This window comes from Paramisgurnus dabryanus, chromosome 20, assembly GCF_030506205.2.
Source record: "Paramisgurnus dabryanus chromosome 20, PD_genome_1.1, whole genome shotgun sequence".
NCBI classification, from domain to species: Eukaryota; Metazoa; Chordata; class Actinopteri; order Cypriniformes; family Cobitidae; genus Paramisgurnus; species Paramisgurnus dabryanus.
In genome coordinates, this window is record NC_133356.1 from 11,429,343 (window position 1) to 11,501,431 (window position 72,089).

The following is a 72,089-nucleotide window of genomic DNA, read 5'->3' on the forward strand; positions in this document are numbered from 1 at the left end:
TTGCAGGTGATTTTTTTCACAGCCCTAGTATTGACAAATATAATGCGTCTACAAATAATTGCACAAACATATTCTAATCTTTCATGTCTTTATTGAGAACAACCAAAAACCCTCAAAGTGCTTGTGGAAAAGGTATGTGAACCCTTCAGTTAATGACCTCAAAAAAGCTCATTGGAGTCAGATTTTAGCACACCTGGAGTCTCGTTAAGATAATATGTTTGGAGGTCCCTGCTGAAAAAAACAGCATCAAACCAGCATGGACCAGCATGAGAATTATGCTGGTCTATGCTGGTTTAGTTGGTGGTTACCAAGCATACCAGCACCAAAACACAACATATGCTGGTATTGCTGGGATGACCAGCATGGGATGCTGGTGCTAATGCTGGTTTAGCTGGTGCTAATGCTGGTTGTGGTTTGGGGCTGGTTTAGCTGGTGTTCACTAGCAAACCAGCACCAAAACACAACATATGCTGGTCTTGCTGGTATGCTGTTTTTTTCAGCAGGGGTGTGGACTACAACTACTTTGACTGATAAAAACCCCTCAAACATTTGGAGTTTGCGCACACTTATAAGCCATGCCATGATAAAGAATTGTTGCTTTACATAAAGCTGGAAAGGGTTAAAAGGTTATTTCAAAGACTTATATAGACGGTTTCATTGGACGCACATGCATTGTCGCGGTTGCGCGTCTGAGCGGAACTTAACTTTCGGTCTCTGTTTGTTTAATGGTCTGACTAGTTGCTAAAATGAACTCTGGAACAAATACTCATCAAAAAAAAAAAAAAATTTGGTTGCCTAAAGACGAGGGGAGACGCGATCATGTATTACCGCTATGAAGGAAGGTTTGGCAGCTGATATGTAGTTAAAGGAACAGTATGTAAGACATTTATATCAATTAATCAAAAAATGGCCCTGATATGTCACTAGACATTAAGAAATCATGTTCATTTCAAATAGTTATATCACTGACAACAGTGGTCCGGCCAGGATATTGTCATTTAAAAATGGAGTTGCAGCCCTCAACTGATGTTTGTGTTGTCATTTTGTGTATTGGCCACCAGTTGTGTGATTGCAGTACCAGTTTTAGCCACAAGTTTTGTGATTGCAGTACCAGTTTTGGCCACAATCCTACATACTGTTTCTTTAAGATTGTATTAATTATATAATACACATTTTACACAGTAACGTTAGCTCAGTGTATTGTTTGATACTCTTTAGCTATGAGAGACTTGAACTAAGGCAATCTCCTTGTTATTTATTTAGCTTGTAATCAGAAATAAACTACTCTAAAAGGACTTTGATTCTTTGCAGAGTTTACCGGAAGTTATGTTTGTTCCACGAAAGCCGTTGGTATTTATGTTGTTACTGCTGAAACCGTCTATAAATCTGTTCAATTTTAGGCTCAACATTTTTAGGAAATTATGTTCCTGTTTGCAACTTGAATGCATTCATTAAAAATCATTTGTTTGTGCTGCTGTTTCGAAAACATTGCCTGAAACTCACTGTTTTATGGTACCTCACATGCATTTAGATTTACTTATTTAATTGGTCGGATTGGAGAAAAAGTCATGCCAAGTTCTCTTCTGCAAAGCTTTAAGTTAGAAGGGCTATTTCTGGCAGAGAATGTCCTTGTGCGACATGAGCAGGGTCGTACGTGACTGTCACGCGGTTCAGATACAGAGGTTTTACCTGCGTGTGAGCTGGTGTGCATGGAGAGACCACACGGCAGTGATTCATCCTGACAGGAGAGCTCTACATGTGCGGACAGAAGGCCGAACGGGGGCACGGCCGCAGTCTTTGATCTCCGCTCGTATTGACGTCTGTTTTTCGTTTAAGGTCCTGCTGAGCGAGGGGCATTGGATACACCTTGAATGTCGAGGGGACCCCTGTGCCCTGCCACCTTTTAAAACCCAGTATCTCTTTTCAAAGCCTTTTAAAACCTCACAAATAGCATTAAAGTGTGCGCAGCATGACAGTGCCACCAAAATGAAGAATTGAAATTGAAAAAAAAGATTGCGTCTGGTGCTTGTCTTCAATGCGAGTCGTATCGTTTTGCGAGATTGCTTTTTGCGCGCGTGCTGTGCCGAGGAACAGGTGGACTTCCCATCTACTAAAGAGTGAAACAGATCTGCTACAATTCCAGCTCCTGAGTGACATTACATACCATTTCTGTTTCCAATATAAATGAAAGGCATTTTGACAGTTTAACAAGCTCTTTGATTTAATCTGGGTTATAAACAAAATGTCTTAAAATGCCCCCATGAGAAAAAGTATACTTGAAGATATAGCTACAGTATGTAAACTTAAAAAGGTTAAACATATTAGGGTGGTTTCCTGGAAAGAGTTTAGATTATCTAGGACTAGGCCTTAAGTTACATTAGGACATTTAAGTAAGAAAACCTTACAAAAAACATTACCAGTGTGTTTCTTAAGACAAAGCAACAGCACTGATATGTGTCAAGATGTGTTTTAATCTGGAAAAAGATAGACCGTGTCCTTGAATCTGCCACATAGTGTTCAAGCAGACCATGTTTGTCTATTTTTAACACTTCAGAACATAATAACATTTTATAACTAATTTATACTAAGCTACTAACCAGGAACACCAGAAAAGAATCAGCCAACAGTCTTTGTGTTTTGTTCGTTAGCAGTGCAAATGTTGTGGGTTTAATTCCCAGTGAGCACACATGAATATGTATAACCTTGAATACAAACAAGAAATCAAGAAAAATGACTAAAATGGTTGAACTTAAAGAAAAAGTAACATTTTTATAGGCTGTAAAAGAAACCAAACAGCTATGTGGCATTGACCGCAAACACAATGGGCAAACTATAAATCCACGGACACCCTGTATAGGACAGATTTCGGCACAACATATAGAAGAACAGCCACAAGACTGGATGTTTTCAAAGGCAAGGCATTGCTCAACTAGCTGACCACATGTATTTACATATGCATTTTGAACGCTTTTATACAAAAGTGACTTAAAAAGTGCATTCAAGGTCCTAGTCATTTGATCAGTATATGTATTCCTTGGGAACTCAACCCACAATCTAGAGGTGGCCAAACTATGACCAAAGTTGGCCCGCAATGACCTTTAATTTGGCCCGTCATGCCACGTGAGATAAGGAAAAAGGTTAACTGTCATTGACGCAGATTTTCATATTTCTAATTAAGCATTTTCTAAAATGTAACATTTTAAAATTAAATGCGAGGAATTAAAGTGAAAAAAAGAAAATTAATTAAAAAATGATTTATTTTTTTACAACAGTTAACTTTAAAAATAAAACTGCATTAGTTATGAATAAACATTAGTAATGTTTGCTTATTTATTTTTTAAATATTAGAAAATGATAAATTAAGAGAATCAGGGCAACACAACAAATTTTACTTTCGGCCGACGGCCCTTGGTAGGAAAAAGTTTGGGCACCCCTGATCCAGACATTGCTATTGACATACAGAAACAATCTAACATGCATAATGCATGTGTTTCTACGGAGTGAATTGAAAATGACACTTTTACAGTTTGTGTGTAGGAACACAACAGACGTGCTATAAGACAGCCATCTATCTGCGATTTGACATTTGTGATCTCTGCCTTTTCTCTTGCTTCTCTGGATAGCTTCTATTTTCACCCATGTGTTATTGTCCAGTGTGTAATTTATTTCTAGACTATAAATCTTTGGCAGCCCACAGTTAAGATTATAAGATATGTGGGGAGTGGAACGAGCAGGAGTAAGACAGGGATAGAACTTGTGCTGTCTGTTAGAGCCTCAAAAACAAATGTGATGCTACAAATAGAGCAGCGTTTTTGGCTGGAGCACTCACGGGGTGTGTAGATGAAATAAAAGAGAACGGTACAGTATCAGTACAGATATACAGTAAACAACAGACTGTGGGCAAGAGATTTCAACATGACCAAAAATAAACAATACACAAAATATTTAAGTGTTAACACGATCCAAACAACAACACAATGAATGGAAAGTGGAGCAGAATAAGATTTAATTTCAAAATAAATGTGAACGCAAAAAACTTCTTAAAGAGGTCCAAGTTATGTGAACCTAAACAGTAGATACAAGTGCATCAGAACGATTTTAATATTTAAGTAAATGCCTTAAGTTCAGTGCTTATTTATTCTTAAATGTGCCATAGAAAGTAAATCTGTATAGGCATGGATGAATAATAAGAGTTCTGTGCATGGTAATGACAAATTGTGAGATTTGTGAGCCTCAAACACTCTTGTTTCCTCCTTCTTATGTAAACCTCGTGCATGCAAAAGACCGCTGATAAACGGGCCAATCTCAACATAACACCAACTGTGAGGTAACAGTAAAACATGTACGCCCCAACATTAAATTACACATTAATTACAATGTTGTTACAAAATAAAGTTTTGACTGTTGAGTTAGCGCTAGGCTAGTTAATGCTATATGTTAACGTTTAGGCTGAAATTCTACTATTGTCTTTACAGTTACGTTTTGGAGGTCCATACTGAAAAAAACACAAATAAATGTCCCACTCCAAAACTTTCGAACAATTGGTTGTACTTAAAATCTGTCTCTTCGTCTGATACATGCTCAAACATAAAAGGTCTGTTTACTAATGTGAGCTCCTGTACTAATATGTGCCTTACTGTGTAACAGCCAATCAGAGCAAAACTTAACATTATCATTCATGACCCTTCCAAATAAGGTTATAATGGACCATTTCGTTCTAAGGATAAATCCTATTGAAAATGAACATGTAAACATCTCTGGAAGGTTAATAAAGTTGCAAAGCTTCTATGTAAAAAAAAAAGAAAACGATTTAGCATACTGTATCAATTCATTCATTGGGACTTTTAAAAGGGTTATATAATGTGATTTCATGTTTTCCTGACTTTGGTTTTTGCAGATTAAATTTTCAAACCCAAAGAGATATACAGTACTTTCTGAAAGTGTCCTCAAACACGTCCCCACATATCTATGTCACTGTGTGGGAAGATTGGCCAAATGTATATGGGTCAGTGACAAAAACTGTTGTTGTCAGTTTGGTAAAATAAGAAATTCAAAAATCTTAAAAAACTTGTTTTAAAAGCATGCATCAGGTTTATTTCAATGCACATACTGTATTTATGTTAATTATATGAAATAAAAAATTATAAGACTGAATGGACCTGAAAATGTCAAATGGTGTTACCGCCAATTGCACCAAAGAATGAGAAATATTAAATATTTTATCCACCTTAATGGCATGTAAGCGTAATCATAAAAAATAATTTTAAAATATAATTTTATTACTTTTTTCTAAATGTACATTTTAATGTATTTTTGTAATATTTGACCTTATATATGATGAAAACAGCTCTGTTTTCTAAATAATCTTTGACAAATGATCATTAAATCATATTAAACTAAACTAGATGATAATATTTTATTCCACATTTTTTATGAATAAATGTATATTTCAATTTAAAAAATACTAGTTACACCAATTGACACAGACAGGTTACACCACATTGACATTTTTGCAATGATCCCCCAAATATCCTATTAAAATGAAAAAAACCCAGACATTTTAGACTTGATCCTTAAAAAAAAAAAGATAATGTATACAAGTAATCTGCAAATTTATTTTAAAACGTTAACCCTTTTACATGTAATTGAACCATATGGACACAAAAAAATTAACGTCACGTCATTGACCCATATGCAAAGAAAGGCAGCATAACACCTATTTTCACTGTAGTATTGTTGCCACCCCCTTCATGTTGTGAAGACGCTTTGCTTTGGTAGCTGATATTCCAAATATGGTAAGGGGTGTAACATTTCTGTCAAATGCTTGAGGTATACGGTCAATCACAACGCACTGGATACTAGTTAGCTAATTAGAGCACAACACGCTTTTAAAAATGGCAAGCTTTGTAAAAATTGACGTTTCATAAAGGCCCTGAATAGAAAAACAACAATAATGTAAGGTATGTGGAAAATATGTTTTTTGAACCTTAAACATTGCATTAACCAAATACACAAATTAATGCTTTTTGGCAGTGCCAAATGACCCTTTTAACACCATTACAGCATCTATGGCTATATTCAACTGTTTTATCTATATACAAGTAAAAATATACACAAGTTGACCTAAACCAAATTTGGCATCTCCAGTTCATCTAGTACTCCGAGTAAACCCAACATGCACACTCCAACCCAGCTGAGACTCGAACCGGGGACCTTCTTGCTGTGGGGCAACAGTGCCATCCACTGAGTCACTGTACCACCACACCAGTTCAGTGTTTTAAGGAAACAGGCAATTAATTAATCCATAAAGAAACAGATTTTATTGAACATTATAATAGCAAGAGATGATTACAATCTGCTGTTGCAAACGTTTACAGACTTTCATAATAAATGCAAGGTCAAGTAAAACTAAAATAAGATTAAAGGGATTACATATATATAAAGATATAACTAAAAAACAAAGATCTAAACTGAAGAATCGTTCTAAACATTATCTTAATAAACATTACCCATGCCAAAAATACCCTCATCATTGTAATAACCTTTAACATATTTGATTAAATTATAGATACATTTTAGAGATCCTCTCCTGTTTATGCCTCTAAAAAATACAGATCTATTTATCTGCTTACAAATATATTTCAAAGATGGACCAACAGTCTTTTTAGCTTTTTGGGGGTCTCCTTGTAACTCCTGAGCACTACACATGGCATTAGAAAACACAAAGCTGTTCACCTATTAATACAGCTGAGCTCAACCACAGAAGTGCACTATGTAGCTTTCAAACTGAAGGTACGCAAAAGAAATGCATACTTGGATTGCTCACCATGCGCAATTCAACGAACTGGGCATGTAGTTTGTTTAGTACACTTACGAGCAGTGCGGTTAGTAAAAGTAGTGCACTTCAGTAAGACGCTAGGCGAAAGTGCAAGTGCATCTATTCTCAGATTATCATACGGCGATCTTACTGCATTCAACCTTGTGGCATAAACCATGAATCAGTTCATATTCAACATAGTGCATATAGTAAGATTTAATCGTAGTCCAACTCTTAACTCAAACCGTTATATATATAAATCAACTATTTGCAAAAGGACTTAATGCGTACATACTTGCGACTCATCCGGACTATTTTTTCAAGCACACGGCGTAAAATCTCTGAAAAACCTAAACCATTCAGAACTTTTTTTTTCGAGTAACTTAACTCACCTTTTCACAAAACAAACATCATCTTAGCTATATATAAAAAAGTAATAGTAAAAGTAATATTAAACGTCAAGTTTAGAAGCAAAAAAAACAAGCCGTTATTGTAAAGACACCCTGTTTTAACATCCCATAGCTTATATACAAAGGTAAGGACGGTGCATATTGTTCCAAAGAAAGGAATAGAAATGAAGTATCAAGTCTTGTCCAGCGCATACTAGAAGCTGAAAGGTTTCTTGGAAGCCCGAGCAGGGCACTGTAGTCCTGAAGTGCACTTGGCAGAAATGACACTGCCGACCCTCGATCAAATGACAGTACGACAGGTGACACCGTTATGAATGGGATAAAATGAATAAATAATTGAATATAGAAAAGAAAATTTTTGTTTGTGTGTGCAAAAGCGAAGAAAATGACAAAAATGGAACATATTGCAACAAACTTCTCCATTTATAAATGTGCCCTACAATGCCAAACACTCACTATTAAAATCCTCTTGCTGGCATATTGCTGCAGAAATAGAAGATGATTTCATGGCTTCAGTCACTTGCCGTCCCAAGTCGACAAACTCCACCTTCGATTGCCAGTGACTGTCCTGCCACCGCTCCAGGAGGAAGTCTGGATATACGAGTCTGGCAAACAGAAAGAGAGATTGTGCTTAGAGTAAATACAAGTGTGAAGAAAAGGCACATAGCTGCTGCATGCCAGGAGCGAGGCATCTCCGCTGGAATCAAAGGCAGCTGCCACACGCACAGACGCTCTTTCTGACAGGTTACGATAAGCGGCCCTTGGGGAGCAGAAAGATTCAGACAGCTCCCGGTCGGAGTGCCTAGATAGAGAGTGACAGTGGAAGTGTTATCCTGGAGCACCCCGCACCACCTGTCACCAACATTGGTCTGTGGCAGGACGACACGCACATAATGGCGACAGTAAGTGGAAAACGGTGACCTCCTTTTGGCACGTCACAGTATCAACTGATCCTCAACTCATACCTAGACTTCGCATGACCATCTAGCATAAGCTTATACAGGTTATTGATTTTACTGAGTGAGGTACTGTCCGTACACCAAATTATATTACTGTGGGCTAAACATCCATTTATCTACACCATGGGTCACCAAACTAAGGCCCGCGGGCCAACTCAGGCCCCCCAGCCCCCATTGACCGGCCCCCCAGCCCCTCTGCCCCCACTGCTTGAACCGGCCCTATGAGGCAATTTTATTTTTGTAATTGTTTTTTGGAAAGTAATAAAATAAAAAGATAATGTGGCCCCCAGAGAAAAGTTTGGTGACCCCTGATCTACACAAAGAACAGCTCAGAAGTATGGCTCAAACTTTCCCTAATGCCTCAACACAAAGGATTATGGGTAGAACACTGGGGGAATCCTATCACGATCACATTGTAAATTCACCACAACTACACATTTCTTCTCGACTCCCTGTGGAACTTTGTCCTATACATAGATAAAAGCCTGTCATTATACATGCCCATGTACTTCAAAAACACAAGCGTCTTTGTGACTAAATCCCCTAAGTATTCAAGACTGACGTGGAGTTTGGGAAATTGAGATGTTTCTGTCTTGTGTGACAGATTTATTGGTTGACTTCCCGAAAGCTCAAAACATGTTTTCCTCTCAAGAATGCATGTAGATTTTTTGAAGAAAATTTGAGTGCTGCTTGGCTATGCCAAACTCACCGCAACCCGAGGGTGTTGTGAAGTGGCCCACCCAAGCAACACCCGGATGCTGAGTTCTGAGCAATTTCTATGTGGTTACTAGGGTGTTTATGGTGGTTGCTAAGGGCATATACCATATAGTGGGCATATGGTGCATAGATATGTATAATAAAGGCTAGATGTCTTACGGTGGAGTCTCTAATGTCATCACCGGCGGCCATCTTGTCTCAGTCAGCTTGCTCATTCGTCCGAAACCGCATACTGTACAGTAGGTAATGAATAAGATGAATCCTGGTAGTATGAATGAGATTCGGACGTACTACATACGCCATGTTGCTACATCACGTGACATACGTCGTCATCACGTCATGTCATGTCATTCCAGCACGAAAATAGCCGCATGCCTCTTCTTCTTCGTTGGATAACTCCTCTCCTGGGGAGGTCATCCGGGTACTTTTCGTATGCTGTTTTTCGAATACTATGTATTCAGACTACTACTCGCCTCATCTACTGCTTTTCGCGTACTATATAGTATGAAGTAGGCGGTTTCGGACGCAGCAACTGTGTTTTAATGGAGTCTCTATTATTTTAGTTCTAGATTAGAGGTATTCACGGGTCTACTTAGATCCGATAACCCAAGGTCCGACCCGAGAACCGAACGGGTTCTGATCAAAAAGGTTCACGTGTGCCTCGGACATGGGTCGGGTATAATATTAGCGGCATTGGGCCTCGGGTAATTTAAAATGAATGGGTTTTTGCCGAACGGACCCGAAAAGCCAAACTCTCTCGCATGTGTACGTCAAATTGGTTGCGAGACCAGCTGGGTTTCTTTTTATCTGACTGCTGCGTGCAGGGCTGCAGTCGGTGCCGTTTACATTCGGGTCCAGTCAGGTTATAAAAATGCCACTGGTTCGGATCGGACTCTGGCCTAATTTTCTCGTGTTTGTCTTGGGTCGGGTCTTTCTTTAAAAAAAAATTTATTTATGCAAGCCGAGTTCGGGTATAAAGTGATTCGGGTCAGTTTGGGTCAGGTACATTTCTTTGGACCCGAGAAGACCTCTATTCTAGATATATTTCTTATAATAAAGGTTTAATAACTTGAATAAGTTGAATTCATCATCAACTGTTATACTTGACTGATTCTTAAGCTAAATAACAACAAGCAGTGTTTTGAAACTGAACACAGTTTTAAGTCTACTTGGATGGGTTTTTATCCAAGATGGTTCACATGTGGTTGGAATTACCACTGCTGGAAATAATTACGAACGCAACCTGAATGCAGATAAGACTCAAATCACTGTGGTGAACCAGAGATTCATTCTAGGCAAAATGGACATCAACACATCAGTCACTCAAGCGTTTAAGCAGTTGGATATAATCAGAAAACTGTTTTGTTTGAGGGACATTCCCAAAAATATGCCATTAAAATTCCTTCCTAACTGCCTTGTCAAAAACTCTCAATTGTACGATGTGTTAAAGAGCTGAACACCAGGTTGTTGGTGTAAAAACTGAGCTTTTGCTGTGGGTCTCGCATTCTATTTTGCTTCACTAAACAGAAAAAGCGACCAGTGACATCCATTAGTACCCAACCACAGGAACGGGAATCAGTCGACAGAGAAGAGAGTTGTTTTCCAATAGCAATTATGCATGTGGATTTGGGAATTAAGCTGGAAGGTTTGAAATCTTGCCATCTAATTTCTCTCTGGCTTCAGAAAATAATTCACATTCCAGGCTACTCTATTGGTGAGGTTTTCGACCCTGCTGCTGGAGACCCACTGTCCTGCGGAGTTTAGGTCCAATTTTAATCAAACACATGTGAACCAGCGAATCAAGGATTGGATGAGTCGTCCGATCAGGGTTGGAGCGGTTCTTCGCAGACCAGTGGGTCTCCAGAAGCAGGACTCAAAACCCAGCTCTATTAAACTGTCAGAAGTCTTTTGGATTGTGGCAGGTTAGCACAAAAACAAGCCAAGAGGATTTGATCGCATACACGCTAGACGGGAAACTACCACTGTGAATTTAGTCTCTTTTCAAAAACATTACCTTAAGTGTCGACATGCAATGCTTTATGTGAGTTTAATATCTTAGTGCCTTTGTCCGTGCCAAAGAAAGCATTTGTCATAACTTTAAAAGACTATCGTTAGTCAAATTTCTTTGCCAGTTCTAACATATACTACTCTTGAAGGACCCTGGCTCCCTACACTGTAGATGCCCTTACTGCAACAATTGCCCTCGAATAGCAATTGTGTAAACATACACACACGCAGAACAGGAAGGCTACAAGATGTATCTAAATATTGCAAATATGCACATATAACAACAGTTTACTTTGCAATAACAGAATAATTTAGATACCTCAAAAAGTTATGTATGGTCAAAATTCTAGGTAGATGCAGATAGATTGGCAAGAGAAAGAGACTGATGCTAGCATTATTTCCAGGAAGAATGTGAAACATGTATGTTTGTTATGTAATATCAGTTTTTAAATAAAGTTTTTTTTTGATTTTAAGATTTTTCAAACTTAAAGAGATACTCCAGCCAAAAAAATGCCGAAATTATCTCATGATTTACTCACCCTCAGGCAATCAGAGATACATATGCCCACCATCTTTCAGACACATTAAACACATTTAGAGTTATTTTAGTAATGTCCTTGCTCTACCAAGCTTTTAACGGTAGAAAGCATGGATAGGAAACAACTTCTGACTTTGAAGCCCAAAAAAGTGCATCCATCCTTTACACAAGTAATCCATACGGCTGTAAGGGGTTAATAAAGGTCTTTTGTAAAAAAAAAATCAAAATTTTAAACTTTATAAACTTAAATAATATAAACTTAAGTAATATATAGCTTCCGGTAACGATGCCACATTGGACTTACATGATTCATGAGTGACGTTAACAAATGTCAACAAAAGCTCACTACAATAAAACTATCTTGTGAATCCTGTGAGTCCAACCCGGCATTGTTACCGGAAGCTAGTTATTACAGTTTATAAAGTCCGAAATTCTCCTTGATCCTTGTTTTCTACTATTATAAAGCTTGGAAGATCAAGGAGATCTACTAAAATATCTCCTAATGTGCTTGTCTGAAGACAGGGTTCCCACACCTTAGTTAACTTAAATTCAAGGACCTTTCAGGGACTTTCCAGGTCCAATACCCTCAAATTCAAGGACTAAATGTGGGGGTACATTTCAAGAGCTAGGTTACATCATGTTAGCTTTTAAGATACATTGTTACAGTTCCCTTTCGAGGGAACTCGCGCTGCATCACTGCAGTGACACTTTGGGGACGCTTCTAGGGGTAAGTGCGTCTGAATGTGTATATCAAATTCAACCAATGGTGAGGCTTAACGACAAAGACAGGGTGACGTGGGAGCCAGAAAGTATATCGCTATCTGAAATATTGCCAAAGACGGCGTTACTGGGACGCAGGAAGTATGGCAAGGGAGACGCAGTGTCTCGTTCCCTTTCTCAGGGAACAACAGTTACATACGTAACCAGAGACGTTTTCATGTGTCAAACACAACTATGGTAAAAAGCATTTTGTTATGAATCAACATTCACATACAGAAGATATAAGCATTTAAAGCGAACAGTTTAGCACGTGTGCTTAAAAAGTCTAGAATTTGTATGATATTATCCTACACTACACAGGGAATAGATTTTTTTCCAGAAAACTTCTTGCATAAAATAGATCCAAGCACTTTTATTGACCTGTATCTATGTATGTATATTTTCAAAAACCTTCCAGGGCCTTGAATCCCCCCAGATTCACAAACTTTCACGGATTTAAAGGACCCGTGGGAACCCTGGAAAGAAGATGGACATATGTATCTCAGATGGCTTAAGGAGTAAATCATGGGGAAATTTTGATAATTGCCTGGAGTTACCCTTTAAAGCATGTTTGTATGGCATACAGTATTAATTAGCAATTGATCACATATAGCATTTTGCTAAAGAATAGTTTATAGGAAAGTCAGGGGACAATATTCATCAATGCCAGGCATAAGTAGCCTGGTAGAACCATCCTCTGCTATTTTGCTTCGCTTCATAGACAGAGTCTGGCTGGGCATAATTGACAATCGTTTTCCTTCTCATGGGAGGGGCTTGTCTGAAGTTTAAAATCATTGGTCTAAACGTAAGCCAATCACATAACGTTTGGATATGATGTGCGTTATGCGCCAGCTCAGCCGCATCAAATTTCTGCTGTAAAACACACGCATGATGTGAAAACAAACCCATCGAGCGAAATACCGAAGTTAACATGGCTATGAACGACTTCTGCAGATTATGTAAAGTAAATCGGGCCAGAGCTAGTTGAACACTATCCTTACGGTGTCTTTCCACTCACGTCTAATGCTGCGTTCCAGGCAACCTGTAACCCGTAACTCACGACTTCAAAACCACGACTCACAACTCTGAACTGGGAGTACATCGATCTAGTACGAGTTCACGGGTGGGAAGTCACGGGTTTGACTGCCGTTCCAGTGCACTTTCACCGGTAGAAGGTTGTAAAAACACGAGTTACAGGCTGCCTGGAACGCATAGGGTCGTGAGTCGTGGTTTTGAAGTCGTAACTCACGGGTTTAAAAACCTGCCTGGAACGCGCCATAAGTACGCCCCTCTCTCCTCTCAAACTCTTCCACCAGACGGCCATAACCATATGTAAATTAAATCTTCCTACCTTTTTTTCTGGTTAATCAGGAACGTCACCAAAGAATGTTTGCCCACGCGTCCTCCACCATTAACTGTGAACAATGAAATTTCCTTCCATGATATCTCGATTGTTGTGCACATGAAGCTGTGCTGCACACAGTTTCTCGCTGACGATCGATAATAGTTGATAAATTAAACTTTTCCCAAAACCTGTCGGGAGTAGGGCAACAACATAATCTCCATTCAAAATGTTTAACAAACACTTTTCTTGTTCGGGATTAAGTTGGCAAGTGCCGGTTCTCCACAACAGAGCAAATAGCTTTCTGTGCCTCCATGTCCACTACAAACTACAACCGTACATTCGGCGCTTAGCGTCTACGTCACGGCTCTCAGCCCGCCCTCTGTTCATTGATTCGCCGGTTGTTTTGAGACCTGAGGAAAACGGTTTGAATGGGAGGTATCTCAGACTGAGTACAGAAGCGTAATGAAATTTAGCGGAAGTACAAAGTCTGACGTAGTCAGGCTAAGGCATAAGAGCTTGAAGCAACAGAAAGCTCCAACTGCCAGCCAACCCAAACCTACATTAACAATAGACTGGACAAAAATTACACTGGCGCCTACAAGAACTGACTAGAGCCCCTGTTTAGATCACAAGTCCAACAAAGGACTATTCTAAACCAGGTCAATGCAGACGCGCTCGGAGCTACAAGCGTAAATGGAAACGGCAAAACGGCACACACTCCAAAATTTCTGGACTGTGTTCTCTATCTCTTTGAGCTGCCAATCAACTGCCGGCTTTCATCTTATCAAACACACACATACTGCAGTACAATACACAGAGGAATGGAAGGAATGTTTCTGGAATGATACAGGAATGAGTTTGTGTCACGTTCCTCAGAGTGGTTTGAAGACACAGAGAGGCCGGTCGCGATTCATCAGCACTGTACATTTCATACAACTTCAAATAACAAAAAAAAACATATACTGTGCATTCAAAAACTCTACAAATGACAATAAATATCAGATTTCAGGACCAGAATGTATAAAAAATGTAAAACCTGAAGCAAAAACAGGTTGTTTTCACACTTTTTTTACCTTTTTGGATTGAACAACACAATGTATTATCATCAAGTGCAAGGTATCATTTTTTTTTTCAAAAAGTTTTGGTAAAACTTTACAATAAGATTGTATTAGTTAACATTAGTAAATGCATGAACAAACAATAAACAATACACTGCAAAAAATTACTTTCTTTGTATTTTTGTCAAAATTACATAATAAAATAAGTCTAGTCTTAAGACAAAAAAATTCAAATTTAAGTGAATTTGTGGATTAAACAAGCAAAAAAAATAAGCTGCCAATGGGGAAAGCAAAAAATCGTGAACTTTTTTCTTAAACACTTAATTCAAGAAAAATTTTAGCAGATTTTTTGCTTGTTTAATCCACAAAGCCACTTAAATTTTATATTTTTTGTCTAAAAACTAAACTTATTTTCTCAGGTCATTTTGCTCATCAAGAAAAAAAAACATCTTGATTTAAGAATTTTTAGATTGTTTTCTGAAAACAAGACAAAAATACTAATAAAATGTTTTCTTGAAAAAATTTTTTGCAGTGTATTCACTATGACTTTCTTAGTATTTTTGTCTTGTTTTCTGTAAAAAAATTTTAATTCTTAAATCAAGATGTATTTTCTTTATGAGCAAAATGACCTAAGAAAATAAGTCTAGTTTTTAGAAAAAAATTTACAATTTAAGTGAAATTAAACAAGCAAAAATATCCAACAGGGTGAGAAAATCTTTCTTAAATTAAGTGTTTAAGACAAGTTGTAAGATTTTTTTTTACCCCATTGGCAGATATTTTTGCTTTTTTAAACCACAATTTCACTTAAATTTATATTTTTTTAGGTCATTTTGCTCATCAAGAAACATCATCTTGATTTAAGAATTTTTAGATATTTGTACTGAAAACAAGACAAAAATACTAAGATTTTTTTTTGAAAATCTTTTTTTGCAATGTACAATGCTTAATTTTATGAATGTATTAGAAACGCCAAAATTAACATAAACTAAGTTTAATAAATGCTATAGAAGTTTTGTTCATTGTTAGTTCACGTTAGCTAATACATTAACTAATTGTTAACAAATACAACCTCATTTAAAAGTGTTACCTAGCTTTCACTTTAATCTCTCGAACACACTCCATATTTTAGTGTTCAAATCGTCCCATCCATTCTTCACAAAAACATGAGCATTTGGCTGATGGAAAGCAAAAAATTACTGTAATAAACCATATACTGTCATATATTTCAGAAGCTATTACATTTTTTGATAGCGCAAATTAGTGCTGCACAATTAATCGCATCGCAATCGCGATGTCAGCCTGTGCAATTATATGACAGCAAAATGTTGCAATTATATTAAATAAATAAATGTGTGGACTTGTTAACACAAACCTTTTGATAACAGTTTGATGATTTTTCTTGCTGTTTAAAAAAAGAAAGAAAAACGAACAAAAAAGGCAATGCACGTGTGGCATGAACGTGTGTGGCGTGCGTTGTCACTTGTGTGTGCGCAGCGCAGAAATACCAAAGCGAAGATGGATGCAGAGGAGATTGACAGTGATCTGGTAGCTGAAAAAAAAACCTATGTCTGTTGTATGGCGGTATTTTGGATTTAGGATTACTGACACTGAGCAGTTGCTACATCACGTGGCAATACAAAAACATTTCTAGTTTTACAAATACACATTTTAGCATTATCCCTAAACTGTGTGTGGATTTTCCTTAAAACCCATCAAGTTGACTCATGATACCATTTATTATAATCGCAATCGCACATCGCAATGTTAGCATCAATAACCGCAATGGGAAAAATTACCCAAATCGTGCAGCCCTAGCGCAAATGGTTGAAGAGTTACAGTAAAATGAATTAAGCTTGGTAAAATACGGTTGTGGCTAGAAGCGATACAGCTATGGCCAAAATCAGGCCGGAAGAGCGATGTTTTCATCTTATTCCTATCCCCAAACCTAACCCTAAACCTAACATTTCATGGGATTTAGGCCGTAGCTGCGTTCTATCAAGCCAGAACCGCTGTTTTTCAGCCTAATCCTAGCCCAAAACCTAACCCTAATTCCCAACATTTGCCAGATTTGGCCGTAGCTGTATCCCCTGTAGCCAAAACCATAGAATGTGTCAGCGATGTCACATCTGGTTTCATAGGGGAAAGACTGTTTGACTTCACACAATCAGTTTAAGTACTAGATAAAATGGCCACAAGCATCTCGGTGAAGACAGCTTGATGAAGGAGAATCACTATATGAACTTCCTACCCTGGCTTTGCTGTCCTGGGCGGACATGTATCCCACGCACATGCTCTCTGTAGTGTGGCTCCACAGAAACTCCACTGCATTCAAAGAAAGAGAAAGGAGATTATGAGATTCAACTAGTAAAGAAACACAAATAAGTTTTGAAAGATTGCACCACAACAACATGGCATGCTAACAAACCCAATCAGCCCTAAGGATCAACATAACAGTCGAAGCCTTTACTGTCTCATGGCTACATGTAAGAAAGGACTTTACTCTTAATGAAAAAGAGTGCTGTGGTCATCTAATTTTTTGTTGATAGACTTGAGATGAACCATAAACCTCAGAGCACCATTACTTCACATTTCACCAGGATGCACTCTCTCCTATTGGACATTGTTGAGTCGAAAATTGATGTTGGAAAGGTGCTTTATCAAAACCATCAGCTTCAATTGTGAAATAACTGCTCATTGATCGTGGGCCCAGCTGAGTCATCGTAACAACGCTTGTACTCCGGGGCCAGAGCAGACTCATTTCTCCTGCTGTTTGTCAAAGCAACGGGCTGCCATGTTTATCCCTGAATGTTTACATGAAGATGCCTGAAAAAATAGTCAGCATCTATAGACAAGAATGTGAGGGAGGTGTCGGGAAGTGTGAACAAAACATGGAACAGGCAACCGTATGAATGCAACGCCAATGTTTCTGGAAAATCCTTTCTAATAGTTGATCATGAGCTGATGTTTTTTCTTAATTTGTTACTGTAATGCAGAGACAAACACCTTATAAACATTTACAGAGGTTTATGCAAATTGTAGCTATTACTACAAATGAAGAGTTTGGATCCAAAAAGCAAAATAAATGCCAATTTTTATTAGTTACCACCAAAATCAGCATTGTATTTGGTCATTATTAAAAAGTTAATTCTTAATTTTGCGCAAAATTCGATATCCGGCGTCATTTTTCTAACTTTTTTCGAAACCGCAACAAACGGCACTCTTCATTCTCTGCAAAAGGTAATAAATCCGCTTATCCAATCACAGCGCACCATTCCACGCATTGTAAACAATAAGGGTGGCGCTTTAAATACACATGGAATCCTAGTTTTTCCTTATCTACTTTGTACTTTGTGATCAACAAACAGAAACAAAATAATACTCATGATAGCATTGATAAACCTGTGGTGGTTTTCTGTGGTGGGGAAAAAAACGTAGGCCATCAAAATCGAATAATTTACGCGAAGGAAAAATGCCGGCTGTTGCTTGTTCTCACAGGACAGCATCAAGCTTCTGTCATGCTAACACAATGACCCCAGGGCGTCTTATTAAAAACTTTCCATTATTTTACTCGAAGTAACAAAAATCGAGCAGAACCAAAACATTTTACAGCTGATCGCTGTCAAAAAAGTTCAGCGACGACGTCCCAAGGATGACAGCAGCAATGACAGTGTTCTTAATATGACAAAGTAAGTGTTTTGATTCATGTTTAATCAGTGTATACCACTAGTCAACTAAATGAATATAACATGGCAAAGATGAATGCACATTTATATTTTGATTAAACTTATATAAACTAAATTCAATTAAATTATTTATATAATTTTGAAAAAAAAAACTTTATTGTATTTATTGCATTTTGCGGAAAAAAATCTGTTTTTATAATACATTTTTAAAAATCAAATTATGGATTTTTTTGTTATTACAAATGTTAAACATTTTATTATAACCTAAATATGCTATGTGAAAGTTTGTAACAGAAAGTGGTTTTCATCTTGTCACTTTCTTGGTATAGAAAACACGTTTTGAAACCATAATCTTCAAATATTACTATTATGTAGCCCAACATATAATCTCTTTTAAACAGTTTAAGAAGAATTCCCCCTTTTTCTAATTTTTTTTTTAAATATACATTTAAGAATCTGAGAGGAGGCAAAATGTTTAAACTAGCATAGGCTGAAACTGGACCAAGTCAATCTGGCAACCTCACTCCAACAGATTTTGTACATTATTGTGATTTACAAGGTTCCCACACTTTTAACCAATGAAATTCCAATACTTTTTCAGTCATTTATGAGGCCTGGAAATCACAAATAACATCTGGAATTTTTTCTGATACAAGTAATTTATGTTTCAGCTTCAGCAATACGTTTTGGCTTGACGACTTTATTCTAGTACGCATTGATGTTTTATACCGTAGTGTTGTTTTGCACAGAGGTAAGACAGAAGATTACATACCCAAGAGAGCTTTGATGTCTTTAGTATTCTGGGTTTCTTCACATGTGCAGCACCTCAGAACGATCACCCCACCCAGAACACAGTCCTCGCCAGCCAGAAACGGTGAGCCTTTAACATAGAAACACAAACAAGCCAAATGCATTTCAACCGTGACTTTGTTCCCTCTACAACCAGATTCACTTTCCACTATAACCAGTCCATTTAAATCTGAAGTAAACATGAATGTGCATTAAGAAATTCTGTGATTGATTTGTGCTCTTTCATGGAAGTTAATGAAATGAGGCTATACATTTCCGTACTTTTCCTGCCAACCTAAACGACTGTAAACAATTATTCTTTCCAAAGCTTTTGTTTTATTAACCGACTGAGGAAAAATTGGGAGCAAATCCACTTTTCGTTCTTTATTAGGTTAATAGTGGAAGATGTTATTTCTGTAACCCCACATGGAGCCCAGATAAAGTGAGTAGGCAGATGGGAAAAAGCAAATACTCAGTTTTCCACATAAGGTTTTGTACAGCATTAAAGTTTTTTTAAATGATTATCGGAAAGCCAACGTTGAGCTTAAACCACACAAGCTTAAGGTCAATCGAAGGGGTTTTAACTCTTTCCCCTCCAGCGTTTTTTTTTTTGCCAGCCAATGTAAGCATTTTTCATGATTTTCACAAAAGTTTTATGCCTTCCAGAAAATGTTCTTCTTAAAATATATAAACATACAATATATGAAATGAAAGAAGAGACCGCTGCTTTCAAACAAAAAAAGTTTCATCCTACCTTCATTAGTTCTTTTTTAATCACCTCTCAAATATGGGTAGGTTTCTTCAAAAACATCAAATTTTGAGCAAAAGGGTGAGATTATTATATTTTTGTGAAGGACTTTTGATAGAGATCAGATTTAGAGCGATCATCAAAACCTGCACGGACATACAGTTTGCCCTAGGGTAATTTTTCCGGGTTTTATAAGTTGCGGAAGAGCACCACCTGGTGGATAAAAGCGGTATTGTGGAAAGCCGGAAATTCTCGTCATTGGCTGGGAAGAGTTTTCTGTTAATTGAAATGTTAACTTGCCAATGGCGGGGAAAGAGTTCAAATAACCTCAAAAAAGTGCTCTGCTTCAATAAAATAAATGATATACTAAAAGTGACATTTTGTAGTTTTTCAACCTTTATAATATATTTTCAAGACCCTTGTGATGGTACATCGACTTAAAATAGGTTGAATGGCATAGCCCGACAGGGGGATGTATCGCTTTTACTCTTACTTTTAAACTTGGGGTTTCGGGTAGTAACCCGAGCACAAAAAAAACTACAAAATTCAACTGCTTTTCGGCATACATCACTTCCTGTAATTCGGACGTGAGAGTGCAACTATTTATTTTCCTGATGTTTTTGTCATGGCTAAAGCAGCAACTAAGAAAAAGAAACCCAAGGTTCCCTTTCAGTCGGTCACTACGACGTCACGTCGTGACCGACGAATTGGGAACCGCTCCGCGGGTGACCTATCTACTTCGAGAAACTATAAAAACGCCAATGAACTTGGCATGCAGGTATTTGCATAATGCCGGCGCCGCCCCGCCAGGTGCGTATATAAGCCGCAGGTGCACAATACCAAATTAGCTTTTATTGCTTCGAAGCCGGCAGACATCTGCTCTCGAGAAGCTTTCTATCTGATCTTCGTAGATCCTGTTCTGGAAGGGAAGAAAATAAGATCTCAGCTTGCTGAAGTTGGTTGGGCAAAGACACCTCAGCGGAGGCTCGCAGTGTTTTTTCTCCACCCTTTCTCTCTCTCTCTCTGTCTCTTTAATTTAGGACTTGAGTTCGAGTGAGTGCGTTGCCTCTCCCTGTGTGTTTCACCAGCTCGCACAAAAGAGTGATTTCCCTAAAAGAGCAGCACGTTTGAGCTTTGTGTCTTTTTAAAGACAGCCACTCATTCGTGTCACGGTCGGGGTCGTCTTTTTAAAGATGGATTTCCGTCCGTGTTCGGTTTCTGGATACGGTGTGTTCATCGCCCCCCGGGATGGCCACCAGCGTTGTCTTTCGTGTTTGGGGCTCCAGCACGCAGAGGCAGCGTTGCGTGATAGTTCATGCTCCATCTGTGAGGGCATGACTATGGCGGATTTGCGGAGACGGGTGTCGTTTCTCCGGGAACGGCGCCCGCCTTCCAAGTCTGGTGCTGCTAAGAGCGCAGCTACCAGACTTGCGAAGGATGATCTCCGTATAACGGTGCTGGGTCGGTCTGCTGGTTCGTCCAGCAGCTCCCAGCGCCCTGATCCGTTGCCAGCGGAGGTCCCGATGGAGACGAGCGGCCCGTGTTCTACGGTGTCCTCGCACTCTGTCGAGCCTCCACCCGACGCGATGTCCACTGTAACATCGGAAGGGGGGTTGTCAGCCTCGGACGTCGATCCGGATCCGCTCCCGCCTTCGGGCCAGGTTGCGGCTTCTGTGTTCGACCCCGAGATGGCAGCCATGCTCGCTCGGGCGGCGGAGGCGGTCGGCTTGGAGTGGACTAAACCTCCCCCACCTGAACCGTCCCGCCTCGATGATTGGTTCTTCGGGGGTGCCAGGGCTTCTCAGTCCTCGCCCCCGGTGCCTTTCTTCCCCGAGGTGCATGAAGAGCTGACGCGGTCGTGGAAAACCCCGTTTTCCGCCCGGAACCGACCGTTTCAGCCTTCACCCCTCACCTCTCTCGAGGGTGGAGATGCCAAGGGGTACACTGGTATCCCTTCAGTGGAGCGGCCGGTCGTGATGCAGTTGTGTCCGGCCGGTGTCGCTTCCTCCTGGCGGGACCAGCCTACTCTCCCCTCACGGGCCTGTAAGCAGTCTTTGGCGCTGTCCGGTGCTGCTTACAAGGCTTGTGGGGAGGCAGCCTCTGCCCTGCATGCCTTGGCATTGCTGCAGGTCCACCAGGCTAAGGCTCTGAGGGACCTGCACGCGGGAGGTCACGACTCGGCGGAGTTCTCTGAACTGCGTGCGGCTACGGATCTGGCGCTTCGTGCGACCAAGGTCACCGCACGCGCCGTCGGGCGTGCGATGTCTACCCTGGTAGTCCAGGAACGCCATCTCTGGCTGTGTCTGGCGGACATGAAGGATGCTGATAAGACCCGGCTCCTGAATGCTCCGGTTTCCCAGACCGGCCTGTTCGGCGAGACGGTCGAGGAGTTTGCCCAGCAATTCTCCGCGGCCAAGAAGCAGACTGAGGCCATCGCTCAGATCATGCCACGTCGGAAGCGTCCTGCGCCTGCCCCGTCCACGTCGGCACCTCAGCCTGCTCCTCGCCGAGGGCGTCCTGCGGCGGCCGCCTCCGTTCCTCCCCGGGGCTCTTCTAAGAAGCGAGGAACCGGTCGTCAGCAGCCCGCCCCGCCCGCTTCAAAGGGTGGAAAAAGAAAATCGAAGCGGCCCTGAGACGGGCGACCTAGAGATGGAGGGGATCGCTCTTCGGGAGATGGTGAAAGCACCACTCCCCCCACCGGAGGAGGGCCGGTTGGGGAATCCTTTGTTTCAATTTTCTGTTCCGCCGACTTTTCAGTCGGCACCCACAATTCCACAAAAAGAGCGAATTCCACTTCCATCTCTAGGTCTTCAGATGAGCGCCGGAGACACGAGCGGGCTCATAACCCCCCCTCGTTCTCCGACTCATCAGAGGAGTACGAGAGCAACGCACGGGCTCATAACCCCATCGCGCTCTCTGACTTCGCAGGGGAAAGAAGACAATCACGGGCTCATAACCCATCGTCTTCCTCCCCCTTCGCCAGAGGGTGCATCGAGTGGCGTGAGGTGTCTTCAGCAGAGCCTCCCTTACTCACCCACCCAGCAGCGGACTCAGGTGAGTGTTATCATGCACAACACTGCTGTCGGTGCGGCCAATACGCACACACCGGCGATCACCTCCGTTGCGCCCGCCGCGGGTACACCGATCGTGCCTTTAGTCCCTCTCGCACGGTGTCTGGGGGCGTGGGAACAGCTTCCCAGCCCGTCGCGTTGGCTTTTACGCACGATTCGTCTCGGCTACGCGATCCAATTTGCCCGGCGTCCCCCCAAATTCTCCGGCGTTCGTTTCACTGCGGTGAGAGCTGCCGATGCGCACGTCCTCCGTGCGGATATCGCTGTCCTACTGGCGAAGGACGCGATCGAGCCGGTCCCTCCAGCCGAGATCAGGTCGGGGTTTTACAGCCCTTACTTTATTGTACCCAAGAAAAGCGGCGGCTTGCGACCGATCCTGGACCTGCGTTCGCTGAACCGTGCACTTCACAGAATGCCGTTCAAGATGCTGACGCCCAAGCGCATATTTCCATGCATTCGTCCAAACGATTGGTTCGCATCCATCGACCTGAAGGACGCGTACTTCCACGTATCGATTCTCCCCCGGCACAGGCCGTTTCTCCGCTTTGCGTTCGAGGGGCGAGCATACCAGTACAAAGTCCTCCCATTCGGGCTCTCTCTGTCTCCCCGTGTGTTCACCAAAGTAGTGGAGGGGGCTTTAAAACCCCTGAGAGAGAAAGGTGTGCGCATTCTCGCGTATTTAGACGATTGGCTCATAATAGCTCAAACACGTCAGACGTTGTGCGATCACAGAGATTTAACTCTAAAACACCTCGCTCGTTTGGGTCTTCGGGTCAACTGGGAAAAGAGCAAGCTTTGCCCCGTGCAGAGAATCTCTTTTCCTGGGATGGAACTGGACTCGATCGATTTGACAGCTCGTCTAACAGAAGCGCGTGTACAGTCGATTCTGACTTGCCTGAATACATTCAAGAGCAAGAGCGCGGTCCCGCTGAAACAATTTCAGAAGCTCCTGGGGCATATGGCAGCAGCCGCAGCTGTAACTCCGCTCGGACTGCTTCATATGCGACCGCTTCAGCATTGGCTTCACGATCGAGTCCCGAGGAGAGCGTGGCTGCGCGGCATTCACCGTGTTATCATTACACCTGCGTGTCGTCGCACTTTCACTCCGTGGTCAGACTGTGCGTTTCTCCGAGCCGGTGTGCCTCTGAGACAGGTCTCCAGGCATGCAATAGTATGCACAGATGCTTCGGACACGGGGTGGGGGGCCACGTACGATGGGCTTGCGGCTTCGGGGGTCTGGACGGCACCCCAGCTGCATTGGCACATAAATTGCCGAGAAATGTGGGCTGTATATCTTGCGCTCGTCCGTTTCAGCAACGAGTTACAGGGCAAAGATGTATTAGTTCGCACAGACAACACTGCGACCGTGGCGTACATCAATCGTCAAGGCGGTTTACGCTCGCGTCACCTGTCGCATCTTGCCCGTCATCTCCTCACTTGGAGTCAGAAGAATTTGAGGTCTCTTCGTGCCATTTACATCCCGGGCACGCTCAATGTAGAGGCGGATGCGCTCTCTCGGGCTGCGCGTCCCGGCGAATGGCGACTCCACCCCATTGCGGTTCAGCAGATTTGGAGACGTTTCGGCAAAGCGCAGATAGATCTGTTTGCTTCCCCAGAGACGACCCATTGTCGCCTGTTCTATTCACTAGCCGACGACTCGCTCGGCGTGGATGCATTGGCACACAGCTGGCCGCGAAACATGCGCAAATACGCGTTCCCTCCGGTGAGCCTCATTGCGCAAACCCTATGCAAAATCCGGGAGGACGAGGAGAGCGTGCTGTTGGTGGCACCGTATTGGACAACCAGGAGTTGGTTTCCAGAACTCTCTCTCTTCGCGACAGCCCCTCCGTGGAAGTTTCCCCTGAGGAAGGACCTTCTTTCTCAACAAGAGGGCACATTATGGCACCTGCGCCCCGACCTGTGGAACCTCCATGTGTGGTCTCTGGACGGGGCACGGAGGATTTGAGTGATTTACCGCAAGAGGTATCTAACACTATTGCTGCTGCGCGAGCGCCGTCTACGAGACAGGCTTACGCGCTTAAATGGAACCTGTTTGTCGACTGGTGTTCTTCCCAAAGTGAAAACCCCCGAGAATGCCCGATTAGTGTTGTGCTTTTATATCTCCAGCGCCGTTTGGAGAATAGGCTGTCACCATCCACTATTAAGGTCGATATAGCTGCGATATCAGCTCACCATTCACCCGTAAACGGTAGGACAGTGGGTCAGCACGACCTGGTCATTAGATTTCTTAGAGGCGCTCGAAGACTGAATCCTTCGCGTCCTCCCTCTATTCCTCCGTGGGACCTGTCCTTGGTGCTGAAATCACTCCAGGAAGCCCCATTTGAGCCTCTGCATAGTGTGAGTGTTAAATTTCTTACTATGAAAACATTAACTCTCCTTGCTTTGGCTTCTGTTAAGAGGATAGGGGATATTCATGCATTTTCGGTCGATGAATCGTGCCTTCAGTTCGGGCCGGCTGCATCCAGCGTAACACTGAGACCCCGGCCCGGCTTTGTGCCCAAAGTTCCCACCACTCCTTTCAGAGATCAAGTGGTGAACCTCCAAGCGCTGCCTTTGGAGGAGGCAGACCCAGCCATGGCTTTGTTATGCCCTGTTCGTGCACTACGTGTGTATATAGACAGGACGCAAAGTTTAAGGACCTCAGATCAGCTCTTTGTTTGTTACGGTGGTCAGCAGAAAGGAAAAGCTGTCACCAAGCAGAGGATGTCCCATTGGATTGTGGATACTATAGCCCTTGCATATCAAAAGCAGAATGTGCCTTGTCCATTTAATTTACGTGCTCACTCTACACGCAGTGTGGCATCATCTTGGGCACTGGCTCGCGGTTCCTCGCTAACAGATATTTGTAGAGCTGCAGGCTGGGCGACACCTAATACGTTCACAAGATTCTATAGTGTTCGTGTCGAACCGGTTTCCACTCGGGTTCTTTCTACTAACTAGTTAAGAATGCCGAGGGTCGGCTCGTGTGTCGGCTTGGAGCCTCTATTTTGGTGCTGCACACCTGCACCAATATGGAAGGCCATCGGGGCAAAAACGTCTAAAAAACTGTTTTTGCCTCTCCTCCACCGCCCTGATAGCTGGTGTTGCGGAGCATCCGCTGTCAACCTATCACTGATGTATTCTCTGTAAACCTGTGTAGGCTAGGCGTCCACATTTGTCCCCTACGTGGGGTTCATTTGTGTGTATACTCCGTGGGGTACTAATCCTCCACGTTTTCCTTAGCAGAGCCTGCTCTGCATCTCTCTGCATACTATGTTTTGTTCAGAGACTTTTTATGAGCAACCTATCGGTTGTTTCATATTTTTATGTCATCCATTCAACCTTCTTAGGGGATGGCTTCCGCAGTGTTCTAGCTCCGCTCAGTTTAGACGCTTCCCCAGTTCGCTGCTTCACTATCGTGGGTTAAGGAACAGGTAGTGACCGGCCTTCTGCATTTCGCCTTAGGTTCCGCCCCCTATGTGGAGGGCGGAGGGCTTTTACAGACACTGGAAGGGTTCAGCTGCAGTGGCGTTTTGGTAGGGATTCCCAATTCGTCGGTCACGACGTGACGTCGTAGTGACCGACTGAAAGGGAACGTCTCGGTTACGTATGTAACCCTCGTTCCCTGAAGGAAGGGAACGGAGACGTCACGTCCCGTCGCCACAGTTTGCTGTTCCATTGCTGTTTTTCAGGCCGGGCACTGTTGCTCGGCTTCTCAGCAATAATATAGCTAATTTGGTATTGTGCACCTGCGGCTTATATACGCACCTGGCGGGGCGGCGCCGGCATTATGCAAATACCTGCATGCCAAGTTCATTGGCGTTTTTATAGTTTCTCGAAGTAGATAGGTCACCCGCGGAGCGGTTCCCAATTCGTCGGTCACGACGTGACGTCTCCGTTCCCTTCCTTCAGGGAACGAGGGTTACATACGTAACCGAGACGTTTCATGTAGTACACTAATAATATTTACGGAGCAAGCCAGCATTTAAGTTATTTTAAGTCATTTTGGATAAAAGCATGTGCCAAATAAATAAAGGTAAATGAAAATAAGCCCTACATATCTGCACTTGTGTCATGAATTTCCGTGCAACAAAACTATTAAGGTCACAGGCCAAAACCAACAAATTCCCACACGCACTGTGCGTGTTAAATTTAATATGAAATCCAAGCGGTCACCCAACCTCACGAGGCCAGAAGAACAAAACAATCGAGCGGAGCTTCTGAACATAAAAGAGAAATACACTGTCAACAGAGTATTTACCAAGTCTGAAAATAACTGTGGTCACAAAAATATGATTTAACCAAAAACTTGTGGAGTGCATTCAAGAGGATGTCAATGATACCGGAATCCAAACAAACAAACAGAAAGAAGGGCGGCTCATGAATTTTTGTAGCGCTCATTTCCAGTGAAGCAAGTTGTTAATGATCTGGTTGTGTAGTTTTAGCTCAGGGTTCCTCTTACATAACGTGGTAAGGTGAAGAGTTAGCTTGAAAGAGACCGAAAGAAAGAAAGAGAGAGAGAGAGAGAGAGAGAGAGAGAGAGAGAGAGAGAGAGAGAGAGAGAGAGAGAGAGAGAGAGAGAGAGAGAGAGACAAGGGACTAGGGAGTCTGTTAAAGTCACTCACTGATGAATTTATTTTGCATAGCCTCCAGTAGAGCTTGGTGTGCGTTCTCAGCCTGCATGGCAGAGGAACATTCTCTGGCCAATATGGTGCGAATCAGGTGCTCTCCAGAGCCTGCAATAGTACAGACAAGCATGAAAATCACACAATAACTTATCACAAATAATGAAAATCATAACTTGTCATGTCATTTCTGAAATTAATTTTACGCAGATGGTTTTGAAATATATTCTTAGAGGATGTATGAAGTCAATTGCATCCTCTCATGCTCTCAGTTTGCATTGTCTGCATTTTGCATGTTTAGGGATAGTTCACCCAAAAATAAAAATGCATTTACTTACTCTCATGTTGTTCTAAACCTGTATGAGTTTTTTTATTTTGTTGGAAACAAAAGAAGATATTTGGACAAATGATGGTAACCACTGACTTCCATAAACCTGGGAAAAACAAATACTAGATGTCAATATGTACCGTCCAGGGACGGATTATGGCGATGATGTGCCCTGGGCACGGATGTCTCAAAGGCCCCCTTTACCAATTTTTTGGGCAACAGCGTTGCACGTGTATGCACAGGGCTCAAGTGTTGGTTCGCCTCTGCCTGTATGCCCCATTTTACAGGATTAACAATGGCACTAATACACGGGGAGAGAATGCACACAATATTCTGTACTTTCACACCACAAATTGGTTTATTTATATCTTACCAGTATCTGTCAACATACATACTGTACAACATACTCAATCAAAAAGATTCTGACCTCTCCAAATCATATCACAGGAGAAAATTCCATAAATATTTTACATTTCTACATTTAGCAGACATTTCATTACATTTCACAGTCGTTCACCACAGGCATTTAGGGGCTGGAAACACAAAAACTTTTTTTCAGCCGAGCGCTTTCGTAGCTGTAAGCCGGTTGGTTGCTGTGGTAATGTCCCGCCCCTCCTCCACTTGAATTGGACGGCCGTGTGAGAACTGACATTGACGAGCGGAGATTTTACTCAAAGTTGAATATTTTTGAACTCTCAGCGCTGAGTGCGGAAAAAACCCAGAGCGCCGGTTTTCAGCGCGGAAAAAACCCGCTAGCTGCTTACTTATTTGAAAAACGCAGAGTTTCCATTGGAATCAATTGAAAACATGCGCTGGCCGCGGGCGTAAAAGCTTTGTGTGTCCAGCCCCTAAAGACAGTGAATTTATACGTCCTTGACACATTTTGCTTCTTAGTTCGTTTTTTACTCTTGCCATTAGAGAAAATGAACGTTCTCCTTCACAGTTGCTGACTGGCAGGGTGAGGAAAAGCTGTCCTTTTGTGCTTTCTTATCATTGATCCACTTGGTTGTGGTTTTAAACTCATTTTTGTTTTGGTTTTTGAGTAACCATCTTCTGCGCGTGACTTTTATATTACGCAATGCTTTTCACTCGCCTCTAGATGTCTCTCTCAACAGCGCAGCAATAGATTAAAATTATTTATTTGATTTATTTACTAGTTAATACTTTGCAACTGCAAAAAAACTAAATTATTCTTCAATATTTAACACAACTTTACTGAACATAAAATTAAAATTAAAATATTTATTTGAAAATAATAGACACAGTAAATTTGACAGGGCCCCCTGCTGGCCCAGTGCCCTGGGCAAGTGCCCAGTAGGCCCGTGCGTTAATCCGTGCCTGGTACCGTCAACTGTGTGCTTACCATATTTGTCAAAATATCTTCTTTTCCTCACAAAATAAAATAACTCATACAGTTTTACAACAACATGAGTGTGAGTACACGATGACAAACTTTTCATTTTTTGGGGGTTAACTATCCCTTTAAATTATGATTTCCTATTGATTATTCATAGCGTGTGACTTAAAAACATCACACCATTTTGGTTTAATTACGATAAATTTAAATAAAGAGATGCACTGACGTATCAGTCTATAATCGATATCGACAGATATAAGCAATTTTACCCATTATCAGACATATAGGCTGACTGATTAAAGGCGGGGTGCATGATCTCTGAAAGCCAATTCACCTAAACAAACACACCCCTACACTCTCAGAAATAAAGGTACAAAACTGTACCTTTTCTGTCACTGGGGCTGTTCCCCTTTCAAAAAGTACAGCTTTGCACCTAAGGATTTCATTTTAGTACCTCAGAAATACATTCTGGGACCAAAGAGAGCTTATTAGTACCTCAAAAATACATATTAGTATCTCAAAGTTACATACTGGTACTACATGTTTACATATCTGTACCTAATGGTCCATACAATTACCTTCTTAAAGGGTGCAGCCCCACGGACAGCTATGGTAAATATTTTGACTTTTTTCTAACAATGTAGGTCCTAAAGGTACGGTAATCTACCCAAAATTGTATTCTGTTTTGTATTCCTGTAAAGGTACCAAAACGGAAACTTAGGGTACAGCCCTAGTGACAGAAAAGGTACAGTTTTGTACCTTTATTTCTGACACTGTACCCTAATAGAATCTGGACCTTCTTTTGAATCGACTGCTTTACAGCATATGTCACTTCCTTAAATTTGGACGTGAGAGCGCAACTATTTATTTTCCTGATGTTTTAGTCATGTCTGAAGCAGCAACTAAGAAAAAGAAACCAAAGGTTTTGTCGTAGGGGACCAGAAAGAGAAAACGGGAGAGTGACAGAATAAAAGGCAGGACGAGAATCAAAATTGGGCCAGCATTCACTCGCTGGCGTGAACTAAAGGAGGAGGAATGGTTCCTGACCGATGCTGACTTAGCCCCAGAGGCGGCCTTGCCTATGTTTCACCCGTTTCAATTGAAACGGGCCCCCGTCGCCAGAACGCTTGAACGGGGGATATGATTCCTGCACGGGGGAGCTCAGACTGTCAGTGCCAGTGGGTGTTAAGCAATCACATATCTTTAATTTTAAATCAATTAATTTCCGCTCTTTATTTTCTCTTTTATTTAATATCCAATAAAACTGTAGAACTGCATTCTGTATTATAGGCCATTTAAATTACACTATATAAAGAAGTTAATATCTTACACCCGGCGCAAAGTGTCTTTTGCTAGTTTCCACCCTGCGCAATTATCATTTTCACATTTAGCACCACGTTGTTTAAATAGCAAATGCATTTGTGCCCCCTTTTGCGCCCATGGGCGTTCTGGTCTGAAAACCAGGTGTGTTCAGGCGCATTTTTGGCTATTTTGAGGCAACTAAAATAGACTACGCCATTGACCAACAAAAACCTGGGGCCTCATTTATAAAATGCTGCGTTAAAACCATCCTACATTTGATCCTACGATCATTTAACAAAAATGCGTACGTGTGATTCCGATGTACGCACAGAAAATGCGCGTACCTCTTTCAAATCCATAAATCGCAAATGAACTTGAACTTGTGCGTGCAGCCGAGCAGTTTCAGATCTCCGCCTTTAAACAATGCGTAATTAATGTCACACATTTAAAACTGCGCTTGTCAATGTTTAAACCCAATTTCAAACAGCAAGAATGGCTTATATTTCCAAAATCCTGCAGCAATCAGACAAGCAAAAGAGCGTATGTCTGCTCAGGCCCTGACGTGGCGCTAAGCACTTTTCCACGTCAAAGACAGTTTTTGTAAATATGTGACCTGATCCAGCAAAATGAGTCACAGTGACCCAAATTTCAAAATTGAGATTTTGGTATCAGTGGAAAGAGGAGATAATAAGCTTTCAAATGATATCCTAGTCAAAGTCATACCTTGAATGGTTTTAAAGATATAGACATTTGAATTAAGGTTGTCTGTCTTCTTTTTCAAACTGAAAACCTGAGAAAAACGCCTTTAAAGTTTTTTGCCCCTTTTTTGAAGATATCTTTCAAAATCCATTGCATTTTTAAAGGGATAAACAATTTATTTTACAGCTTAATTTGACCAAAGACATTAATATAAATGCTATTTCAGTAAACCAAGAAACAAGCTTATAAATCAAACAGAATGATGTTGATTGAAAATGTGTAACAGAAAGGTTTCTGTGATGGTTGGGGTTTGAGTTAGGGGAAGGGAATAGAACATGAAAACCAGAATGTGTGTGTGTGTGTGTGTGTGTGTGTGTGTGTGTGTGTGTGTGTGTGTGTGTGTGTGTGTGTGTGTGCGTGTGCGTGTGTGTGTGTGTTCGCGTGTGTGTGCGCGCGGGGGGGCGCGTGTGTGCGCGTGCGTGTTCGCGTGTGCGCGCGCGTGTGAGAGAAAATGAGAGAGAGAGAGAGACAAGCAAAAAGAAAACAAATAATGCTTGCCTATGCAATCATATCTTTGTGTAGGCTAGTTAACAATAACAGTGTAAACAATTCAAAAAGGAGTTAAATAGGAGAGTAGTGTGCTGCGAGACTGACAAGAGGATGGCTGGACCAATCAGGTGCCCCGGGGTTTCCCATTGACAAACGATCAGCGTTTATGAAGATTTCTGATTGGCTCTAAAACAACGTGTAACACCATATTTGGAGAGATAGTGACGTTTCAGGGGATCCCCGGAATGCTCGGAGGTGACGAGAGTATTTGAGAAAAGCAATTTCCAGCGGATTAAGTAAAACTGTTTCAACTTTAATAGTCATTTAAACACCTTTACTCAATTATTTGGACTACGAAACTTTGGGAGATTATGTTTTAATGTCTGTTCTTTGAAATTAGCTAAAAATATTTTTTTTGATAATTTCATTGTTTTTCCACATTATCGGCTCATATCTTAAAATAGAACGTTGCGACTTCCGACTCATTTCGCCAGATCGGGTCACATATGGACTTTGCCGTGGATTTTTGCCTACGCACACTTTACGATCAAATCTGTGCGTACGCACACTTTATAAATGAGGCCCCTGGTCTAAAGTCTAAAGACAATGGTGCAAAATGTTTTTTGTTATTTAAAAAGCGCATTAGTAATATGCGCCTATAAACGGGACGACAACGCGGGTTTGCTTATCACATACATGAATGCGCAGCAGCACAAAAACGCTTTTAAATATAAAAGATTAAAGGATTGAATGTAAAAGATTATTATTGAGTCTCTTGGACATAAATGAGGACTAATTATGAGACGTTAGCAGGCGCAAAGAGCTACTTCACCTGTAGCCTGGTAAGTAAATAAATGCTTTGCTTTAAACAAATGCATCTATTTGTTTGCGGATATGGATATGGTGGATACATGTGGATATGGTGAGATGAGAAACATTTTTAAGTAATGCTTAAAACAAACTTATAACGCTGTCCAAGTGCTGAAACGTGCTGAGAGCCGTTTGTAAGTTCTTTATCTCCAGTTTGTTACAAATAAAGTATTTTAAGAGTACAAACCTTTTCTTACATACTTGTAAATAATTTTTTTATGATATTGGATAGCCATACATTTAAAGCAATTAAAAGCCTGCTATTTTTACTTCTATGACTAAAAGAAAACGTGTTTTAAAGGTTTTAATAAAAAAATAACAATTTCAATACAAGTGAAAAACAACACAATTATTAAACATAAATCTTAAACTGGGGATCTTCTTCCTCCACTTAGTTTTTCAGTTTACAAAGTCCGTCATCTAAATAAGGATTAAACCAGGGGCGTCGCTAGACCCCTTTTACTGGGGCACGTGCCCCAGTGTAAATCTTTTGTGCCCCAGTGTAAATCTCAACGGATCTATATGCATTGTAGTTATGTTTGTTACAATGCAATGTAGTTTTTTTATGAAGTTATGTTAGTCACGCTTGTAAAAGCGCCGCAGCAGTCGTACTGACGCATACACGCACAAATCCATGTCCAAGCGCGTCTTTGCGTTCATCCGCGCACAGTTGCATACAAGGTCCAGGTGGCGCCACGCGATTGAGTTAGCTTAAAAAAACATGATCTTATTTTGACTTAGTCACTATTGGCTCCTGTAGATGGACATGAATGTTTTGTGCAAAGCAGGGAAAGGGAAGCAGAAAGGAGAGATGTTAGGGAGGTAAGACAAATTACATCCTCACCCAGTCAGTTCTCAAACATTAGAGGAAAAATCTCAGGAAAACCTCTGTCAAGTTTATTAAATTGCATTGTTGCTGAGAAAATCAACACATGTAGCCTATGTGTTACTGTTCTGTATTTTCAGATATGAAATTAATATTTAGTTCACTAGGACACTACATAAATAAACAGTTAGCAGTACTATGACTGAGATGATAAAAAATTACTTGCTTCTTGAAATAGTGTTATTGTAAAAATGTTTTGTAAAAAGTAATTAATCATTGTTATCATTGTATAATGTAAAATGCAAATTTGAAGAGAAAATATTTTCTCTGCTGCCATTATTTCCAAACATTTTATGACACCAAACATGTAATGTTAAGTATAAGAAGATGATATTTAAATATTTTTAAATACATGTTTATCTTTCCCAGTACTTTTTGCAGTTTATGAATAGTGGGTTAAGCAAAGAAAATTGTATATAAGTGCTGCAAACAGCAGGCTTTAAAAAAAAATCAGAAAAAAAATGGGGGGGCCTGTGCCCCAGTAGAGCTTTATGTCTAGCAACGCCCCTGGATTAAACATAGCGCCAGCGCAACTGGCTTTTAAAGGGGATGAGAGCTGAGACTCTCATTGGTTTATTGCACGTTACGCCCAAAATACTCCCATTACTCATTAAAAAAAGGACCAACCCTTTTCGACCATGCGCTCCGCGCTCGAACCATTTTTCCCGTCGTTAAATTAGCCAAAGTGGATTCGGACACGCCCATTTAGACGTTGCGCTGTGCGCTTTAGACAATGCGCTTAGATCGTTAAAATAGGGCCCTAGGACTTTTTGAGAAGAGAGAGAAAGCAGGGATTAAAAATGTTTTGAAATGAAAGGTTGATGTCCACGAATATTCTTATTTTTATATAAACTACGAACTTGGCTGTTGTGTTATGTTATTTCAAATGTCTGAATTATATAATCATCATAACATTTTAAATAAAGAGTTTAAGAACATCTCAAGCCAGCAGGTGTCTGTAAGGGAACAATGGAAACGTAAAGATGAAAATTCTTAATATCTAACTTAATTCTTAAACCCCTCAGCCCGTTGCAGCATTCGCCTTTAAAGCCAATTGTGAACAGCAGCCAGTTTAGGAGAGAGGGAAAGAGAGAGGGAGAGAGAGAGGGTGTTAAGAAATGCCTTAAACACAGAAAGTCTGCCAGCTGCTCAACCCCAAAAAACCATAAAGTCTTAAGAAAATAGCTGTGTTGTTTCTGTAAACACAAACGTAGGTCTCGTAAAATATCAGGTAACTACAACAAAACCTTGTGCAGGTTTGTTGCCATGACATTAAGATGCTAATTTCTTTTCTTTTTGTTTGCATCAAACAAAAGAGCGAACAAACAACTGGCTCCACTGTTGGCTTGCCATTTTCAGGTTACCGTAAACCCTACCGTTCTCCTGAGAGAAATGGTAATGGACATTACTAGTTAACAGCTCATTTAACAAGCAAACAAGTGCCATCACAGTGCAAGGGAAAAGTAAATAAAACATAACAGAAACGGCATTAAAAGGCCACGAAAGGAAACAACACCGGCTAGCCATTCGGCCTTTAGCAAAACCGCAGCAAACGGCAACATGGTTGACCTGGGCACCGGCGCGCACAAGCGGAGGGAGAACGCGGGTTCTGCATGTCAGTATGAAGCCAGAATGATTGTTTTTCTCTCTCTTTTGATAGGAACGCCTTTTAAGTTGGGAAATGAAAAGCAGGTGCACCACTGGAGCGCACATTCGAACGGGCCGTCCTCACAGTCATGCGCTTTCAATTTTGAGTAAGATGAAAGAGAAACACATGCTGAAATGGCCATGGGGGGAGAAGGTGATAAAATGTGTGATTCTGCTTTTGTTTTTGAAATGGCGGACGATCAAAAACAAAGCAGCACACAACACGACGCGAGTTTCGTGCCTGTTGCATATGAGTTGTGTGATTATAAAGTAAAATGTCAACAGGGAGCACACATGTAAAACATCGCTCGTAATATTTCAGAGCTGTTGCACCGATCAATGGAGTGAATCTCACGAAACCTGTCAAAAGTGTCTAGGTCCCTACGATCAAAAGCCAAAAATGAAAAAGGATGTTTTGCAAGGAAATGACAGCCAATTTGTGTGAATATTATTATTTTTACTTCTCACATGATGTTATATAACGATAAAAATAAATTAATAGTAGGCTAAATTATATACAGATTTACAAAATGTGATTTTTTTTTTAAATGCAATGTGGTAAAAACAAAGCAAGAATTTCTCTCAAAAAGCAAGTGTGGTCAACAACAAAAGCAACTTTCGTATGATTTTGTTTTACTAGAGGAAGTCATACATGCGGCACCCCTGTGCAACATGCCAAGTGTGAATGAACCACAGTCTCCCTCCGACAGGCCAGGTGTGCGTTCACTTCAAGGATCGGGCCGGGCCAAAGGTGCTTTCACACTAGTGTGCCGCAGGGCCACTGAGGCCATGTGCATGTATGTGACACAAAGGTTGAAGAGGAAAAAAATGTGGCCTTCATCTTAGTAGAACTTTCTCTGGAAGTTGTGTAAGTGATTACGGCACGAGGAAACAAAGTAACAGAGGCTACAGTTCGACCAATCAAAGCCAAGCAGAGCTTTTTTTACAAGGTGTCTGGTAGTTAAAGCAACGTCGCTGCCTTGTGAAATATTATTATAAAGTTACAGGTGCAGTTGCCTGAAAAGTGCTTCACACCATGTCGTGGTTATGAGCAAGTGCACATTTATGACCCCAGACATCATTTGCTCTAGCTGTTAGAAAATAAATTAATGAAAGAAAGAGAATCCTATTTGTCTGAATCTAGCCATCCGCTCAAAAGGGCCACATTCCCCCAGACTATTTATTTTCTTTAACATTGACTTATAGAGAATAGCTTATACACCATTAAATTCACGCCCAATTGTCATCCTCTTCTTTGTCTAACTGTCTTTTATCATTACTATTTCCAGACATCCTCTTTGCACACAAAAGACAAGTGACAGTGAATTATGTCTGAGATTTATTGACCTACATAAGTCACAATATTAAAAAAGAAAAGCTTTTTATTTATGTGACGGAATGAAATGGGAAGGCAATGTCAGGCAAAATAAAAAATTTTATTTTGCTCTTGATATCTGGTAAAATGACATTAAGATGTTGTAGTCAAATATAATGATGCTTCACTGGTTATTGGTCTACAACTAGGATCAAACAATTAACATTCAGCAAACAATGCAAGAATTTTTTTTTTACTTTGTGAGTAAACGCATTAAAGGGATAGTTCACTTAAAAATGTAAATACTGTGATCATTTACTCGCTCTCATGTTGTTACAACCCTGTATACATTTCTTTGTTCTGATGAACACAAACCAAACCGATCATGAGCCCTATTCACTTCCATAGTATTCTTTTATACTACTATGGAAGTTAATGGGGCTCATGATCGGTCATCAGCAGGGTTCTAAATTAACTTTTTTGACCACCAGCCAAAGTGGCTGGTAACTTTCTAAAGTTACCAGCCAATCAGCATTTCCACTAGCCAAATTTTTTCCGGTGAAAATAAGAGAAATTATGAGTGCCACTGAATGCAACAATGATTCGTTTTTTATTTTGCGTGCATGCGACAATCCTGACAAAACATGACAACATTTCTGTATACATATATAACATATATAACAGTATATATAACATAATTTCTCTATCGATAGACATAAAGCTTTACTGGGGCACAGGCCCCCCATTTTTTGCTGACTTTTTTTGAAAGCCTGCTGTGTGCAAAAAGTGTGTAACACTTCTATACAATGTCCTTTGCTTAACCCACTATTCTACAGTGCAACAGGTACTGCGAAAGATAAATATGTATTTAAAAATATTTAAGTATAATCTTCATCATACCTAACATTATTAACATGTTTGGAGGCATACATGGCAGAAAATGTTTGGTAATAATGACAGCAGAGAAATATTTTCTACATTAAACAATGATAGCAATGATTAATAACTTATTTTTACAATAATATTTTAAGAAACCAGTCATTTTATGACTGCTATACTAAATAATCTCAGTCACAGTTACTGCTAACTGTTTATGTAGTGTCCTAGAGTTAAATATTAGTAAACTAAATATTAATTTCATATCTCAAAATACAGAACAGTATACACATACATTTGTTGATTTTCTCAGCAACAATGCAATCCTATAGACTTGACAGAGGTTTTCCTGAGATTTTTCCTCTAATGTTTGAGACCTGAGAGAGTGAGGATGTAGTTTGTCTTACCTCCCTTAAACTCATCATCTCTCATTTTTGCTCTCCTTTCCCTGCTTTGCACAAAACATTTCTGATGTCCATCTGAAGCCAATAATGATCGAGTCAAAATAATATTAGCATTATTATTTAGAAACTTACTGCTCGTCATGTTTTCATCATTACTCATTCGCGTGGCGTCCCCTTTTGGATGCAGTTGCGCGCGCGGAGGAACGCAAAGAGGCGCGTGGACATGGATACATGCGTGCACTCGTCAGTGCGACTGCTTAGTCGCTTTACAAGCGTAAATTGGGTAACTACATTGCATATAGATCTGTTTTGGCCGCTATTATCTTTGTTAAGGAATACACTAGTTAATTGCTAAAATTTTAACTTGAGATTTACACCTGGGCACAAAAGATTTACATTGTAAAGGGGTGTGGCGACACCGCTGTCTTTTAGTCTATCCTCCCTGCTCTGCCCGTTCGTTCTCCTTCCTTTAGTTTTCTGGTGGACGCGCTCAGTTCATTTCCATGGTTTTTCGCGCTGGTTTCGCTGCAAACTGCGCGCAGCCAATTGGCGTATAAACATCATCACGTAGCATTACGGCACAGTGTTCATGGGAAATGTAGGAAGTAATGCCTGCCAGAGGGATAAATGACCGAGAACGAAGCTTTATGTATCTTGCATGCAAAGCCTTATGCATCACCGGCCAAACTGGCTAGTAAGTTCTTATTAACACCCGCCAAAATTTATTTTAACCCGCATTTGGCGGGTTGGCGGGTGTTAATTTAGAACCCTGGTCATCAGAACAAAGAAATGTATACAGGTTTGTACAGTTATGAAAGTGAGTAAATTATGACAGAATTTTTTTTTTTTGGTGAACTAACCCTTTAAGCTGATATCTTTATAAGGAACTGATCTTTGTAGTATAATCTGATTCTTAACACTATTGTCATAATTTCTGTCTGACAAATTTACCCTTTAAATGTTGTATTGATACACACAGCAATATCTAATATGACTCGTGTTTTTAATACCTGAGGTACTCACAGCTGTAGAGTAAAGACTGACATCACGGGCATTTTCAGCCCAGCAGCCACACCCATAATGAGCAGCCTGAGACAAAAATAAAATATTTCAGATTTAAAAAAAATATTTACTACTGCATGAATTTCTGAATAAAAATTTTGTTCAGATTTATAATTAACTTTGGATATTTGGTAACACTTTACTTGAAGGACTGTTCATAAGACTGACATGACACCTTCATAATCATGACATGACACATGAAGGAGATTTCATGCACGTTTATGACAACTGCCATTAACTGTCATTCGTTCAATTATGTCTTTTTAATGCAAGGATGATATTGTCTTTGTTATGACAACTTGATAATAACCAATACATCATGACTTGTCATGACAACTTGACATTACCAAGACAACATAACTGACCACTTTTTTACCAGTGATACAAATTGAATTTGTCATTAAAATGTCATTAAGTGTTAATACTCTGTAATATCGTTTTATAACAGCATCATGAATATTCTTCAGTTTATAATGTTATTTTTTAAGGTTCCACCAGGTGTAAAATCAATCATCCAATAATAATAATAATTATTATTATAATAATAATTATAATTGATAAAATTATATTTAATTGCATTTGGAGACTGATTCACCTAAAATTAAATGAAGACAGTACAATAATGGTTTAGGCCATGCATCTTATCACTGGAAAACAGTTAATTAGAGTAAATTACTTATTTAAATTAATTATTAATTAAATTGTTTTGTTATTACAGAAACCCCTCTGTGTGTATTGTGCACATACATAAAGTTAAGGTATTTAAAATTATTTGTCATAGTATTAACACTTATTGACATTTTATTGACAAGTTCAATTTGTACCACTGTAAAAAAACAAAAACATGATGCTGTTATTAAACAATTGGACATAGTATTAACACTTAATGATATTTAAATGACAATTGTAATGTTTACCCATAAAGTTAGGTAGTTTCTTAAGTTTGATAATTATTCTGCGATGTCATGTCTATGACAGATTTATTACAAGTCAAAAATTTTTGGTTTATGTAAAGTTGTCATAACAAAGACATCTCAAACAATGTCATTTTTGGATTAAAATGACATAATTGAACGAATGACACTTCATGACAGCTGTCATAAACGTGCATAAAATCTTCTACATGTTAATGGCATGTGTCATGTCATGATTATGAAGGTGTCATGTCATTCATATGCACACCCCTTCAGGTAAAGTGTTACAGAATATTTTATTACAAACAGTAGCAAAATATTCAAAGTAAATCATAAATCTGAACTAAAATTTAATTAATTTGAAATAATGTTGCTTTATGCCCGATACAGTAATTTATGTCCGATACAAATTTCTATTCAAAGCAAAAGTTTCACAAGAAACAAATCACAGTTTGTTTGTTTATTTCTTAATGCCATTCCAACATCTACTGCATGGCCATATCCATTGCGAGAAAGTTGGGGAAGACAATTCACCTGGAGTACCTGGAGTAAACCCCAGTGCTATCCATTGATCCACTGTGCCATCTGAACCAAATTTTTTTGCACAGAAACCATTCACACAGAGTGCATTGTAAATATGTGTTTAGTCTATGAAGTTTTCATACAGTATGTTATCAAACTCCTGCAATGGGACAATGAAAGTAAATGAGTGTCATCTAATGGTTTCCAAACATTAAGTTTTTTGTGTGGCAAATTTTTTGGTATATAGTTTTGGTTGTGGACTTGGTCGCCACTTGATGTTCAATGGAAAGTATGTGTCTTGCAGCCAAACAAGTTGAGAACATCTCCCACGCTAATTTCTTTAACATACGTGATATTTAACAGCCTGCAGAGATGATCAGACGTTGCCTGTCGAATGTTACCTGTCCGACCCGGCCCGGATGTTTCATGGCCAGGCCTCCGCTTGAAACAGCAGCTGCGACATTTCCTTCCCGATCCACCACCACCGCCCCTACCGTGTCCAAACAAGCTGAATTATTCTCCTCACCTTCCACCATGATCTCTCCTACAGGCTCCAAGCAGCCAAAATCCTTCCCCTGAACACAAAATTGCTGTTCAATTACAATTTCCTATTGCACACAAAGATATTAAACAGCACTTTGGGTTTTCAGTTTAACATCCTGACTTCATTTACGCAGTGGAATCAAAAATAAATGTACTCTTTTAAAGTGTCAATGTATTCTCATGCTTAACAGTGTGCCAAAAATATGAACAAAGAGGTTTTGGCAACTTCAAAAAGGCATGTTTCCAGAACTCATGTGAAACACAGACACTAGGTTTTTTTTTGACCATGCAGTCTGCTTCAAGACCCAGCTGGTTACCACAACTAAACCTGAGAAATGAATTATATTTTGCTATCTTACTTGTGCAAATAAAGCCTAATTGTGGTCCATTATCTATTAGCATCTGATAAATAATCCTTGAGCTCTCATTTATAATGAGTAAAGTGGTCATTTTAAAGGATTGTTTTTATTGGCTGATTACTGTGTACTTTGGAGAGTGCCTGTGAACTGAAAGAAGCACTGAGACACTTGATGGATTCGCCTTTCCTGGGGAATTGTGGTAGGGAATGTGATGATTTTAATTTATAATTCAATCTTCCCATGAACAGAGAGTCATTAAAGGAGCTTGGATCTTCAGACGTCGATTGATTGTTACATAAATTAACTTTGGAAAACATCAGAGAAAAGACCAAAACCGGATGTTATAATAATTGATCAGCTATAAATCTGACAAATCAAGTACAACATCTGCTTGCAAGACCTTTCCAAAAAGGAGCATCAATTTTCCTCTCCTCTATGAGTAGCTGCTTGTATAACCTTTATGTTTAAAAAAAAATACTTTATTTTGGTTTGTGTTGAAAACAGATTGGTGAAAACGTTTAATCAGCTCAGGGAGCGAATATGAAACCTTTTTGTAGTTGGAGACAGAATTTTTTTTTGTGAGCAGTTTTGACCAATGAATTCCCACGACTCAAAGTTTGAACTATATTGTTTTAACCGTAACGCAAAAAAACTCCACCAGACGTTAATTCTGCTCGAGTCTGCCCACATAACAGAGGTTACAGAAAGTTCTGTCAAGCACATTAAATGCGTTTGTATCCAAGGAACATAGGGCCTCCAGGCAAGCAATACAAATGGATTTCATCCCTGGTAAAACAATAAATATGCCACTTATAAAATCAAACAAACCACAGGCCACTTGAGAGGAGACTGGGGGACGTGTTGTTATCTTAATTACTATTTAATGCATAGCTTTGGAGCAAAGGGATCATTGAACCGGACTGCATTTAAGAACAAGGACGCAATACCATGTGGCAGCCTACAGGCAGAGATCATTCATGTAGACAGAACCAATAGCAATCATTTATTTTAAACTGATGCTATCTTTAAAACAAACCATACGAGTTTCAACTCCAAACGTGAATAGCATGTATACCGAACCAAGCCAGATCCTGACGTATTTGTCATTCTTGTCGAAAAACATTTTTCGCCCAAATTTTCCCTGGGATATTCCGACACCAATTTGCAGTTAATTACCCACTTTTCGGGACCACACAAACGTCACAATGAACCGAACCTATTTTTTCTCGACACCTGCATTCCATGTGTACCTTTCAAATAGCTTCCTTCAAAATCTACTAGAAAGTTGAAGAGATTTAACATGTTCAAGCACATTACGAGAAAGAATTTGATGAAATAACTTCAAGATGTGGGTGCGGGAAATCGGGCAGCAGGGTGGTGTTAAAACCCTGCAATCACTTTTAAATCACGGCGTAGCGTCAACAATTGCTTTAAATCTCCTGTAACATTCATGAGGCCTCATATCGTGACCTCACACAAGTCTGTGATTTTTAGTTGCAATGAACTGAGAAATAAATGATCCATAAAATCAATGATGTCACTTAACTAAACCGAATAAACATTTTCTAGTTGGCAAACATATGCCTGCTAACAATTGCTTAACATTACGCCATTAAAGCTCCTGTGTCACCTTAGCCAAGCTGTGCAAAGCTGTGCAATGCCATATAAGCGGAGCATAAGTATATGTGCGTGTTTCTTGTGATCGTGAGTAATTAAGGTCTCCACGTTTCTCCTGAAGGTCGTCATTATGCCACGGGTTTCCTCCTCTGGCTATGTGGTGGTTTTGGATTAGAGGCCTAAACAGATGCAGATCCTGTTATCAGTCCAGTAATAATGTCAGAGTGAATGCCTCTGCCGTGCTGTGTTTAGGTGTAATTAAATGTGTCTAACTCAATTTAAGGGTGGAAACGTATAGATCACGGCGCATTTATAGAAAAAAGTTCAGAAAAAGTTTTAGAGAACGCCCCTGCCAAATATAAAATGTATCCTGTGTGTTATACAGACTCCAAAAATGTGCTTCCACACTGTGTCCTGCTTAAATGGGTTGTGATAAACAAGCAATAAAATATTTTTAGGTAAAAATTTCGTTAAATCACTTTTAGCGCTTTTCCACCTTCGAGGTTAACTGTTCTAATGCTTGCGTACACACCAAACGCGAAGCATCGCCTTCCTCGCTCCAGATAACTTTTAGGATTTAACTTTGTGTCATGTGAATTTTTTGCTTGAGTTTAGTATTTTCAACTTGCGCAAAGATGCGTTTACGGCGAATAGCGCGTTTTCATGGCAATTGCGCCACCCAATTTGCGTGATTCTTTTTGCATGCGCAAGTTTGTGTCTTTTTTCGCATCTTTCATTGATGTTGTATATAATCTACTCACATAACTCGAATGAATTAGCGTTAGGTGTGTACGCCCTTTAAGTACGAGAACGGTTTGGCACGGCAATGGAAAAGCAACTTTATCTGCTTCATTGCTCTGGATAGTCACACCCACCATTAAAGGATTAGTCAATTTTCTTAAAAGAAAATCCAGATAATTTACTCACCCCCTTGTTATCCAAAATGTTGATGTCTGTCTTTGTTCAGTGAAGAAGAAATTATGTTTTTTGAGGAAAACATTCTAGGATTTTTCTCATTTTAATGGACTTTAATGGACCCCAACACTTAACAGTTTTAATGCAGTTTAAAATTGCAGTTTTTAAGGACTCTAAACGATCCCAAATGAGGAAAACGGGTTTTATCTAGCGAAATGATTGTCATTTTTGACAAGAAAAATTAAAATATGCACTTTTAAACCACAACTTCTTCCTCATGTAATTGCGTTATGATGTCACAAGGTCATGTGTACATATATGAAACGCACATTTGCGAACCATTTTAAACAATAAACTGACACAAAGACATTAATTAGTATCATTCCACATACAACAACATCAAAACGGTCCTCTTTCTCCACACTTGTAAACACTGGGGCGTAGTTTCGCATACGTCATCTGTGACCTCATGACGTGATGATGTATTACGTGAGGTCGCGTTGGACCGGAGGAAGACGAGAGGTTGTGGTTTATAAGTGCATATTGTTTAATTTTCTTGCCAAAAATGACAATCGTTTCGCTATATAAGACCCTTATGCCTTGATTGGGATCATTTAGAGTCCTTTGAAACTGCAATTTTAAACTGTTAAGTGTTGGGGTCTATTAAAATGAGACAAATCCTGGAATGTTTTCCTCAAAAAACAATTTCTTCTCGACTGAACAAAGAAAGACATCAACATTTTGGATAACATGGTGATGAGTAAATTATCTGGATTTTTTTTTTTTTTTTAAGAAAATTGACTAATCCTTTAAATCACATTGGACCACAATTATGTTTTATAAATGCATAATAATCGAAAAGGATCTGATTGGTTGTGAAAGTGTTTCATGTCCAGCAGTGTGGACAGAGTAATCCCTAAACGCATCATGTTTGTACACACTGGTAAAAAGACTATATGAAATACTGAAGCAACAAATGAGGGGCCAAATTTTAGACATTCACTTACACGTTCACTTGTTTGTCGTCTCCTCTTGGTCTCAACCTGCTCGGCCAGCTCCATCTTCCTCTTGTTCCTTTTGTAGGCTGACAAACTGAACTCTGAAATAAGTTGAATAACGGCATGACAGTCCATAACGGATAAAAATGAGCATTTGGGTCATGACTCACTAATGCAGATAGACTCTTTGCTTCTTTGGTCTTATTATTGGTCGTATTTTTCATAATTATATAATGCAGCAAGAGAGTTTTTGGCAGGATGAAGCCTTGATTCTCATAATAAATCAGTCTATTGGTGAAAATGTGATGAAAAACTCCACTTTATTTATAAAAAAATAGGACATAGTAAGGTCATGCGTTTGGCAACAGATTATTTCCAATACTGAAAACTCAAACACGGCACAAACACAAACTTCATCTCTAAGACGGTGAGTTAACCTTTATATTAAAAGTACATAAAACCATTATTTACCAAATGCTGGCCTCTAGTCATGTGAAAATCTTTTAAAGGTGGGGTGCATGATTTTTGAAAAACACTTTAGAAAAGGGAGTCGGACTCGGGCCGAGAAGCAAAACACACCTGTAGCCAATCAACAGTAAAGGGCATGTCTACCAGTGATACGTGGGTCAATGTATAAACAAATTGTATAAACAATCGTTGATGCGGTTGCGTATGTGTGGGGCGGGTCTATCAAAAGAAGGTCCAGATTCTATTGGGATAGGGGCGTGTTTGTTTTGGTGATTTCAAATATCAACATTGGCTTTCAGAGATCATACACCCAGCCTTTAATCAAAGTAAATGAATCAATGAAATAGGCACAACTAAATCAATTTAGTTGTGCAAAATTTAATGGAATGTAATTACAGCTGAAAAAATATATAAGTTAATGGCTTAGAAATAGTCTAGCAAATGAAAGCACATGTATTCTTGTCAAACACTAATCGATACTTCCCACATTAAGAAATAGATATCATTTACATTTACGTATTTGGCAGATGGTTTTAACCGAAGAGACTTACAGCGCATTACAAGCTAGACATTTTATCAGGATGAGTATCTATCGGTCTGTCTGTCTGTCTATCTATCTATCATCCATCCATCCATCCATTCATAAGACCAAATCAATCACAATACAATATGCAAATATTACAAAGGCATTTTCACTGTCAGCTACATTTTGAATGCTAAATATTCTATCCAGGTCAAACCCAAGGGTAAAATTAAATACAGAAGATCTGAATAAAGTATGAGGTTTGGGCTGAATTAATTGTAGGAGTTTAATATTTAAGGTAAGGGTTTGAAAAAATAAATATCAAAACAGTGGTAATTTATCTCTATACTGCCAAGTTAACATTTAACTAGGCCTACTTCAGTACAATTGCTGGCTTGAGATTGCAAAATGAAAATATCTTAAATTGATTAAACCTTTGTCATACACCCAAATTGATTTCACATCTGTGTGCCAAAACAAATGGCGATCCAGCGTGCAGCTTATAAAAACCTTATTTACCCATGAGATAATTCACATTATTATGCAAACATTATCCTCTTGCTGTCATTTTGAAGTACTACGCAATACCCATTTAAGATCTGCATTAAAAATAGCAATGACGACTGACCTGCCTCTTCATTTTTCATAGCTACGTGAATTTGGCATGAGAAATACAAGCCACCCACATAAAGAAACTCTACAATATGAAAAAATATACATAACTTTAAATGGTTTAATAAATAAGACATAATTGTTGTTCTTATAAAAATAAGCCCTGACAGTGTAATCAAGTTTTGTATCAGACTGTAAACAACCTGTACATTATCCAGGAATATATTCAGGAATGCATTAGCCTTTTCTCTTAACCATTTCTTGTCTTTATTAAAGGGATAGTTCACCCAAAAATGTAAATTTTGTCATCATTTACTCACTTTCCAGGGTTTCCCGCAGAAAATTTGTTAGTTAAGGTGGTAGGGTTGGGCGAGTGGGTGGGGCCAAGGGCGTGGTAATCAAAGGGGCGGAGCGTATGAGTCATGATGAAAACACTCGAAAAAAACTTAATTTTGAAGAAACTATGACAGAAAATGAACACATACTAGATTATTAATGAATTAAATGTTTTTACCTCTAACGGGAATAGCTGCCTGATGAAGTGAAACTAAAGGGTTAATAAACACAAACTAAGGCAGATGTTTTAAAACGGCAAGTGAACGATGATAGATAGCGCAAAACTTGTAAAAACTGATTATTTTCCACTATTAATTACATGATCTTAAAGGAGTGTAACTACTGTAGCATGTTAATAATGCATATAAATAACGTGAGCAGAGCGCTCAACAATTATATAAAATCAACAGGCACGTGAAACCTAGCTAGCAGGTTACTCAAACAACAAAATTACCAGCTAACTTACTTTAAATTTGCAAGAACTATAGACTAATACAATAACAGGCTTAAATAAACCCAAAACATAAGTCCACTTACAGTTCTCACGGACACTTGTTTTATCAACTGGCTATCCTTCAGACATGATGGAGCACGTCTTTATCTCATTTCGGCCGTGTGGCACACGTGCACGCTCGCAGTGTGAAGCGCGTCCATGCTATTCTCAGTGATGTTTTATCAACTGGCTAGTTATCCTCCAGACAGTGACGGTCCAGACCACGTCTTTCTCAATTCGGCCGTGTTGCGCGCGGCCCCGCTCGCGGTGTGAAGAGCGTACATGCTATTCTCCGACATGCACTTGACGGACTTTTTTTTGGACAACCTAGTTAAGGCGGTAGAGTTTCCAAGCTTAGGCGGGCCGCCCGAACTGAAATGTGCTGCGGGAAACCCTGCTTTCATGTTTTTAAAAAACGTGCATACATTTCTTTGTTGATAAACACAAAAAAATATATGTTTTGAGATATGTTTGTAACCAAACCATTCATGGACCTCATTGACTTCATAGTAGAAAAAAATAATACTATGGAAGTAAATGGGTTCCAGGAATGGTTTTGTTACAAACATTTCTCAAAATATCTTCATTTGTGTTCATCAGAACAAATACATTTATACAGGTTTGTAACAACAAGAGAGTGAGTAAAATGATGACAAAATGTTTATTTTTGGGTGAACTATCCCTTTTACAGATAGAAATCTACCCATGCAGTAACATATACAGCAGTCAGTGTCTGGAAGAGTCTACATGTATGTGGTCTGATACTCACTGGTGGTCATCTTTTCTGTTAGGCATGCTGGGATACCGTGGCTAATTGCCCATTGTTCTGCTCCTCTGCCCACCAAGAAACTGACAAGGAATAGCAGAAGGCCAATTTTACAATTTTCTCACTCTACAAACATGTCCAGATTTCATAAAACATGTTTCAAGGATACATTTACACTGTACAGTAGCACCAGAAAATTGGGCATTTGTGTCATGCTTAAACAATGGCAAGTTATTGTAAGAGATAACCAAACATAAGCAAATAAATAAAGCTAGATTTTTTACAGAATAAATTTCACGTTTCTAAGTATTTTTTGCAACTATTTATATATATACATTTACGCAAATGTTTAAAGTCCCTTAAACTCAACTTTACATGTATTCAAGCAGACCAACGACATTTAAAGTTCACCACATTGACCTGCCAATTCCAAATTACTTCGTGAAAGAGACGTGTTTAAACATGCTCAAGATGTTATATATAGGGATGGTTTCCTGGTCTTGATACAAAACAATGGTACTGATATATGTGAAAATATGTCAGTGAAAGGTGTTTTGAAATTAAAGCAGCTCAAACATTTTAGTCAGGGACTAGGATAAGACCTGTCTGGGGAAACTGCCTGTAAAGTTTATTTTATTGACATTTATAGATTTTTAATGTGGCCGACAGTAAGTGTCCATATATCTGAGCTAATTGTAGGGAGGTGAATAACAGAGAGTGAAGCTTACCATGGAGGGATCCTGCCAGCCGATAGTTTGCCTTTCTGAGCTTCACTCAATAGCCTTCCAGCTACCAGCACCGGGTTTTTGATTCCTGAAAAAAAAACATCACATCACTTTTGCACAAAAATCAGATTTACTAACAGTTTGCACCAGTACAAATCATCTTTAGGCATTAAAAACAGCTTTTCAAAAACAGAGATTTTTACTAAAGACACCCAGTAAAAAAATTTGGACATTTTTGCACATGCACTTGTAAGAGTTTCTCTTTCAGATGCAAAATGTATGGGAGGTGAATACTACTATTAAAATGTACTACTATTTGCATTGATACATTTTCTGGTATTTTCACCAATATCTGACACCCAAAAAAATCATGTCTTTAATGAGATGTTGCGTTCTTTCACATGCTAATCTAGCCTGGCTCCGCCCTCCTACGTGCTTCCGCTTAATTTTCATTTCGCTTCAGCAGTACGTCTGGGATGGCTCAATAGAGTTTCGTTTTCTCCTGCAAAAATCTGCAGGACCAATCAGCGAACAGATGGGGGTGGCTAAGAACGATGACGTTGAGGTCGTGCGTCAGTTTGAGTCGTAGTTCAGTAATGGCAGCGGAGAAAGACGTGAGAAAAGCTATTCGGTCCGTTGTTGCAAATCTGCCGAATATACAGAAGTTAAAGCCGGAGCAAGAACCAGGTTTGCTAAGTTTTGTTTGTCTGATTATTCTGACTTGTTGTTTCCGGACGGTTTCGGTGCATGATATACGTCACGACCACACGTTAGCGATTGGCTTTGGCAGATCTTGAGTGACTCTGGGCAGATCCAATAGTTTTAAACTTCAACAATGGACCCTCCTTAACGGAAGTAACGCTTTGCAATGGAGCGTGGCCAGACTCCAAATGAAATGAATGTACGAGAGTCTGGTTGGACCAGGCTAATGCTAATCTGCCATGCTTAGTAAATCTGGCACAAAATCTACCGTACATTTGGCTTGCTCTTGCTAATGTCAGGATGAAAATGAGAATGAGAATAAAGAGGGCAAACGTCAGTATTTGCCTTTTTTCATATACAGGGTTTCCCGCAGCATATTTCAGTAAAGGCATTCCGCCTAAGCTTGAAAACCCTACCGCCTTAACTAGGTCAAAAAAAAGATTGCTGCACAAAAAGCCATCAAGTGCATCTCGGAGAATAGCGCATACGTGCATCACACATCTGCTTTAGTTTGTGTTTATTAACCCTTCAGTTTCACTTCATCATGCAGCTATTCCCATTAGAGGTAAAAACAATTAATTCATTAATTATCTAGTATGTGTTCATTTTTGTCATAGTTTCTTTAAAATTAAGTTTTATTTGAGTGTTTTAAAAATAAATATTTTATTTATTTATTTTATTAAAATATTTTAATTTTCATCATAACACATACACCACACCCCTTTGATTGCCACATGCTCAGACCCGACCACCCGCCCAACCCTACCACCTTAACTAACAAATTTTCTGCGGGAAACCCTGATATATGTATATGTATTTCACTATATTCAGACATAATACAACATCATGAAAATAACAAAAGACGAAACCAGCCTTCTCAGAAACCCACCGCTCAAAGCTCCAACAGCTCCGTAGTTTAATGACTTCCCATCCATAATGCTGGCATCACACTCAATCTCACCCGAGAGGTTCAGGTTGGAACCGGTACCCGCATTTGTAAATGGAGAGTCCTGTCAATAAACATCAACCATAAAGTTTTCTTGAGCTCATTTTGGAATTAGACCACCATAGAAAATCTAAGAAAATCACATAAGCTTAATTCTGAAACTAAACACTGGGATTGCCTTTCAAATCATCACTGTGTTAAGGGCCCAAGATTATGTCCATTTTTAGAAGATGTAATACAAGTCTCAGGTGTGACTAGAATGTGTCTATGAAGGTTCAGCTCAAAATACCACACAGATCATTTGTCACAGCATTTCCAAAATGCCCCTTTTGCGGCAGGAGCAAAAAAAATGCAGTTTTCATGCATGTACCTTTAACCCATTTACTCCTAAAACGCTTACATCCTATGTTATTTTAGGAAAAACACCCTTATCTCCTGAGGGCAGGGCCGTGCACAGACCTTTTGAGGGGCATGTGCTGAAACTGAAAAAGGGCACCCCCTCCAAATAAATATCACTTAATAATCATCTTAATAGCTTTATATTTATTCACTATTAATGATTGAAAAAAATCACTATTAATGAATGAAAAATGACATTTTATGATAGCTTGGCATTATATAGTGCAAAGGATATCTGCCCTTGTAAGTTGGCTTTAACAATTTACATCCTGGGTGTTTTGTCTGTATTAGGCCTATTTGTAGTCGTGTGTTTTTGAAGTGCTCGCTCTTATTTAATTGTAGAATATATTAATTTAAATTTTTTCCTCTGCTTACATACATAAAGTTACATAAAAATATGTTTGAAGAAAAAAAGGTATTCTGTTTGGTTTTATAAGCTAATTTGTATTATTTGGTTAACATATTTATGTATGTGATTGAGAAGAGGGGGAAATAGGATATTAAAGATCAAAATAGGAGATTATACTATACTATAGCCATACCATAAGCATATTCAACATGTATCTGCCTACCTGGTGCTGAGGACCAGGAACCTTGGTCTTTTGAAGGTGCAAATAACTGCATTACTAAAAAAGTATACTAAATACTAAATAGACTTAACTCTATGCAGTTGATTTCAGAATAAAAAGTTATGAACCAAATAATCATACAACTCCCTTGACAAATTCAAGGCATAAGATACATGCATATACAATAAATTATATCCAGATTGCATACTGTAATGAGTGACAGGGCAATATAATGTACATACTTGTATCCTTTACACGTTTTTCGTCTCTATACAGTTTTCCCAACTGGGCATCTGATGTCTAAGACCTTTCTAATCTGATATGTTTTTGGTGTTAATGTAGGCTAGACATTTACCCGCGCGGGCGCGTCTTCTCGCGTGAGATATGTTGACTTTAGTTAAACGATTAATACGCGTCATGCAAAAAAAAACGGTAAAAACCCGACCGTGCATTCCGTATTGTTGTCACGGGTGCCCTTCACATGGGTGAACACTTGTTTAAAAACTGCTCGCGCTTTGTCAAAAACTCAATTTGGTCGCATTTTGCTCCAGCCCTTGCTGCAGTTTGGAGCCCTTAGTGCCCCCTGATTGCCCACTCGACCAATCCCGTCTATGGATAATTCGGCTCTGCTCAAATGAATTAAACATGGGCCGTTATATACATACTAGTGTTTCTTTCGTAATGACACAGCATTGTACTCAAACAACAAGATACTTATTTACCGTTGCAAGACGTTCAGCTGCCTCTGACTGCTGTGGAACTTCAGCTCGCTGCACTCAGGGGGCGGAGTTAAGAGGTTTGACAGACAGTTTGAGCGGATCCAAAAATATTTAGTTTTTTAATAAATTTATTTGATAAATATATTTGTAAAACACACAGACAGACGTAAATGTTTAACAATAGCATTAATTTATATATTTAAAAAAATAATAAAACACCTCCAAAAAAGGGCACTTCGGAGTGTAAGGACAAAAAGGGCATGTGTTCTGCACAGGTTGAGCCCTATCTGTGCACGTGCCTGCCTGAGGGTTTTCAGAAAAAATACTAAGAATTGTCAACGTCTACTAAAAACTTAATATCTAAGCCTCTGTAACACTTTAGAAACATGAAATAAAAGTAACGGGCGGTAGATGAAATGTTTCTTCATGCAGCATCAGGCACAAATGGGTTGAATGCAAATGTGCAACAGTTTTCGTTTAAAAATAGATCTGATCTGACTACAGACTGTAAATACAGTCTGGGACAATAGTATTGCATTAGTGCTACAACGTGCTAACAAACACATTTATTAAAGCTTTTGGGTAAAGTTAGTGGCCATACTGTAGGCGGGGCTATGCTATTGTGACATCACATTAACTTGAAAATCTAAACAGCATGTCTAATGAGAAAAAGTAAGAGTGGGTGGATTTTTTTCATTGTAGGTTGTGTTGGCAGTGTGAACACAACCACATTTATGTCCAAACATCTTATAAAATTGAATTTTGCACAATATGGGCACTTTAATTTCTTGCAGAATACTTTGTTACTCAATAAGCATACACAGTGCAGCATTGTGAAGGGTATGAAAGCAGGAAGAGTAATGTGTGAACTTGTATTTCTTTTTTATGTCTTTTCAAAATTAAGAAACCACCAAAGAGGAAATGTTTTGTCGGTTGACACTGTGAAAAACTGCTGCTGTTTGTTTGCACAGTTGGACACAAGAATTCTGGCATTTTGACCAGGACTACTAGGATCTGTCCACACAATGGTATACAGGGTGAAATGCAGTGGTCTCTATTCAGTAAGAATTAACTAAAAAAACAAAAAACAAAGCTGTGATCAGCCATTACCTCAAGCTCTATAAGAGCTGCTGTCACGGCCTCCAGAGCCAATCCTCCAGCTCTGAGCTGGTCCACTGCCTGAAACACATTAAATCACAACTGATGACAGAAACATCACATGTGCCAAAGCTTAAAACCAACTCGGTGTGCAGTGTATGTGAGAATTCTCTGACTTATTACAGGAAGCATTTTAAAGCAAAAAAAGAGCACGTTGAAATAATCTAGACAAACCACAAAAAGTGATAATTCAATGCAAACAGCTAAGAATGAAGCTGATTCATGCTCTCAGCTTGACAAGCTTTATGCAGTGACTGTGGAACGTTATATTAAGCCAGGCAGTCGCTTAGGCTGCTGCCGGTGTCAGGTTATCAACACATAACTCAAATTCCCTGGCACAGGTGTTTCACTGGAGCTTGATCTCTTATTTTCAGCCTTTACACGCACTTCAGACACACAAAGCACTGCACATACACTTGCTCTTCTGTGCAACCCTACTTTCTGGAAAAATCTTCACTTGCTGTGGTTTAGATTTTGTTAAACACACACTGCTTAAGAAGCCCTGCCTATATTTCAATAAATAAAATATTAAAGGAAATCATCACCGTTTTTCAATATATTACTATGTATGTTCTTACCTCAACTTGGATGAAATTAATACATACCTACGTTTTATCAATGCGTGCACTTAATCTTCGTACAGCACGTCGTGAATGTGTTAGCATTTAGCTTAGCCCCATTAGTCATTGTGATCCAAACAGGGTTGAGTTTAGAAGCCACCAAACACTTCCATGTTTTCCCTATTTAACTCTTTCACCGCCAGCGTTTTTTAAAAAAGTTGCCAGCCAGCGCCAACGTTTTTCATGATTTTCACTAAAGTTTAATGCCTTCCAGAAAATGTTCTTCTTTAAATATATAAACATACAATATACCAAATGAAAGAACAGACCCTCTGCTTTCAAACAAAAAAAACGTTTCATCCTACCTTAAGTGGTTCTTTTGCAATCAGCTTTTGAATATGGGTAGGTTTTTGCAAAAACACCATATTTTGAGCAAAAAGCAGAGATAATTCCACTTTTATGACGGACTTTTCATAGAGATCCCATTCAGAGCGATCTTTAAAACAGACACAGACATGCAGCAGCTTGCCATAGGGCAATACTTCCGGTTTTAAAAAGTTGCGGACGGGCGCCACCTGGTGGATAATAGCGGTATTGCGGAAAGACGGAAAATCTCGTCATTGGCGTGGAAGGGTTTTCTCTTAATTGACGAGATATCTCGTCAATGGCGGGGAAAGAGTTAAAGACTTTTACATGAGTAGTTACACAAGAACGTATGGTGGCACAAAATAAAATGTGGCGATTTTTTTTAAGCAGATAAAAAATAAGAATTATATTATATGGCGAAAGATCACTTCGTTTGCAGCACTTCGACCTCAGTGAAGAAGCTCGGCAAAATCGCATACATACATTATAGGAGGAGATTTGTCCACGATTATGAACGGATTTTGCTTAGCTTCTCTGTGAAATACGGCTCTCTGTAGTAACTCCATTTGAAAGCAGGTGATGGCGATTTACTACTAATCGAAAAAACGGCTTTACTGATGAGATATTTATTGCCCAACCCTAGTCAGGAGTGATGATGTTAATGCGGGCCGAGGTCGACGTGCTGCAAACTAAATGCTCTTCTGCCAAACAATATAGTTCTCATTTTTATCCGCTTAAAAAAAATCGCCACGTTTTATTTTGTGGCACCATACTTACTTGTGTAACTACTCATGTAACAGTCTTTAAATTGGGAAAACATGGACATGTTTGGTGGCTTCTAAATTCATCCCTGTTGAATGATTGGTGCTAGGCTAAGTGCTAAAATTCACGACGCACTGTACAACAATTAAGGGAAAGCGTCGTGAAAAGATAGGTATGTATTAATTTTTCTAAGTTGAGGTAAGAACATAGTAAAATATTGAAAAACAGTGATGTTTTCATTAAGCAAGAAGAAGCATTGGAAACAGACATCCTTATGTTCAAAACGATACACAATCCATAGTAGTAGATTGACGTTTTGTCGACATGACCCCAGGCACAGCTAGCCAAAGGTTAAAGGTTGCAGCAGAAATGTAAAAGTACTTTTAAGGTATCAAGTTTTAAATGAAAAATCACATGCAACTCACTCTCTGGCAAGCTCTCTTGCACACATGTTTGTATTCCTTGGCTTTGGATTCAGAATGATAGCCCGCCCCTAAGGAGACCAAAATCACAAAAAATAAGACAAAAGCAGCTCTCCTCAGCAGCATACAATTTCCATCATTTTATCTGCAAAAATTACACCCTTGTGAATCAAGTGAATTTTGATGAAAAAAAAAATATATATGTATTTATGTGTGTGTGTGTGTGTGTGTGTGTGTGTGTGTGTGTGTGTGTGTGTGTGTGTGGTCTTTAAGTTTTATTATTAAAAAAAACCATTAATTGCTTTAAGACATATATTATGCAAATGTAAGCTCATAATATCATCGATTTAGGTTACAAACTCTCAAATGCCTTATGTAAGGAATAATTGAAGACGGGCCATTGACATATAAGAAAATAATGCACACCCAAGGTGCAATGCAGCACAACGAAAAGTGGAGTGTGCATTATTTTCAAATAATTCAAAGGACCGGAGTCAATTATTCCTCTTATACCACAAACATTGCTCTGGTGCCTTTTTTTAAGACATTTGACAAGTTAGGTGTGCGTTTATCAGAAATTAATGCATACCCACAGAACATTTCTCAGCCAATCAGAATACAGCATTCTACAGACCCGTGGTATAAAGTAACATTAAGTAGACAACTTACAAAGGGACACAGATTTACCTGCATGTACCAGCACAAACCCCATGGCTTTCCCATCACAATGGGGCATGGTGCTGTTCATTATAGACCCTGAATTGTTCAGTGGAGACGCAGTCTCCCTGCAATCTGCCGAGTTTTCTAGTTTCTCCATGACCCGTATTCAGTATAGCTTGCATTTTCACCCATCATTCACTTACAACTCAAACATACTTCTCAAAGTCCTGAGAGAGAGAGAGAGAGTTTAAATTTAAAGTTCTTTAAATTGAAATTGAATTGAAAATTGAGAGAGAGAGAGAGAGAGAGAGAGAGAGAGAGAGAGAGAGAGAGAGAGAGAGAGAGAGAGAGAGAGAGAGAGAGAGAGAGAGAGAGAGAGAGAGAGAGAGAGAGAGAGAGAGAGAGAGAGAGAGAGAGAGAGAGAGAGAGAGAGAGACACTCAACTGTGCAAATGTTCAGTCACATATACAGCTATAAATAAAATATTGCAGTATACTTTATTATTCACTACATGACGTGGTAAATTCCTAGATACTGTTTTTAACCCTACCATAGTAAATATTAATGTATACTACTGTATTTACTACAGCTTAGCAATTTACTGTAGTTAGTGTCACATAATATTGTAGTATAATCTAACAAACTGTAGTAATTACTATAATATAGTACGTTGCAATTTACAATGAATGTACTAAATTACTACTATTTACCACAGTGTACTATATTAAATACTAAAGTATACTAGTGTTTTTTAACGTGACAGTATTTGTATTTTACTTCAAGTCTGATCATAAAACACACCAACATCTACACTGTAAAGAAATTATCAGACCAGCCAGCAAAGTTGAAACATAATAAACTAATAAATGTAATAACATCTTACTGCATGCTCTGAAACCATAATTCGTGTAGTAGCAGCATGAGTAGTTTAAATGATTTAAGATTAAGTAAACCCGGAGACGTTTTAGATCTGACTGCTACAAATAAAAACAGAATGAAAGAGTAAAGACTTTAAAACTCACTCGGGTAAAAAGTTTAGATGCATGACGACAAAAGATCGCACATCTCCACGATCATATGCATGGCTTAACATCTCCACTAATAGCACAAACAAACAGATTGCAATGAAATGTGAAGTTAGATGACTATCTATTGCATGATTGTGATGTGATGATGAGCGGCGCATGTGCTCGCGTCACACCAAAACACTTCCTGGTTCAGTGACACACACGTGACTGTGGGACGCAAAACAGCGGCTCCCAGCGGCACACTCGTGCATTGCGTTTACTGTAATGTTTGCAGACACAGACATACAGCAGAAATGTCATCTCACTTGAGCTGAGTACAACTACTGACAGGACACTTAATAGGTCACAGTTGAGTACTGTATAATATAGTATAATAGCATAATACAATATGGTACAGTATAGTCATTTTAACCTTATACAAAAATGTAATCAAAGAACCTGCAGTACAAGAGAACCATGAAAATAACATTGTTCTTCATTTTTATTAATACACACTACACACTAAATAAATACACAAATAAACATAAACATGTCTGAGCACAATTTGTATAAGTTGTTTCCAAGCCGCTATTTATTTCAAGTGTCCTACAATGTCTGCTGTAATACCACACATATGGTATGCAGATGGAATGTGTTTAATTATTAAATCATGTCAAACATTTGTCATATTTTCCAGTACTGATAAAGTGCATTTTTGGCCATAATAGTCTTAAAACAATAATTAATTACTCAAGAACTTGTCAAAAGATGAAAAGGCAATGAAGCTTATATGTTTGAAAATCTCACTGTCTACTTTTAAGTTAGACCAGAAAGACATAGATAACATCCGATATCTGAGCATTTTGTAAATAAGCACAGTCTGATGGTATTTATAATAAACAGATGGATCATTGTCATGTCAAGTAAACCAACTCTGCCAGTATAATTGAAAACACTCATCTCAAGACTAAATGCTTACATAAACACATTCATGAACTCTGACTGAAGTCAAGCATTGATTACTCTATTGTTTCAACATCAGATTTTATTTTAAAAATAAAAAAATAATTAAAGCAAAGTTATTGACTGTTATCTTAACTTGGGCACGCATGTAGAATGATTGCAGTTCATGATATTTAACTATTTTTTCTGTTTTACAGAAGAAACGCATTGCTACAGCAGCAAATTATTTTCTTTGATATTACGGATATTAAAGATGTCATGTGGATGATTTTCTTCTTATATGGTAGGGTTTAGAAAAAAATTCAATTGATGAACTTGGCTCTTCTAAATGCATTGTTTCTGTTTTTTCATTTTTACTTTTTAATGTTAACAAGCTTGAATTTAGTTGTTTTTGCCACACTGACATTCTCAAGTTACAGCTGAAATGATTTAAGACAAATATGGCTAGCTTTTAAACATATGCGAGCGGGCTGCTGTGTTCTAGAGGCTGACAGATTGATTGTTTTATTTCTGTTAAATGAATCCATCATCCACACATTCACCACCTTGCAATTGAAATGTAATCGTTTAATTCAATCTGTAAAGTTGACACATTTCATGCATTTTTAAGCTACCAAACAACTGGTCTGTCAAAGCTGAAAACAAATGCGTTCTTCATGCTGTTTTTTCAGTGTATTGTAATAGAGTCCTTATATTGTCTTGTTCAATGCTGTGCCATTTGACGCTGGAGTAATTGTCTTTTGTTTCTGCTATAACTTTCTATAACAGTGCTAAAGAATTGTTTGCCTTTTAGCGCTGTGCTTCTGTGACAAAGGCATTCTGGAACAGAAAACCGGTTGTTTAAAATATTAGTCATGTACTGTAATAAACAAGCTTTTTTTGTCATCGCATCTAAACCATGCAAGACTTTAAACCACACAGACCTGTGGGTGATATGTAAGAGTTCTTTTCAATTCACCCATCAAGAGTTTCGCAGAGACATCAGACAACAATCTCATCTTTCCTTTGAGTCGTGGTTGACCGTCACATCTGGGAACGGTTTAAGTGATAGCACGTAATCGCACCCCATGATGTCCATTAACTATTTTACATGTCTACTCAAGATATTTGACAAATGATTTGAACTGTTGTGACAATTCAAGTTATGTTTTAAATAAAAAATTGACTTTTAAAAGAAAAAAAAGACAAATATGCTCTCAGTGCTTTGCTTTTAAAGGGAATGGTTTCTGTCGTTTCATCTAAGCATTGCATCCAGATGCTTGTACATTTGCCAACTAACAAGTGCGTTTCTTTAATCATCTGTTCAGTTATTAATGGTATTTAGGTTGGCTTACATTTACACCACAGTTTAATTAGTGGTGTATTGTACGTAGTTTTGTAGCCTGAAACGTTGTGGTGCTGCAGTCATTGCTTATTCTCCAACCCTTGCTATCAAAACTACAAGATCAAAAAGAGAGTAAGAAAATGAGCTTGTGAAAGTGAACTGATGTGTTTTTTCTGGCAAGACTTCATAAAAGAGTGAATAGCTGAACTTCATTTTACAAACCCAATTTATAATGATTAAGATTAAGTTATTTTTATCGTTTTCTTTGTTTGCTATTCTTTGGTTTCTATTAAAGCTCTGAGATACAACGTATTAAATATACGATTTAAGCGGTGAGCGTATGTGTAATATTTCAAAATCACAATATGACTTTATTCGGCATGACTTTTAATAAACATCTATTCCAGATCACTTCTGCCAAATAAAATAAATGTCAACACTAGAAAATATGAACATTCGGTTGTTAAGGTGCCAGGTTATTTAAATAGAATAATGACAAATTGAGTACATTTGCTGTATAGTGTTTCTCAAAGTAATCCACTGTAAAAACATTAAAGAAAAAAAAACATTGTAGGCCCTCTGCAGTCTCCAATTACTAACTATACCGATCTTGATTAGTGTAGACTTCAAGTATGTCTTTCATTTTATTTTTTACAGACTGGCATGTTCAAATCCAGAACAGATCCAATCTTTGATTATTTCTGGGATCTCTGGGCAAGGCTGTCAGGGAAAGTGTTGTACCAGCCAGGCCCTTTGGTGAATGCAGTGCTTACACTGTTACTGTACTGTATGTAAAAATGGTTGGCATGTTAATAACAGATATTGTGTTTTCATGGTCTGTAGCTTCTCTGACTGAACATGAGCAAATGCTGTGACGTGAAGGAGTATGGTGTTGGAAAAAGCAGAGAAAACACTTCTTCTTACACCAGGCTTGGTTTGTGCATCATATGTGATTAGTGACTGACAACTTCCTCCACTTTCATTTCTCAATCAGCCATGATTGAAGAAGAATGTCTAACAAAATAATCAGTGGAGAAAAGATCTAGCAAGCTTGTGTCCATCACATCAAAAAGGGCTATGGCATTATGAGCTCTTATAGCCTATTGAACACGCACACGTTCCAGTTACTTTTGTATGAGGCCATCTAACTTTTGAGATTTTATATTGTTTTCTTTTCTTTTATTGTATCACATAATGATGTTCTCTTTATTGGCATCCACTGGCGAAAAAACCAAGATCAATATCTGGTTTGCTGTATTTTATATTCATCATGTTTCCACAAGCTGCTGAAATTCCAACATTTAAACTGTTGTCTTCCTGAATCTGACTGAGATTAATTTTCTTTTAGTACACACTTCGAAATAACATGAGTTTTCCTTTGTCCTTATTTCTTTTTAAAACAATATCCCAAAATATTTAAAATACACAAAAAAGCGTTTTATAAAATAAACAAACTTTAGCAACCAATCTGCACTCATGTCTTAACTGGAGAAAGACTACCATCTACAGGACATGATTAAAAGGTTTTAAACTTTCAATTACACTACAGGTTATAAACAAGAAAATCCACATATAATACATGGTATAATAGTCTGTAAACAGTTTTCATTATGACGACCTTGCTTATGCATAAACTGTCAGAAAAAAAGTTACAAAACTGTATCTTTTTTGGCGCTGGGGTGGTACCCCAAGGTACCGTTTTGTACCTTTACAGGTATATAAACATAATACAATGTTGTACCTTTTGAGGTACTTTACGGTTCCTTAAGGATCTATTGTGTACCTTTAAAGGTACAGTTTACAGTTTTTAACCCTAAAATTTAACTTGTACAAAGTTGTTCCACTTCCTTGAGGTACACAATTGGTCCTTAGGGTATAATATTTTACCCCATAAGGTACAACATTTCAATGTGTTGTATACCCATAAAGGTACAAAAGGTACCTTTTAGGGTACCACCCCAGCGACAGAAAAAGGAACAACTTTGTAACTTTTTTTCTGACAGTGTACGTCACTTAATTAATATTCATGAACCTGCAGGTAGCATACATTAAAATAATTAATATTCGTGAGAGTCGTACCGGTGTGCATGAGAAAAATCTTTGCATTATTGGCTTTTGTGAGCTGGACGTGTAAGTTACTCCTGTAGGTGTATAATAAATGTAACATTAAAATCAGCAGGTCTGTTTACTAAGCTAAAGTTTAGTCCAAACAATGAAGCTAGCAGAATACAATTCTTAAGTACTTCTTAAATAATTTAAGAACAATTTTACAAGATAATTTTAACATTTTTTACTACACTGTAAAAAATACTTTGCTGCCTTAAAAATTTTTGTTAAATCAACTCAGATTTACAAGTCATATCAACAAAGATGAGTTGTCACAACTTATAAAATATAGTTGAGAAAAGTCAACTTAATTTTATAAGTTATAACAACTCACCTGTAGTTATAACAACTCATCTCTAGTCAAGATAAATAATAGTAAGTTGAAATGACTTGTAAATCCAAGTTGATTCAACAAAAAAATTTAAGGCAGCAAAGTATTTTTTACAGTGTATAAGTACATAGAGGTTTTATCAAAAGTATTTTGCATTTTTTACTTGAAGGTGCCATCGAATAAAAACTGTATTTAGGTAGGCATAGATGAGTAATAAGAGCTCTGTACATGGTAATGACACATTTTGAGCCATAAACGTGTTTGTTTCCTCATTTCTTATGTAAATCTTGTGCATGCAAAAGACTGCTGGAAAACAAGCCAATCTCAACATAACACCAATTATGATGTTACAGTCAAGATATATGCCCCAACATGTTTACTGATGTGAGCTACTGACATGAGCCTCAGAGCAAAGCTCAACATTATTATTCATGACCCTTCCAAATAAGGAAAACGTAGACCATTTCAATAAAAGGACAAATTCTAGGGCTGTAGACATGTAAAAATGTTTCTGGATAAATTTTGCACTTAACTCTTTCACCGCCAGCGTTTTTAAAAAAAGTTGAAAGCCAGCGCCAGCGTTTTTCATGATTTTCACCAAAGTTTAATGCCTTCCAGAAAATGTTCTTCTTTAAATATATAAACATACAATATACCAAATGAAAGAACAGACCCTCTGCTTTCAAACAAAAAAAACCGTTTCATCCTACCTTTAGTGGTTCTTTTGCAATCAGCTTTTGAATATGGGTAGGTTTTTGCAAAAACACCATATTTTGAGCAAAAAGCAGAGATAATTCCATTTTCATAGAGATTCCATTCAGAGCGATCTTTAAAACAGACACGGACATGCAGCAGCTTGCCATAGGGCAATACTTCCGGTTTTAAAAAGTTGCGGAAGGGCGCCACCTTGTGGATAATAGCGGTATTGCGGAAAGACGGAAAATCTCGTCATTGGCGGGGAAGCGTTTTCTCTTAATTGACGAGATATCTCTTCAATGGCGGGGAAAGAGTTAATAAAGTTACATACCTTTTATGTAAATATCAAAGTTTATTTCAATGCATTCTTTGGCAACTTAAACTTGTCGAATAATTTTGACTACGAAGAAAGAACCAAATACCATCTTTTTACAAAAATAACCATGTGTACTGTAACTTTGGTAACCATAGTTTTTTTGTGGTAAAACCATAATTACCACAACAATTATCATGGTCTTACTGTAGCCATAGTTTGTTTAACCATTATATTTGTAGTTTAACTGTGATAATAACATAGTTCTTCACTTGTATTTTACAATAAAATCCCCCCCAAAATATAAGGGATGTCATTATGTCCCTTTAAATTGTTGACAACTCTGTACAAAAGATTGGTCCTACCAACGCTATCTCATGAGAAATCGTACAAATTTTACGAGTTGGCTAATTCAAATTAATTCATACAACCACATTAGTAAGTTTTAGTACGATTTGCCTTGACCCCTGTGATGTTGGGGTCAGAGTCGTATAATAATAGAGTTATGACACTCACATAGACGTCCGTTGTAAGAATGGAATGCGGAAGTAACAGCGTTTCATGTAGTGACCGGTAGTGTCGCATAGTTCCAAACGCAGCACTGAAGCCCATTCATTTCAATGGCACCTACTGGTAAATCGATGAAATTACCGTTTCTCTTTACATTTTCGGACATTTCATTAATATAGTCAACAGTGATATTTTATGAACTCTGCTGTAGGTAATGATTATCGTTAATAATAACTAGTAAACTTTGTATATTTTAATGAGTTGTGTATAATGTGTGAATAATATAGATTTAATGGTTTAATATTTTATTACTGGTGGCCATCTACTTTATACTTATTTCTTTTATACATGGGTTTCAGTCATGTGACTTTTTACGTTATGCCGCCATCTTGAGGACCTACCGAGTACCAGTAGGCTACTGACAAGCATTGGCTGGCTTGCTACGATTTACGGATTTCTTATCTTTTACTGTCTATGATTCTTATGGATACGGGAAATGGCTATGAAAGACAACATGTCGCACCTCGACTGTCATGAAAAGAAACGCGACTTTAAAAAAATATACCTTGGTTTGGGTGCGATGCCTACTCAATCCCCGATACGTTCTTCCAGCCGCTGTTCGCTGCTACCGAACTACCACTATTTTACAACACTAAGGCGGCGCGTCACAACATGAAACTTTGCTCGAAGTATCACCTGGATCTCTACTCATGAACGCGAACATTGAGAACATTGTTTGTGTACACAGAGTTTAATAAAAAGAAAGTTTTGTACAACTGATTTTGGCTGTTATGGTGTCTGCTCGTCATCCCTGCCAGACGGAAATAATCGATTTCTGAATGCGAATGAATGAATCTCATATGAGGCTCATTTTTCAACTAGAAGGTCAATATTGTTTTTCACTTGCGACAAAACAACGAATTATCTGTGCATTTATATGGAACTATGCTTTAGGAGCGATCCATCTTTACTCTCCTCCCTCCTTACGTTCCATTCGCAGATCGATACATCTAGACTGGGAAGATGGCGGCGAGCGGAAGCCAAATCAACCAAAGTCAGTTGTTCAAAACCTTCTTTTTAGTTAACTCTTTGTTCACAAACAATGTTCTCAATGCTCGAGTTCACGTGTAGAGACACAGGCGATACTTCGAGCAAAATATCATGTTTTGTCGAGCCTTCTTAGTGTTGTAAAAATAGCGATTTTGATGCTCACAACATATTGAAGGCATAGCTTCTAGTTCTTTTGCGACCACTTCAGGTCCTCAAAATGGCGGAAGACAAGACAGTGACGCCAGCTGAAACCCATGTATATATTACGAGTAACACTAGGGGGCAACAGCGACAAGCTAAATGCCTTATAAGAAAGTCACACTGCTTCACAATGCTGCTATGTGTTTCATTGTGTTTGGTAAGTAATACGAGTGATGTATCCTCGAAAATCATGTATGATTATATTAACATTTAATGTGAATTTAAAATATGAATTTAGTGTGTTTCTGTTGTGCTTCACTGTTACAAATAACCGCGTTTGCGATCTTTTTTGTGATTTTAATATATTAAAAGTGTAGGAATTATGTTTTTAGCAGATTGATAGCCATTTATATAGCCATATTTTGCTACAAAAATAAAAGATAAACTGTGTTGCTGTAGTTGGTATAGATAACCGTTATATTTGGGTCACAATTAACTGTTTATCTTTATTAACTGATTTACTGTATTTCCATCACTCCCTAGTAAAAAAACGTTATAAACACAGTAAGTATAGTGATCAATTCCCATTACAAGCTAATATTTACCTAAAATAGCTGAAAACCTATGCAAACAGATTGACAGCCCTGCTTGGTTTGGAACTGTAGAACGTTACATGAATCACGTGACCGCGTGGTGGCGAGATCAAAGCGTTTCGTAACTCTGTTATTATACGACTCTGGTTGGGGTTAAGTGCGGGGTTAGGAGTTTAGTGTCATTGTTGTTTTTTCATGAGAATCGTACAATTTTGCACAATAACTTTATATAAATTGATACGAATTAGCCAACTCGTAAAATATGTTCGATTTCTCGTAAGATCAGGCTGGTCCTACACCAAGATGGGTGACGCGATTAGTTTCACATCTTATTACTTCAAATAACAGCTGGTAAAACAACCCCAGTCTTTAAAAGATAGACATAATGATGAGTTTTTCTCATCTCCAGTGGCTGCAGATCTATTATTTCACTGCATGCATCTGAGAAATCTGAAAATGTGGCAAGGGCAGCATAAAGAACTTGTAATTAGCTTGGTTGTCATCTGAGAGATTCATTTAGATTTGTTCTGATAATAATCATCTTTATATTCCCTCTGTCTTATATATCGATCAGAGGGTGAAATACTGTGGGGATGTTAATGGAGTTTAGATTTATTCAAAGTGCTGTTAAAAAGTGTAGAAGAGAAACGAGGGAGAGCTGAAGTTTCTGGGCAAGGAGGTCAAAGCATCATGGGAAACCAATGTTTGTCTTAATGGCATGAAAATCTGACTTTTTCCATGTTTAGTTAGTTATGATTGGGTCCCCAGTGCTTATATCAACATAGAAAATATGAAAAAGATCAACCCAGTAACCATTCTCTACAAGCCGCTCATTTGCATTTTAAAGGACAAATCCAAAAAACCCCTACAAAGTGGCAATTTTAACATGCTATAATAAATTATTTATATGGTATTTTAAGCTAAAACTTCACATATGTGCTCTGGGGACACCAAAGACTTATATGACATCTTAAGAAAGTCTTGTGACATGGCCCCTTCAACTTTTGTCTTATTATATATTTTAAAAGCTATTTGTTTAATATTTAACAATTTTACACTGTAATTTAAAAAATTCAGAGCAGTGGAAGGACAGCCTTAAAAAAGCTAGAGCCAAATTGTCCCGAGAGATCAGAGAAGCAAAGTGTGCACCCACCCAAAGAATCCACAGCCACTTCCATGACAGCGGAGACACACGGCGCATGTGGCAGGGCATTCAGGTGATCACAAACTACAAGTCAACTCCACCTGTTTGTGACGGCGATGCCTCTCTTCCAGATACGCTGAATGACTTCTATGATCGGTTTGAGGCACAGAACAACATAGCCACAAGGAAGACCATGCCTACTCCCATCGACCAGGCACTTTATCTAACCACCGCTGATGTGAGGAGATCTCTACACAAAGTTAACCCACGGAAGTCTGCTGGACCAGACAACATTCCTGACATAGTGCTCAGGGAATGTACAGTACAGCTAGTAGATGTCTTCACGAACATCTTCAACATTTCCCTTAACAGCACTGTTGTTCCTCCATGCTTCAAAACAACCCCTATGCCAAAGATGTCTACGATTTCCTGTCTCAGTGACTATCATCCTCTTACTGTACACCCATCATGATGAAATGCTTACAGAGGCTTGTCATGTGGCACATCAAGACCCAACTACCTCCTTTACTAGACCCCATGAAGTTTGCGTATCGTCCCAAACTGTTCTACAGACGACACCATCGCCACAACCCTCGATCAGGACCTCTGTAGTGCCTATATAACTCTCTGTTGTTCTGTGTAGCTTCGTAGTCCTGGAGAAACGTTGCTTAGTTTCACTGTGTATTGCATCAACTATAGATGGTTGAAATGACAATAAAGCTTGACCCGTAAACTTACGGGCTGCCCGTCTCATTTTCTCCAAATAGGTTTGATGATCCCATAAAGATTCAATTGAGAAGGACTGACAGATTGCAGTGTGTAAATGAGCCGTCTATTCTGGCAGTTTCTTAGTTTTTGTGGGAATGGTTAGATAGCAAGACACTAATTATAAACAGACAATCAAGAAGGTCAGTGTTCAGAATCTGTCTGTCTCTTATCAAAACGGTTACTTGATGATAACCCATGCTGTCTGTTGAATAGACACAAGGTACTGACAGCAGTATCTGCATTTAAAGTCCTAATGAAGTGGTTCGACAAACGTGGTTTTGGGGATTTGTAGTTTACCTGGTTTGTCTGTTTGAGACAGTGCACGTTCAATGGGGACAGATCTAGTATTAGAGGCATTCCAGATTGTCACATTTTAATTAGTTCACTGTTGGTTTGAAAATCAAACCAATTTTGTCTCTCCAGCTTCATTAGGAGCTGAAGAGGAACCCATCTGTCTGTCATTCTGGGAGCTAGTTTAAACATTCACAAGTTCAGCACACAGTTTGAAATAGGTTTATTATCTCATGGGATTTTTATGTCTTTTTCGACTGTCGAGGCTTTATCCTCAGCCTCGCTAGCGGTAAGAAGATGTGTTGCAATGATACCGCTAGATACAGTATTCATATTCATAAGGATAATGTGACATGCAATACCTCGTCAAGTCACCGCGTCCCATCGCGACAGTGTTTACGATAATTTTATTCACACTTAATGATATTCAAACGAGGCTAATTGACTTGAGTTTTCCAGGCAATTGCTTCATGACTGATTTTGTCAAAACAAAGCTGATTTAATAAACCAACAACTCAATCTGAGCTTTTAAACTTACAAAGAAAATGAGTGCTGTTTAGTGCAACTGCTAGGAATGGCTTTATTTGGAGATTGACGCTGTTTCATGTCATATAATAAAAGCTTTTTTGCTGTAAAAAGGACTGTAAAAGCACTTTGCTTTGTTCTATTTTGGATGGTTTCAAGCGGCTGTGTACAAGCCCCTTTTAGATATGCATGCTTTTACACTTTTGCAAAAAAAAGAAAAAATATATATTTTAAATGAAGATCTGTTGTCTCAAGTTTCATTTCGTTTATAGTCAGTAAACACTTTTACAAACCATTAAGGCATTTGGAAAACACTATCAGTACTGAAAATGTTTGTTTCAGAACAATGGGGGGCTTTTTAATGCTTCTGTTGTGCACATTTAGTCCTGTCCAGACACCAGGTGCAGAGCTACACTGAGATTGGCCAGCTGATAAAGGGGGGCATCAGAAGGCACGCCACTGCCAACATGGGCATCAACCACGTCAGCAGCCAATCCCGTCTTGACCATCGACTTTATCAAGGTCACGGGTCAAGGGTCAATTTAACCTTTGCTGAATGTCATCTGCTATTCTGTTTGTTCACGTGCAGAAGTTATCACCTTCTTGTTTGTACTAGGCAGCAAGTTCTCTCTGTGTTTGTTAAGGCAGGCTGGGTAATGTTACTATGAATTTATAATGCACAAGTTACAAAACATAATTGTTGGGGCCAGTGTTCGAATTGAAGGGGGTCTGGGGGGTCCCGGACCTGCTATAAGCCTTGAGGGAGCCCCTCATAAAGCACAAAAATATATATTGGGGGGTCCCTTTGTTTTTATTAAAATTAAAATACTACATGAATTTAAAATTCTCATGTTGAGTGTCACAAAGCGATAGGCTACTGTCCGTTATTTGTCCCAATTTCGCAATAAACTAATTCAAATGATTTCTGTCTGAAATAAATATAAACCCGCAAGTAATTTGAGGGGTAAAAAAAATTAAGGGTTTGAGTTAGGGGAATTTGGGGTTTCTTTGATTAAAACCAGGATCAGAAGATTGTTGATCCAGGATCACATTTTACTTTGTCTAGTCACAGCGACCCTATAATGAGGGGTGGGTGGGGCTTGGCCGGGGGGTGGGGCTTAGCTAGGGGACCCCCCATAAGCTTTGACATAATTCGAACACTGGTTAGGGCAACTATTGAGTCTAGGTAAGTCTAGTGCAGGGCCTTACAGTAAGAATGGTCTGAATTTTGTGCATCGATTTATTGCAGCTGTATAGTTTTTTAGCTATTGTTGTTAATAAAACATCCTAAATAAGGTCTGTTTTGGTTTAGTTTTCTGTATTTTGACACATCTGCAGTTTCCCACTTTTTATAGTTTTTATGTGACTAATACAGTATTTTGAACTGCAGGAGGTTTTAAACTAATACATCAAGATCTTTTTTTATATTTTTATGATCATTTTATGATCACTCCGGGGATGAGCTGTCACGCAGCATTAAGCATTTCAAATCTTAATTTCCTACATTTCAGTCAAAAGTGCTTTTCCCTAATTTTCGTTTTCAATCTTGAAAAGTCAAATATTTGACAGAACATCTAAACATCTCAGATTTGCCAACATACAATCAACAGTTAGACCAGGGGTCTCCGCAGAGAGTCTGTGAGGTGCCTGCCAAAGCACATTCTATTAATAGTCTCAATTGCAATATTTATTTATTACATATTTATAAATTAGCTTGGCTTCTTTTATGCATGTTAACATTTTAAACAATACTAAAACATATCAACAAGTAAAATAATATAAAATCAACAAATAAAACAAAAAAGTTTTAAAATGTAGCCCTCCAGATTGTTTATCCTTTGTGGTAGCCCTTGATCACAAAACGGTTGGAGACCCCTGAGTTAGACGTATTAATACCAAATATTTATTTTTATAAAATTATATATGTAAACTATCTAGATTTTTTAGCTCATTTCACTCACTGTACATTATATATTATATTTAATTACACGCTGCTTATACTCATTACACAAGCTACAGCCATTTTTTTTGTTGCTACATTTTCGCATGATTTTAACGTCAGTTCTCATCCTATCAGATTGCATCATTAGCTGCAGGGTCAAGTGTAGAGGAGAAACTTCATCAAGATGTTGCTAGAGTAAGTGGCTTAATTTCTCTGCATATCCTCTGACTACTCATATAAATCTTCTGCTGATTGAGATCCAGGCAGCTGATAGCTGTTTAAGTGGGATACATGCTGAAAATTAAAGCCTGTGTAAGAGAAGGTCAGCAGCAGAATGTTATCTTTGATTATAATTAAATTGTTAACACTTTACAAAAGGGTTACATTTGTTAAAAATCAGTTAATGCATTAATAATCATATCTAAGCAGAAGAGTTAGTCAGTGCTGCTCAGGATGATTTTTTTGTAATTTTGGTAATAAAAAAGTGACTTGCTGTTCTTTTAGCAGTAGTGACATGAAAAGTTTGTATGCAAAACCCTCTAAGTGCATCTGACATGTTTTCTTGTAAATGTTAATTTTTTTATGTTAGGATTCATTAATTTCACTTAAATGGCATTGCAAATGTTATTAGTCAGTAAATGTAAGTCCTTATTTGCAGAAATGTCACAGTCACTCAATTAGCGTTTAACAAATTTGACTGTATTTGGTTTAAAAAAATCTTCTGTGGTTTAACTTCTTAAAAACTCTTCACTGTCCTTTCTGAATAAAGGTAAAAGGCTCAAAAAATCCCTTAATATCCTAATATCTTCTGTAAACCTCCTTTAACCGGGTAAAAATCTTGGGCACCTTGGGACTACGCACCTTGACGTAGGCGTGCTGCCGTTCATTCAATTCTTCTTCCATGCACCTAGTGTCAGGGATGGTGGAGGATGAACCCAAGTGCAGACAGCTCTCAACTCAAAAGACTTTTATTAATAAACTAAAACTCCCTCGAGGGGGTAAACAAGACAAGAATTAAATAAAAGACATGGCAAAAACACGACAAGACTCCTAACAGTGTCACATAAATACATACAATGATACCACAAAGACAAGAGACACAAAGGCATTTAAATAGGGAAACTAATAGGGGACAATAACAAACAGGTGAAGGGAATAAACTAATCATGAATAATTAACAAGGAAACGAGGGGGCAGGGTCAAGACTTAAGACAGGAGAGCATGCGGTACACAAAACATAAACACAGACCACATGACTCTCCATACAAACACGTATACGGGGGTGTCAGGATCCCGGCACCAGAAACAAGACAATACACATTCGGGATCCTGACACCTAGAGGACTTTGCTAAAAATCGTTGTGCGTTAAACGCATTAAGCTGATTTGAAGCAAAAGGATTTGATAAACATTTAATATGTGGCGAGAGCATTTGGTCAATATCATTATGTAATTTTTGACTGAGGTGGTGTTTAGTGGCTTTTGCATCTGATCTCTTTATATATAGTCCACATATGCATATACTTCAAACATACTATATATAAAAAACAAGCAGTAGATATGTCTCAAAGCTTTTAAAGAGGAAAAATGCAAATTATCTCTTTTCTATGTCTCAGGGATTACAAAATAGTTGTTGGGAAAAAAATCCAGAATATTCTTGGGGTTGGTTGTATACACAAATACATGCACTTCTACTTGGGTTAAATTTTGGGTTATTTTTTTGTGATCATATCAAGAATTTCTGCTTACGTGTAATTATAACGTATTGGTTACTCAACGCTTTTTCCTATTTTCAAACCATTGTCACTTTGGTTTAGGGTTAGATTTGCGTTAGGATGTGACTTTAAGTATTGGTTTATAAAAAAAAATTCTGAATTATTTTTTTATATTTTCTGATTTTTAAACCATTGTCGCCTTCGAGTTGGATTTGGGTTAGGATGTCATTTTATCTTAATCTTACCCTAAACTGAAGTGACAATGGTAGGATAATTGGACAAAACAGTTAAGTAACCATACGTGACAATTACACGTAAACTGAAATTCGTGATAAGATCACGGAAAAACGCAGAAATTCGAAAAAAGAATCACAAAGTTACGTGACTATATCACGAAATTTCATATTTATCTGTTGTGGTTAGGCTATGTAAGGCTAATAATGAACTTTGAGAATTGGTTTAGCACACTGCTGAAAAAAACAATAAAACCATTACAGAAAATTCTAATGGTTTTCCATTAAAATACCAATAGGAACCATTAGCTTTTACCATTAAAACCACTACACTGTAGTGTGTTTTGGGCCATATTCCATTAGAACCAATATATAGAACCAATATAACCAATACATACCCTCAGAGACCAACAAAGACCAATACACTGTAGTTTTTGCACCATATTCCATATGAACCAATAAAATTCCCAATAAAACCAAAAGACTTTTTGTGATGGTGTCTATTGTTGGGCAGTGATTCCAGGGGCGGATCTAGAAAATTATTTATGGGGTGGCAAGGGGGT

The 72,089-nt window shown here is 38.7% G+C and overlaps 1 protein-coding gene across 2 annotated transcripts; it reads right to left on the reverse strand.

The window, feature by feature from the left end:
* Positions 1-6,297: 6,297 nt before the first annotated feature.
* tasp1 (taspase, threonine aspartase, 1) lies at positions 6,298-57,081 on the reverse strand. 2 transcript variants are annotated; one of them, XM_065296417.1, is made up of 14 exons: positions 56,898-57,081; positions 55,903-56,102; positions 55,219-55,286; positions 53,058-53,126; positions 50,204-50,324; positions 48,616-48,700; positions 47,891-47,970; positions 44,699-44,790; positions 40,659-40,832; positions 38,770-38,848; positions 27,527-27,637; positions 19,066-19,173; positions 16,859-16,932; positions 6,298-7,832 (listed from the first exon to the last, which is right to left on the reverse strand). In XM_065296417.1, the coding sequence occupies exons 2-14, from the start codon at positions 56,030-56,032 to the stop codon at positions 7,740-7,742; spliced, it is 1,284 nt and encodes a 427-aa protein (XP_065152489.1). In that variant the 5' UTR covers positions 56,033-56,102; positions 56,898-57,081; the 3' UTR covers positions 6,298-7,739. The 2 variants fall into 2 exon arrangements, with proteins under 2 accessions (XP_065152489.1, XP_065152490.1); XM_065296418.2 differs by lacking the exon at positions 6,298-7,832 and adding an exon at positions 15,281-15,785.
* Between the last annotated feature and the right edge of the window lie 15,008 nt (positions 57,082-72,089).

What these genes read in the sequence shown, in the direction of transcription:
- tasp1 (XM_065296417.1), bottom strand. Translation starts at nt 56,032, where the DNA reads ATGGAGAAACTAGAAAACTCGGCAGATTGCAGGGAGACTGCGTCTCCA. An exon ending in CAGCTCTTATAGAGCTTGAG is followed by an intron (nt 50,325 to 53,057) that starts GTAATGGCTGAT and finishes GTTTATTGACAG; the next exon opens with GACTCTCCATTTACAAATGC. An exon ending in GACGACAAACAAGTGAACGT is followed by an intron (nt 40,833 to 44,698) that starts GTAAGTGAATGT and finishes TTTTGTGTTCAG; the next exon opens with GGGAAGGATTTTGGCTGCTT.